This window comes from Amborella trichopoda, chromosome 8 (genome assembly GCF_054954075.1).
Source record: "Amborella trichopoda isolate Santa Cruz 75 chromosome 8, AtrichopodaSantaCruz75HAP2 v2.0, whole genome shotgun sequence".
In the NCBI taxonomy this organism is placed as follows: domain Eukaryota; kingdom Viridiplantae; phylum Streptophyta; class Magnoliopsida; order Amborellales; family Amborellaceae; genus Amborella; species Amborella trichopoda.
In genome coordinates, this window is record NC_142343.1 from 27,922,264 (window position 1) to 27,994,352 (window position 72,089).

The 72,089-nt window shown below is 36.0% G+C and overlaps 1 protein-coding gene and 3 long non-coding RNA genes across 6 annotated transcripts; 2 read left to right on the plus strand and 2 right to left on the minus strand.

Annotated features, from left to right (window-relative positions):
• The first annotated feature begins 10,589 nt into the window (after positions 1 to 10,589).
• Positions 10,590 to 15,145, plus strand: LOC18433088 (uncharacterized). Of its 2 annotated transcripts, XM_088874647.1 has the most exons (3): positions 10,590 to 10,718; positions 10,880 to 14,530; positions 14,694 to 15,145. In XM_088874647.1, exon 2 carries the CDS (start codon positions 11,200 to 11,202, stop codon positions 14,428 to 14,430), a length of 3,231 nt encoding a protein of 1,076 aa, XP_088730773.1. In that variant the 5' UTR covers positions 10,590 to 10,718; positions 10,880 to 11,199; the 3' UTR covers positions 14,431 to 14,530; positions 14,694 to 15,145. The 2 variants fall into 2 exon arrangements, with proteins under 2 accessions (XP_088730773.1, XP_006843248.1); XM_006843185.4 differs by having other exon boundaries at positions 10,590 to 14,530.
• A 14,700-nt stretch (positions 15,146 to 29,845) lies between these two features.
• On the plus strand, positions 29,846 to 32,237 carry LOC110007163 (uncharacterized). Its single transcript, XR_002280734.2, has 2 exons — positions 29,846 to 30,161; positions 31,743 to 32,237. It is a non-coding gene; the product is annotated as an uncharacterized LOC110007163 (long non-coding RNA).
• A 25,706-nt stretch (positions 32,238 to 57,943) lies between these two features.
• Positions 57,944 to 60,213, minus strand: LOC148780994 (uncharacterized). The gene is made up of 3 exons (XR_016061408.1): positions 59,724 to 60,213; positions 58,957 to 59,083; positions 57,944 to 58,557 (listed from the first exon to the last, which is right to left on the minus strand). It is a non-coding gene; the product is annotated as an uncharacterized LOC148780994 (long non-coding RNA).
• Positions 60,214 to 61,227: 1,014 nt separating this feature from the next.
• Positions 61,228 to 64,085, minus strand: LOC148780995 (uncharacterized). Of its 2 annotated transcripts, XR_016061410.1 has the most exons (6): positions 63,778 to 64,085; positions 63,140 to 63,340; positions 62,372 to 62,515; positions 62,139 to 62,221; positions 61,897 to 62,045; positions 61,228 to 61,789 (listed from the first exon to the last, which is right to left on the minus strand). It is a non-coding gene; the product is annotated as an uncharacterized LOC148780995 (long non-coding RNA). The 2 variants fall into 2 exon arrangements; XR_016061409.1 differs by having other exon boundaries at positions 62,372 to 63,340.
• Positions 64,086 to 72,089: the final 8,004 nt, after the last annotated feature.

A 72,089-nucleotide genomic window follows, 5' to 3' on the forward strand; every position in this document is an offset into this window, starting at 1 on the left:
AAGAATGCAAAAATAAGAAACCAAGAAATAATAAATTATGAATTAAGAATGATAATTTTAAAAGAATTTAAAACTAAGAAATAAAATAGGAATTTTTTTTAAAAGAAGATTTTCTCAAACAATGTGGTTTGCAGTTTCAACTCATATAACCATGGAGCCTATTAAGTAGTTTATTGTTGTGCATTGATGGACATCGGCATGCGATTTGGTGTTGCTGAAGACAAGTGAATGAAATACACCTGACCTTTTATATCACATGGGGCTAGACGTTTTCTTGCTCGAAATGAGGATATACTTTGCAGAGTGTATAGAGGACGAGTTCTGGGTATAGGAAGACAAACCTTTTTCTTAATAAAACCCAAATTAAACTATGTTTATACAATTTCCAACAACATACATAGCTGCAATTCACTCTTACAATTACTCGAAAAATTACAAGGATCACTTGAAATAAGCCCTAAATACAATTTCATCCACGTATATATAACTCATGAATTGACACAAAAACTAAGAATACAAACACTTACATGGACTCAATCTCCATTTTACATAAACCAAATCAAATATGTGCTACTTATCCAATGGCATGGTAAACCAAAATACGTTTACTCATAGGTATGTGGGTTACCTCTGCAGGATTTAATTATACTTAAAGTTATGACCTCTTCCAATATCACAAGATTCAGGGATCGAATTGTTTACAAAGAGACCATTTATCTTTCATGCATGGAGGTCACAATCATTATTGTCCCTCAAGTTTATCTCAGCCATATGTAGAATGCTTGTTTTCCTTTGGACAGTCAAATCTAAGTGTCGTAAACTCAAACTCTGATTTCATTATTTTTTTTTTTTAAATCATCATCATACGAGTCTTATCTTCGGTTGCATGAATCTCGGTATGTTATTCCACTTTATCAAGAGTCATACTCTTAGTCAGATTATAAGTTGTCATATCTCTTTTCACTACTTCCATTCATGTTGTTTTGGGACTTTCCTTTGCTCTCTTAAGGCCTTTCAGTTAAATCAAATCATCCACATCCTAACTGGTCTTGTTCTAGATTGATGTTGCACACACCACCTAAGTTTACTTTTCCTCATCTCATTGCCTATTGGAACTACGCTTAAGTTCTTTCGGATATATTTATTTCGAATTACTATCCTTTGTTGTCGTGCCACTCATATATCTCAACATCCTTATCTCAAATATAGTCGTTCTATAGATATGGTGTTTTTTGACCACCCAACATTCAGTCCCATAAAACATGGTTGTTCTTACAACTGTCCTATAGAACTTCCTCTTTCAGTTTCACAAATATATGACGATCACATAAGACCATAAGTCCATTTCCATTTCGTCCGCCCAACTCTAATTGTATGTATGAAATCTTCCTCTTGCTCTCAATTCTCATGGATTATCGACCATGATATCAAAAATAATATTTTTTATGTACTTCTTATCCATCAATATTAACGATTCCTTGTTTCTACTTTTATCATTACTAAACTTGCATTCCATATATTCTATTTTAATCTGACTATTTTAAAACCTTTAGACTATAGAGCATCCTTCCAAAGTTCTACGTTTGGGTTGACGATCTCTATAGTTTTATCAATCAAAGCTACGTCATTTGCAAATAACATACACTAAGTACCTCATCCTATTGATGCCTAGTAAGCTTGTCCATAACCAAAGCAAAGAGAGATTGGTTCAATGCTAACCCTTGATGTAGGCCTATTTTCATTAAAAACTCATGTCTCTCAACTAGTTGTCCTAATACTATTTAGTCCTACATTGTATATGTTCCCTACCATGTCAATAATCCTCTAGAGACTCTTTTATTTTTCAACACCAACCAAATTAACTCTCTAGATGCCTTATTGTATGCTTTCTCTAAGTCAATAAACATCATGTCGAAGTCGTTTCTATTTTACGTGAACTTCTAAATCAATTGCCTAAATAGGAAAATAACCTCAATAGTTGACCTTGAACTAATTTTTTGATACACTTGTTTTATGTCATAGTCGTTATTCAATCAGTATCTCCCACCACTTCATAGTGTAGCTCATAAGTTTAATCCCTTTATAGTTCATACACTCTATATGTCTCTATTATTTTTGTAAAGGGAAATGTTTCTATACTTACAGCATAGAAGATCTCTGCTTCCCCTACCATACATCGGTTCAATTTTGATCAAGAGAGCCACTCGCCATTTGATCTTGGATACGATGTCTCGAAGTATTTTATTTTTAGTTTTTTTATACAAATTGTATGAATATAAAATTTGGTACGTGCCATATTCTCATTGGGGAGCAACTATAAATAATATTAAAAATAATTTTTCGATAAAATATTATGACCAAAATACCCTTTGAAAATTTTAAGGGTATTTTGATCAATTTATTTTATTGGAAATATTGTTTTTATATTTTTCACTAGTGCGAGTTTAATATAGGATTGGACGTCCAAAATTTTGTGTCAAAATAGTTCATACAAAAAAAATTTAAAAAAAAATAGTGTAAAGGCGTGACATTGTGAATGAGGCAATCTTAGCCCTCCCCATTCAGAATGGATGGTTGGATAAGAAGAAGTATATAAGTTTTATATTGTAGGTGAAGCATAGAAAGGTTGCCCTTTTGTAAATAGGTATCACAATATTTTTTTCTATTTGTCTGGCATTTTATTTGTTTTGAAAATTTTGTTGAACAACTTGGTCAACAAGAATATGTCAATCTCTCCATGCATTTCCAAGCCTCTATTGGTCTACTATTTTGTTATGAACTTGTTGCTATCTTCATCTTCTCAAAGCCTATTTCACTACAAATATTTTAATCCTACAAAGCATCAATGACCTTCGACCTTATTTATATCAAAGATTCCTTAAAACCTGTGCTCCCTAAGTGGAATAGGTTTTGAGAAAATACTCATTTCATAATTCTAAAGTTGGCCAAAAAATTTTAGATTGAGAAAATACCATTGAGTGTGTTTTTTACTCAATGGAATAGGTGTACAGTATGATGCTCCCATGGGAGTACGCTATATGTTCCATGGATGAAATAGATGGTTCCCTAATATCCCCCTTACCATGAGTCTAGAATGCCGGCATGTTTCATGATAGGAAGAAAGAGCTCAAAAAAGGATTGTTAATTTACTTACATCATAGTGAGTCTTTTTACATCCTAGTTGGTAAGATAATTCACTCTTGTGTAATTCTAAATTATCTCTTCTTAGCCGACATCCATTTTCTAAAAACCAAGATGATTTGACAAAAAAAAATACTTCCACAATCACAAGCCCATATAGAATTTTGAGGTGGCACTTGTTCATCTGCAACCTCCTCATTTACCAACTGCATTAGTTCCCAGTCTTACTACTAGTGCATCACGTGATTACAAATATAACAAAAGAAATAAAGTATCCCATGGGATCTTTTCTTATACATTATAATTCATAGGTTTAAAAATTGTTGGGTGGATCATCCAGTTCATCCCAGGATTGGTGGGATGTGATCTAGTTCTAAGGAATACATAATTCCTATGTGTTTATTATTAATATATTTTAACTTCTTTGCTATCTAACCTGGTTAAATTCGTTGTGCTAGATCATAATTGTTGATCTGATTCAGTATAGTGGGGACTGGGCACCGAGTCCGAGGGCAATTCCAATTTTTAAAACCATGAATATTCTAGCTTTGGTAATTGCTTAGGATGACTGTGGATTAGTGTGGACGTGCGTGCACTAAAGTAGTGTAGTCTCTATAGGTCAAATGGGTTGAACTAGACATTGTTTCCTATGTTTTTGGGCTCATGTCCTAAGCATCAAGATTCATGGATTCGGGAATAAAATCAATCTCAAACTAGATTTCTATAGTTGCCCATCTTTGGTGTACCTTGTTCTTCAACGAGCAAGTGGGTGGCGAAGAAATAGACACCTAAGACTGATGAAAACTTGAAAGTTGCAAACCACTGGTTAGGGATGGTCATCTTAGCAGATTTGATGGCACGTTGATTGTTATCCTATCCAGTGTTCAATAAATCGAACTAGAACGGTTAATCGGACATGGGCATGGAAGCAGTTTAACTGGCCTAACCAGTAAATCGACCGAGTCAACCATTGTAACTGGACAAGTCCCTGATGATGAAAAATGTGTTGAAAAAATAAAAAAGATACAAAAAAAATCTACTAAAATATAAAAGGCATATAAATAATGATTAAATCAAAACATATTCAAATGAAGTTGAAAATTAATGAAAAAAATGGATTTTAAAGAATCGAATTGTACCCAGGGGTATTTTTAATGACCAAAACAATTTTTAATCTTTACCATAATGTAAAAAATATAAAAACTATATTACAAATCAAATTCTTTAGTTTTGGGAATTTTTATACATTTATTTGATTTTTTTTTTTTTTGATGCCGACCGATCACCAAAACCGCCCAATCCATTATGCCATCAATTCTCAGTTTTAAAGTTAAATGGCAATGATGAAAATGATTTTAACTTTCTCCCTAAATTCTTTTCTCCTTTGGCTTCTGTAATTTGAGTAGGATTTTTTTATAAAATTTCAAGGGATTTTGGTTCTAAAGGTTTTGGTTTTTAAAGCTCTTGGAAATCTTTCTTCTCAGAAACAAGGATTTTTTTTGAGGGGGTCGAATGATCACCATTTCAAGGCTTTTTTTTTCTACTCCTTCGTTTTTTAAAATATTTTTTGAAAATTTTGGAAATAGGGAGAAATTTTTTGAAAATAGACACTAGTTCCAAGCATAGTTTCTTGTGAAAGCACGATTTTTTTCAAAAAATCTCTGAATATTCCAAAACATCTTCAAAAATTATATATATTTTTTAGTAAAACCGATATAAATCCATATTTTATCTTTTTCCAAACAAACTTAAAAAAAAAAAAAACTTCTTCTTAATGATTTTATCTCTTCATTGATTTAATATCTTTGAATTTTGGTTTAGAAATAAGCACATCAAAAGTGGAAGAAAATTAAGAATCTTGATTTAACACAAATTTCCACCAAAAATTCTCACAAACGTGTTTTTTTTTAAAAAATGTGATTTATTCTCCCAAAAAAAAATCTCTCAAAACAATCATATATCTCAAAATAATAGTTAGAAGTAGAGTAATCCAATGAAAAATCTTTTTTTCCTCTAAACACGGAGAATCAATATAAAGGGCAAGCGAGAGATTAAGCGACAATTGAAGAATTAGGCAGCTGGGTATTCAAGGTGGGCTTTGAATATTTGGATTTGCTTAAGCGTTTTGATGCTTTCTTTCTACATACACAAGTTTGATTAATTTCACTTTTTGAAATTTTTATACAACATATTAATTTGGATGGATCACTATTTTCCATTTTTGGATTTTTGTGTTTTAGTTATCTACAATCTTCGTTTTTCTTTTTCTTTTATTTCTTCCAATGATATTCCCATATCTTGGGTTCCATTCTTGTTATTTATTAATTTATTTCTTGTGTTTAGTATTCTTCTGGTTGTTATTGTATTGTTGTATGCTCCCAATAAATTTATGATATATTTTGTGGTCGTAACACCAGAGTAAATGTTATTGGTGTATTTAATTCAGACAAAACCTTGTGAAATATGACTCCAATGATACTACGTTAGGACATAAAAATCATGGTTCAATGATTTTAATGTATCCATATAATAACTACTACTCATAATCTTAAATTGTGTTTTATTTATATATCTAATTTTTTCGCTCTATTTTTTTTGAGCTAATTTCGAAAGATTTACACTTTCTAACTTAACTAATTGAGGCAATTCCTATTTTTGATGTGATTTTTTTTGCCTCAGACTTTAAGAGAAAAATCGATTTATTATCGATGTTATGGTTCGCCAACATATTGTTATTCCCTAACTTGCTAACTATGCTGTTGGGTTATGATGTAAACTAAAGTGAATGAAGTTTTAAAAAACGACTACACAAAATTACGAAATCATCCAAACTAGAATCAATTCCTCATTTAGATTTTTATAAAATTAATATTAAGAAAAAGACCATTAAGAAATTGAAAAATGAGAATGAATCAATTCCTCATTTGGATGTTTTTAAAAATTAATATTAAGAACAAGACCATTAACAAATTGAAAAATGAGAAATGACAATTAGCAATGATAAATTAAGAATGATAAATTAAAGAATGCCAAAATTAAGAATTAAGAAATTGAGAAATATCGAAACTAAGAATGCAAAAATAAGAAAACAAGAATTTAAAAATTATGAATAAAGAATGATAATTTTAAACTAATTTAAAACTAAGAAAAAAAATAGAAATTTTTAAGAAAAGAATATTTACTCAAACAGTGTGGTTTGCAGTTTCAGTTCATACAACCATGGAGCCTACTAAGTAGTTTAAGGTCGTGCATGGATGGACATCGGCAAGCAGTTTAGTGTTGTTGAGGACAACTTAATGAAATACACCTGACCTTTTATATCACGACGTTTCTTGCTTGAAATGAAGTAGGAAGACAAACCTTTTTCTTAATAAAACCCAAATTAAACTATGTTTATACTATGTTTATACAATTTCCAACAACATACATATATGCAATTCACTCAATTTACAATCACTCACTTGAAATAAGGCCTAAATACAAGGGTGCGATTTGTATAGAGCCTAAGCTCTAAACAATCAAATTAGAGCCGACCTTCAAACAATGTCAAGAAATGTGGTTTTAATGTTGGAAATCTTTGTGATAGCCTTAAAATATATTGTTATATTTATTTATAAAATTTAAAGCTTAAAAAATAGTGTAGATCGAGATATCTATGAAAACTTGAAAATCTTGAAAATTGACGGTCCAAAAATGCATAACAAAATACACTATTTCCAAAACTTGCAATATATTATTTTCTCATGTCTGTGCATCTTGATGTCTGTGCATCTTGATGTCAAGATGATCAATTTGAAGATATTTGGGCATCAAAACAACCTCTTCTAGTGAAATTTTCGAGTAGGCTCAAATTTGATTGTTTAGAGCCTCAGCGCTATATAAACTTTTCCCTAAATACAATATCTACTCAAATAGTTCCATAGAGGTTAAGTACAATACAAATTTTACGTTTACTCATAGGTACGTGGGTTACCTCTGCAAGATTTAATTACACTATAAGTTATGACCTCTTCTGATAGCACAAGATTAAATGATCGAATTTTTTACAAAGAGACCATTTATCGTTTATACATGGAGGTCACAATCATTCTTGTCCCTTAAATTTCAAAATGAGCGGTTGTAAGAGTGTCATCGAATAGACACAAAGTTAAAAAAAAAAATAATTTCTCAAACTTCGTGACTCTTCCAAAGCCATCCAATTTGACATCCAATTTGAGTAGGAATGATTGTGACGTCTATGCACAAATTTTTTTTGAATTATTTTAAAGGTGTATGATAGTGAAAAGTATAAAATTGTACCAAACTTGAGCTTAATCCAATTTATAGAAAAAAAGGTAAAAAATAAAATATATTTTATACTCTAAAAAAGTGGGATTTGAATGAAATATATAGGATAATTTAGATTTAAAATACAAAATTTTCGGTAAATTTTCCTTAAAATTACATAGGTCTCATGCCGTTACATTATGTCTTGGCCTAGCAATTAAGTAGATAAAATAATCCATGTTTGACATGGTTGTTGTACTCAGGTTTCTCAATTACCTCTATTAATGACTATGTTCTTTTGGTAGTTTAGCAGAGATAAAGTCCCGTACCAGTGGTAGGAATGAATTCAAGACCTTATATTGTAGTACCTGCCATCTTGACCACTTATGCCTTGTGCCTATTCATGCTTAGCTCTTTCTAGAGACCACTTTCCCATTTTTTCTAAAATCTGATGCTTTTTAAATCATCAAGAAACCGCTTGAATCTTTGATTCAGATTGGATTTAAAAATTATTCGAGTTGTCAAGCTTTGCTCCTGAATCGCCAAATACTATTTTTGTTTGATATTTTTAGTAACTTTTCACTAATCATTTGCAGATGTGGCCGATCCGAGTTAGTAAAAACCAAAATCCGATATTGGTCTTCTAAAACAGCAATATGTAAGCTAGCTCTAAAAACTTGTGTGGACTAAAATAACATAGCGTATATTGCTTGGGCACCTATGTGGAAAATAACGTACATTACTTTGGCACGTAACTTATGCCAGAGCAAACGTAAGAGAAGAGGGAAATTTAATTACCAACTCGACTTTTGAAATTGAAAAGTAGTTCATAGTTTTGGATATTTTGTAGTGAGTTTTTAAAGTTTTGTTCGATTCCGATTATGGAGCTACCCAAAATGGAAAAGGATTTAGATTTTAGAACTTTTTGTTTCTTTTTCTCTTAATCCGAAATTTCAACTTTTTGGATGGCTCAAAATATTATAAAAAAAATTAAAAAAAAAAAAGAAAGAAAGAGAAAAGACAAGTATTTAGACGGCTCAAAAATTCAACTTGCGAAAAGAAAAAAAGACAAATATTTAGGCGGCTCAAAAGTTCGACTTTCGAACTACTCAAACGCTCATTTTATTTTATTTTATTTTGAGCACCAACTTTCAAACACCCCAAATATTTATTCTTTTTTTATTTATTTGTCATATGTTAGGTTGTTCAAAATAATCCAACATTTAAACTACCTAAACACAATCATTTTTTGTCATACTTTCAAACTGCGGACCATATTCGAGTAGAAACATATAAAAGAACTTGAAAATTTTTACACACCATGATATATACCAAATATAGACGTATTTTAATTTCCAAAACTATTTTGGGTATTGTTATTAAATAAACAAAAGAGCCCATAGAACTTAATTTTATCAGGTCTCATTTTTTTTTTTTCGGGTAATTTAGTGGGAAGACAGGCCCGTATCTAGTTTTTCAAATAGATTAGGAGTTGGCTTTTGGAAGGTATAAGTGGTGGGAATGAAAACCACTAGACTAAGGTCCCCTTCCCCTTTCCCAAACTAATAAGAAGATAACCGGATCTAATGTCTAATAATCAAGAACCAACCCACAATTCATAAAGGAAAAAATTTATGTAAGGGTGAGGCACTAAACAATCAAACTTAAGGTACATGTCAAAAATTTACTAGAGATTATTTTGATGCTATAAACCCTTAATTCATCCCAACTTCAAGATGTTTGGACATGATAAAAGAAAATTTTCAAGTATTGAAAATAGTGTATCTTGTAATGTATTATCCAGGCTGTCAATTTTCAAGATTTTTTAGTATTCATAGATCTTACCTATCTATACTATTTTTTAATTTTCAAATTGTATAATTAAAGACAAAAACAAATATTCAAGCCGTCACAAAGATCTATAATACTAAAACAACATCTTTTGGCACTATTTGAAGGTGCGCCTTATATTGTTTGGTCAGGGCCTCACTCTTATACAGACCTAATCACCGATGATACGGCTGATTTGTTTATGTGCAAACAAACTAAATGCTCATGGCTCGTTAGAGAGAGAGAGCACTGAGAAGGGCCAAATCTCAATATTTTTTGTACTTTCGGAAGATGCACCAATCTCTATATTTTTGTGCTTTCTCATATCCATTGTGGAAAGAAGCAATAAGAGCAAATTTGCATCTAAAACTCGGTTTGGATTTAAAGTTTTGTTCCTTCACATTGTAGTTTTTAAGAACAAATTTGCATCTAAAATTGGGTTTGGATTTAACGTTTCGTTACTTTTCAATCCTAATAACACCGCTGACTGTCACTTCTAAAAAAAATAACTCCTTAATCTATCTGAAAAAATGGTGGGGGATGCCTTCCCTTTCGAATTACTCAAAAAAAGAAAAAAAAAGAAAAAAAAGAAAAAAAGAAGAATCAATAACTGCTCCTTAGCCGTTTATGGGATGCTTGAATGGTGCACAAACACTATTTAATTATTCAAATTAAACCTTGTATCATCCAACAATGAAATATATATTTATATATAAAAAGCCTAGGCTCTGTACAAACCGTACCATTTAAATATTAACTAAAGGGTTTGTATAGTGCCGATTCTCTAAACAATCAACGTAAAACGCACCTTCAAATAATAAAAATCAATTTATTTTATTCAAAATATTTTTTATTATTGATTTAATTCATAATCAAAATTTTTTAATTAAAACACCAGATAAATATTATTTAAAAAATAAAAAATAAAATATAAAACTATTTTTAACCGTTGGATATGCTAATGTTTAATCCGAGCCATTGAACGGGTGCTATGCATCTTAAGCCCTATAGAACGTAACGTCCCCATAGAAACCGGTAAGAGAGAGAGAAATGAGTTGGGTAAAAAGCGGTGGAATGGTTGAGACATGAATCCACGTGTTGACTTTTTTGAAGTAGAGTGAGTTGTGACCACCATCGCTCCTAACTTTTTTACTCCATCTTCACAACCCCAGCTTCTATTCTTTAAAATATAACAAGAAAAATCTCATCATTTTCAAAAAAAAAAAAAAAAAAAAGCAAAAAGCAAAAAAAAGGCGCATATGTCATTTTGATATATGTCAGGGGCTTCTAATGAGCATTTTCCTTTCTCTCCTAGTTCATAAGCAACAACCAAGCAAGCAAGCTTTCTCTCTGTCTCTGGTGTTACAGTAGAGCTGGTAGAACACAAAAGTGGCTGCTTTGACCTATGAATTGTCCCATATTGATTAATCTCTCTCTCTAAGAATCCAAACAGCCATGGTTGCAGCTCAACATCAAAGCTGGTATGCCATCTTTCCTCCTCCCTTCTCTTTACTCCATATTTAGGGTTCTAAGTTAATTCAAATTCTCTTCTTACTTCTTTCCCATAATTTTCCCCTTTTTAAAGTCTAGGGTTTTTGTTCTCTTCCTTTCTCTGTAATTTTCTCCATGGCCCATATTTCAGAGAGCTTAGATTTGAATTCTGAGGCACCCCTCATAGAAGATGAACATGAAAATCCTAGGGTTAATAAACATGCATCTCAAATTGTGGACATAGAGAGGGAAACCTCTTCAATTGATGAATCAAGAGGCAAAGGGTTGGGTCTCTCTCTTTCTCTCTCTATTCCAAACGAGAGTAGCAGAGATCCAAGTGTTGAAGTAAGGGAGTCTGGTCTTTCGCTCTCTGTCTCTCCGTCAAATGAGAATAACAGCACCCCAGACGAAGTTAGAGAGGCTGGTAACGATGGCTGTCAAAACAATGGAGAGGAAGAAGAAAAGGAGGTGATGAGGAAAGAAGAAGAGTCGGTAACTCCCCGTACGAGACCTAGAAAGAATACCGCAATAAAAGATAAGGAGCATGTCAATATGGAATTACCGCAAGGAGAAAGAGGGTTTTGTGCAGGTGATCTAGTGTGGGGTAAAGTAAAGAGCCATCCATGGTGGCCTGGGCAGATATTTGATCCGTCTTCTTCGTCCGAAAGGGCCAGAAGATATGAAAAGAAAGATCACCATCTCGTCTGTTATTTTGGGGACCAAACCTTTGCGTGGTGCAATGAATTTCAATTGAGACCTTTCCGATCCAATTTTGAGCAAATGGAGAACCAAAACAGTATGGATGCGTTCCTTGATGCAATAGATGATGCATTGGAAGAAGTATCCAGGCGAGTTCAGTTAGGTCTCACCTGCTCTTGCTTGCCTGAAGAAGCTTGTAACACCCTGAAATCAAAGAAAGTTTTGAATGCAGGATTAAGACAAGAAGTTACTTACCCTGATGAAAATGTCAGATCTTTTCCGATCTCTAGTTTTGAAACAGAAGGGTTTCTGGACTATATCAGAAAGCTGGCTGTGTCGCCCTTTCTGGGTGGTAACAAACTAGAATTTTTTAACTTTCAGGCTCAATTTTCGGCTTTTCTCCGTGCAAAGGGTATCTCAAAGCTAGCTGAATTTAAAGACAATGAAAAGATTTTAGGGCACGATGATGAATCCTGGTTCATAGATGAAATTGAGGGGACCGATCGAAATTCAGCTCTTATAAAAGAGAAAGGCCAGGTTTTGCAAGAGTTAGAAGGGAGTAAAGTCGAGGAAACAGAGCGTTTGAACTCATCCCAGTTCCAGAGACATTCTCCAGAGGATGGTTTGTATGCTAATAGAAAGCAGCGGAGCATGGATGAACTATTGGCAGAGAAGAGAGAGAAGAGTGTTAGTTCTCGTGAACTAAAAAGAAAAAGGAGAAAGACGGGCACTAAATCTCCTAAACTGATGGCTGGAAAGAGTGAGACGGTTGGTGGCTCTCGCTCTGGGAACTTCACAATAACTGGGGAGAAGGGAATTGCAAGGAAATCTGGTAATCAGAAGCCATTGAAGGTTGGGAAACACATAAGCAGTCGAAGCATAGCCGAGATAATGGCAAGGAAGAGGAAGGCCATTTCTAATCAGAATGGTGTAAAGACTGAAAGAGATATCACTTACAAAAGGCGTACTCGAGAGTTAGCTTCAGGACCAACTGCAGAAAAGTCGAATTCCACCGGATTTCTCTCACCTGAGCCTATGCAAAAGACTAAGAAGAGGTCTGCATCATTTAGAGAGTCCAGGAGTGAGGCGTCGCATTCTGTTAAAAAACGAAAGCCTGAAGTCTCTCTGTCTTCAGGCTCAAAGAAAAATAGGAGGCTCTCATCATCAAGTGCAGAAGTGATTGAGACCTTACATTCTGCTGAGAAGCATACAAAGGCCGGATCCTCTCATTCTCTGGAATCGAGACAAGAGATCGAGATACTACCTATGGCTAAGAAGCAAAGGGCCTCTGGGAGCTCTCTCTCCCCTTATTCAAAGCAAACCAGGAAGTCTGTATCTCAAAAAGAAAAGCGAACCAGGAAGTCTGTTTCTCAAAAAGAAGCAAATATGAAGGCCCCAACATCGTTCAAGGTTGGGGATTGCATAAGTAGAATCGCGAGCAGACTAACTGGGTCACCTCCAACCGTGAAGGAAGATGGAGTTTCACCTCTGATGACCACAGTTAGTGGAAAGAGGGGTAGAGGTAGACCACGAAAGACTAAAATGGAGGAAGAAAGGAGTGCAAATGGTCAGAAAGAGAAACTCGCCACAAGTGTGAGAGTTTCACCAGAGAACACCACAGATGGTGTAAAAAGGAGAGGCAGACCCCGTAGTGTTAAAAACGAAGAACAAAAGGTGAGAGTCTCACCAGAGAACATCACAGATGGTGTAAAAAGGAGAGGTAGACCCCGTAGTGTTAAAAACGAAGAACAAAAGTTGATAGTTTCACCGGAGAACACCACAGATGGTGTAAAAAGGATAGGCAGATTCCGTAGTCGTGCAAATGAAGAAAAAAAGGTGAGAGTTTCACCAGAGAACACCACAGATGGTGTAAAAAGGAGAGGTAGACCCCGTAGTGTTGAAAACAAAGAACAAAAGTTGATGGTCTCACCAGAGAACACCATAGATGGTGTTAAAAGGAGAGGTCGACCCCGTAGTGTTGAAAACCAAGAACAAAAGTTGAGAGTTTCACCAGAGAACACCACAGATGGTGTAAAAAGTAGGGGTAGACCCCGTCGTGTTAAAAATGAAGATCAAAAGGTCACGCAAGTTTTGAAAGATAACCGCACCAAGAACGAAATAGTTTTGACAAAGGAGACCACAGGAAGTGAGAAAAGAAGAGGCAGAGGTAGACCCCCAAAGGAGAAGAGGGAGGATGAAGAGGGCACACCAATAATGAAAGATCACCCCACAAGAAATGAGATAGTTCTGTACAAGACTACAGGTGGTGAAAAAAGGGGTAGGGGTAGACCACCAAAGGCTAGGAAAGAGGTAGAAAAAGGCACACCATTAGTGAAAAAAAATTGCACGACAAATGAAATGCTTGAGCAACTCGTTGCAGCTGCAAGAGATCCTGATGTACAAGAAGACTCTGCAGTTATTGGGTTTTTCTCTGCTTTCAGGAGCTCGCTTTGTCCTGAAGCTTTTAATCCTGAACAGACTGAGGAAATCCAAGAAAGTGAGAGGGATAATTCTATCGATATCAGAAACACCAGCAAACCAGAGAGAGAAAATGTAGAGGTGGGGCATAATAGGGAACCTAATCCAGGGGTGCAGCCCCAGGAAAAGAAGCTCGAATCTGTTGTGATACCAATAGTGTCAAGCCCTGATGATTCAGGTTCAGGAAATGGGGCAAAAGAGAATGAAGAGAAAGGGAAAGATGTAGATGGAAGTGAATGTAGTGAGAGAGAGGTGGAAGAGGAGAGCTCTCCTACTGCACTGATACTGAGCTTCACACAAGGGGACAATGCTCTTCCTTCTGAGGCAGAGTTGAACCAAATTTTTGGGAAGTTTGGGCCTCTCAAAGAATCAGAGACGGAAGTACTTCAGAAGTCTTGTCGTTCTCGAGTGGTTTTCAAGAGGCGAGCAGATGCTGAAGCTGCATTCAGTAGCGCGGGTAAGTTCAGTATCTTTGGGCCTGCTCTTGTGAGTTATAGGCTCAAGTATTCATCGCTCTCTAAGTGAGAAATCAGCAAGACAATGAGAATTTGGCTGCTATAAATTTTGATTGTAAAGTGTTGCAGTATACTGCACCCATGAAGAACATCTTGGTTGGATCTTTCAGGTAATTTTTCAAACTGCCTTGTATTGTTTCTTTCTTATTTATTTATTTTTGGTTCTCCTTTTTTCCAGATCTTTTCATTTATTTCTTTTCCTGATGCTTCTGAGGTTTCCTTAATCGTCTAAAATATGTTTTTGGAATATGGCTGATCTTCTTGTAATTGTAGGTGCTAGACCGGTGGGAAGAGGGGAGGAGAGGTAATTAGGTGTAACATCACAGTATTGTACCATTCTCTGTCTCTCTGTCTCTGTCTCTCTCTCTCTCTCTCTCTCTCTCTCTCTCTCCCCATGGGTGATTTTCTGTTGTCATAGAAGATGTTCAAACTTTTGGAAAGATAAGGAGTGGGAAAACCAGGCCAGTATATTGTTTTGTCCTCTGTTGTAATTGTAACCATCATCAGATCAGGCCAAATGCAATAAGGCATGTAATCACACTGTTTTTAGCACTCAAAGGCCATGCTAAAACCTCTTTCCTAGTCGTGTATCGACTACCATTACTGCTTTCTGTTTCATTTGTTGGCAAAGTTGGATCCAATTGTGGCCTACATGGTCCATACACCGGTTCTTTTTTTCTGTTTTCTTTTCAATTTCAAAAGGTGGAACTCGTTTCCATTTCCTATATCCTCATTTGGCATCTTAAGTTTGTTTAGTAACTTGTTTAGTAGTTAAGTGCTCATACATGGTCCATACACTGATTCTTCTCTTTTTGTTTTCTTTTCAATTTCCAAAGGTGGAACCCATTTCCATTTGGTTATTTAGTTATGAGTGTGGTTTGTATAAGGCTGACCTCTGAACAATCAAAGAAAGGTGTGGTGTTGAAAGATGTTTTAACACCGGAAATCTTTATGATAGTCGAACATCTAATTATAAAATTTCAAGCATAAAAATAGTGTAGATCAAACAGATCTATGAGCACTTGTGAATCTTTAAAATTGACGGTTTAGATAATGTATTACAAGATGCATTATTTTTCAAGACTTAAAAGTTCACTTTTTTATGTTCATGTATGTCAAGGTCAAGATGATTTGGTGTTTGAACATTGAAACTGATTCTATTGAATATTTGAGGTGCACCTTAATGTGATTGTTTAGGGATTCAACTTTATATAAACTGCACCTTAATTTGGTTGTTTAGGGTTTCAATCTTACATAAACTTTTTCCTTCAGTTTTTTTATTGCTGATACATGTGTCTGAATTAGGTGTGGCCTGGCCTATGTTTATACCCCAATTGGGATCTTATGCTTATTTACTTACCTGCTTATGATATGTGGTTTGAATTGCATCGAGTCTTTCCCTGCCTATACAAGTTACTGACAAGATCCTCTTATAAGAAGAATGTAATAAGGCAATGCAATGTCTCTTGAATATCAATGTTTTGAAAACCGGAACAGTTGTTGAACGGCTGCCGGGGCAGGTTGGAAATTGAATCAGAATGAACCCATTAATGAACAGTGAACCAGATAGAAGTGCAAAGGTTCAAGGAAAAAAACAAAATAGACAGGATACAAATTGATTGTTTGTGAAAAATGAAGGAAATCTTTGGTAATTTCAAGTTCTCAACATATTTATCTATGCAAGAGAGCGTACCAAGATTTTTTTTGGGAATAGTAATACATCTGACCCTCCCACTCCATAGTATGGTATTGGGATAGGATACTCATTGCCCAAGTTTATTCAAGGATAGCATGTGATGAGCTAATGTTATTGGGTATTCATTTTTAACGAAGGACGGTGTGTTGGGTTTTTTTTTTTTTTTTTGGGACGAAATCAATGTGGCATTCATTCTCCATTTTTATCTAAGGATGAGTGGCCACCCAAACTTTTTTGGCATGAAATGTTTTCCAACTCTGGCCATGGAAGCATGGACGGTGATGTGAATACAAGTTCCCAAATGCTATTTTTTTTGTTTTCAACATCATCAAAACGTTTGTTAATGAAAAATGTAGAACGAGCAATGCACCCCAAAAATGTACGTTAACTGAACAAACAAATGGCTGTTCTGGTCACCCAATGTGCCATAGATTGCAGCAATACCAGGATTTCTGATGACAATAGCATCAAAATTAAGTTCTAATCAACTGAAGGAGGAACAAGGTTTCTGAATCTTTCAAACCTGGCAAGCTGAAGGCATTACTATGAAAGATCTATCCGATGCAAGAATAGTGTACATGGACTTAACTTTATATACACCTTTGTGTCTTGGACCCAAATGAACTCATCACGCCAATGAGGGTGATGCAAGAAGAACTCAACATACTCTGCTGCTTTTCAAGTTGTCCCGCTATCAGGTCATTTACTCTCCTAGCTATGAGTTTCATTCCCCAAACTATTTCCCAACCCACTCAAGAAACCACCTCCTGCACTTTGGCATTTGGGCAGGGTGCTTTTGTAAGTAGTTCAGTGAAGAGATGATTAAAAGGATAGCTGCAAAACTGATTGTCTTTCCAAAAAGGAGTAGTCGCACCATACACAATTTGTTTTTTATGTTGGAAAATTGGTGGGTGAAAAGGAGAAAAAGGTGGTGCAAAATCAGAAAATTGAAGCTTAACTTTATTGTTTTCAGACACGAAGGAGTGCTATCTGGAGACGATATTTGTCATCTTCAGTACTTTATTTGTTGTGCATAAGGACAATTCGTCTTCGGGATACAGGAAAACAGAGATGTTTCTTTTGATGTTTTAAAGCTCTATGCACCCGAACTTGGAACCCACACACTAGACACCATAGTCTTATGAAGGTTCAAAGAAAGAAAAATGAGTAGACAGAGAGATGAGTCCATTGTTATCTCTGGTTTTTCACAAAAAAAAAGTATGTTGAGAGGCTCAAAGTGTGTTGGAAATTGTTTATCTTGTATGGCAGAAGGACTCGATTATATAGAGCTATAAGGAGGCTGCACATTTATTGTATTGGTGGTTATATGCACTACCAACAACTACATGTAACCACCACTACAAGTTACATGTACCTCTTTAACTCACTTGATGGTTGTTGTTACAACTTCCTTTTGCCTCAATTTCATCGATGGTTAGATGACCGTTGGCTATCCCGTACGAGTTGGGCTCACAAAAATATATCCAGCCTCGAGTTCGACCCACACACATGCTCGGATGAGGGGCGCCTCTTGCGTCGATGCGAGTGAAGTGCAAAGTGCGCCATCAAACGGCCTTGTGCCCACACCCTCACACACGCATGTGCGAGTGTGCATCACATGCCGTACGTGCTTCGTACATACACTATCTCTCTCACTTTTATACTAAGAGTATAAGGCATGTGAATGCATACTCTTAAATGCAACTCATAATTCTCTCTTCTTCAATGTGAAATTCAAACCTACAATTTTCACTCTCTACAAAAACTAGAAAAAATCACGAAACCATATTGTTGTTTTGAAATACACAATTATTTTTTAAACAAAAAATACTGACATCCTATTGTAGCTGAAAAATAAAAGTTTGGAAACTTGATAACAATCCCCTTTGGTTGACTGATTGGAGCATCAAACTAAAGGATTCTGCCGCCAAATTGAAAAGGAAAAGCGAGGAATACTCCTTGTCGAATACCACTAGTACCCCTGAAATGACCTTCTGCTTTACCTCAATCAATGTGGGATAATAGGCACTGGACAAACAACCCCTCACCCGCTTTCTCCATCACTCACTAAACCTCATATTTGCGTTGGTTTCTATCAAATAGTCTCGATCTGCCTGATTAAGCATCTTCGAAGTCCAACTTGCACATATTATCAGCCTGCTCAAAACACTTACTAGAATGAATATATTCTTAATTTATAAGAATATTATCCGTGATTTGTCAATCGTTGATGAAGGCAAATTGGAGACCCAAGATGAATATGTCCAAAATATTTTTAAGTCTATTAGCTAGAACTTTTAGAATAAGCAAAAACGGCTTCTTTGATTTCATCTAGTGAGAAAGGGGCTTCCAACTCAATTATCCGGTTCTCATTTGACTTTTAAATTATAGGTCATCAATTGATAATTTCGGTCGGAAGAATTTTGAAAAGCTTTTTTTCAAATGATTAGTTGCTTCCTTGAAGGACGTTTATTTTCCTTATCAATTGCTTCTATATGCCATCCCTAACAAACTTCTGCCTAAAATAATTAATATTACAGTCCCCTTCTTTTATCCATTTGGACCTAGATTTCTGAAACCAGGAAAGCTTCTCTTTTATCAACCAATTATCCAATTGCATTTCTAGATTTGAACATAGGCTTGCCCGCTCTTCGATGATACCATTGAATTCTATACATTGGAGTGTAAGAACTGGATTTTCCTCTCTGCCTGTTTAACTTTACTAGAGATATTATCAGACACCTCCTTACTCTACTCTTGCAGTTGGTGCTTCATAGCTTGCAACTTCTTTGCAAATTTAAAGCCCTGTAACCATCGATTTGGACATTTTCCCAGACGTGCCTAATTATTTGTTTGAGAACTTGTTCTTCCAACCAAGCTAACTCAAATCGAAATCCATAGCAACCATCATCAATGTTCATGACAATTGGATATTGTCTGAAGCCAGTTCTGGTAACCCAATAATGATGGCACGAAGGAATAAAGCTTCCTAGAGTAGAGTCACTAGAACTCTGTCTATTTTCAACACTTTGAAGTTTTAAGGTTGTCCCATTTAACCATGTAAATTTTTTGCCAATGATAGGGATGTCCTTTAAATTATCAACATAAATAAAAGCATTAAACTTCTGATGTAGATAAAAAAGAAAAGTTTAAATTTACCTATACCACATTCTAGGCACAATATTAGAGTCGTGTGGCCAGCTAATAAGGCTAAATTCACCTATACCACACCAAGGAACCGAAATGCTATCGAGAAAATATATAATTTCAAGCAAAAAAGATTCTTTTAAATTGAGCTCTTTAGGCCCATATACACACAAGAACCAAAAACTGGCCTCGAGAAGGAGCTCAAGCAAAATAGAGATAGAAAAAGTAGAACAAGATAAACACATGACCCCTTGACAAAAATGCGGGTCCCATAATATACAAATTTCAGCAGATAGGGCTAGACTATTGAGTCAACTAGATTTCTGCCCTAAACAGATCTAATTGTCGCAGCGTCGACAGCCTAAAGCTTTGCTTCCTGAAGGACTATGCACGGTTTTTCTTTTTTGATAATATCTTCCAAAATGCGCATCCTCCTGTTACTTCTCAGACCCTAACATTCGACTATAAAATCTTCATTCCAACCTGAAGTTATACCTCTCAGTGCTAGCAAGGAAGGGGGGCTGTGTTGGATATGTTAACCTTAAGCGCTTCATCTTCCTTCAGAAGTTTGCACAATTTTCTTCAGTAGCCTCGCCATCAATGGAAAACTCAACAATGTCATTCACACATTCTTCCAAAGAGAGTCCCATATACCTCTAGCATGGTCGGGATCCCTTCCATTTTGTTAGCCGGCATCGTTCATTGTTTCATGGTCATCATCCCTTTATCAGAGCAAGACATGTTACAACACCACCCTCAAAACCTACATCGACACGGCATGTAGCCCTTGCACCATCGACTTCCTTCGCACCAACACCCTCATTAACTATATCCTGAATAGCAACCAAACTATGAATACCAATTCCCTCATCACTCTCAACTATGACGCCTTCGACTTTCTCAGCTTGAAGATGAGAACCTTCAACTACTTTCACATCAACAACCACTTCTCAACCAACTGTCTCCATAAACTCAGCCATATCCACTTCTTTATCTTCCAAGTTAATGACCTTACCCCCCTTAAAGCTTCAGGGACAGGCAGATCATCCTGCTCATTCTCAGAGTTCTTTAGAACAACAATTCGGGGTTCAATTCTTTAGTCGTCATCAATAATAAGGTCAAATGCTTACATGTATTAACATTTCAAGAATTTTGATCAAAAGCTCGCTAAAATGGACCGCCTCATCCCAAACAACATTAGTGCTCCTAACCCATTCCATGGAGAGGATTTTAGAAGTGTCCTCTTCCAAACAGTCTAGTATTCCAATTATGTCCTTAGCGTTTTTGTTTTTCCTATGAACAACTTTCTTTAAGATAGCACGAAGTATGAATACGAGATTTTAAGGTCTAATCTCTAAGGGGTAGAGGGTGTAGTGGGGGTCTTCTGTGTTTCATAATCACAAAGGAAAAATTGAAACAATCTAGAGAATAAACCTCCCTCCAGAGCACGTGTCTGATCCATTTACTTCAACTTCGTTCACTGGTTCACTTTCCACCATAATCACCACAAAATTCAACATTATCTACCTTTAATGTAATATTCTCTAAAATAGTTTTGTTAGGTTCTCTTTTAATTCACTCTTATTCTCTCTAATTAAAAACCCCCAAAGATCTAGTCAACCTTTGCAGAAATTCTACGTTCCATAGCCAGCATAAAGAAAACATTTTTCATCCACCCATTTAACAGGAAATCAACGTCAATTGTGGTTTGATTGTAGATCATTTCTGAGCTGACCAACTCTCCAATGTCATAAAAGATCCAGAATATCCACACAAAGCATTGTTAGATAATATAAATTTATAGTATAAACTACCTACGGCTATAAGGTATACCTTATAGAAGTACTATAACTTGATTATATTATATGGTATAAAGGAAGGGAATTGACTGTATAATATTGTACTATATAGTATATTACAGTGTAATAGTATGATATCATATTATGCTATTATATTATAACATAATAGCATTATAATATAATATAATATTGTATTGTATTATTATTATAGTATAATACAATGAATAATTATAGTATAGTATATTGATACAGTAGACTATTATACAATAATATAAAAGTATAATATAATACTGTATCATGCATAATAATATAACGACAAGTCAGACTATACAAAGCGTAGGCGTGCTACCCACACTATGACGAGCGTTGTATAGTGGAATGTGCATTGCGATCCCCACAAAGAACTACAAAAATTGAAATTAGTACTCAGTTTTTGTGCACTCTGCAAATGACTCAATGTGTGTACAAAGTGTACGTGTCGTTTGAGAGGGAGCACGGGCGTGGGTGCCGAGGTTTTGTTACATGGTTCAAATCCATTTTCTCGAGAGAGGGGGGAACAAAGTTTTTGCGTATGTCGACAGGAGGACAAAAGAAAGACACCCATTTTAGAGAGAGAAAGAGGGGAGAGGGTTTTGTGTTCAAGAGAGAGAAAGCAGGGGATAGGTAGACCTTGTGCTACTAAGTATGGCACATCGACATGTTGGTCGCTAGGTAAACATTTAGGCCGTGGTGATAGAGTTTCAGATTCCCAAAATGAGTCTAGGGACTGGTATGCTAATTTACCCGGTTGTTCTTGGCTACCTTAAAAAAAAAATAACTGGTCCCCGGGCGAGATAGATTTGAAGGAAAAATTTCTCATTTTTCTTCCTATCTATATACACTGGTTAAAAGTTCATTTGTTCACTTTCCACCTTAATCACCACTCTAAATTTATCATTCTCTACCTTTAATCTAATATTCTCTGGAATAGTTTTGTTAGGTTCTCTTTTACTTCACATTCTTGTTCTCTCTACCAGAAAACCATAAAGATTTTTCTAGTCAACCTCCTCAGGATTTCTACATTCATTAGCTAGTATAAAGAAGACATTTTTCATCAATGCATTTAATAGAAAACCCACATCAATTTTGGTTTGACGATAGGCCATTTCTGAGCTGACCAACTCTCCAGTGTCATAAGAGATCCCTAATATCTCCATAAAACATTATTAGATATTATAATTTTAAGTTATACTATATACTATGCTATATTATAGTATAAACTACCTACATATATAAGGTATATACCTTATGGCAGTGGGTATACTTTGATTAAATTATATTATTAGTGTGTTATATCATAATATAATACTATTACATTCTATATTATATTAAGTTATTACACTATAGTAATAATAGTAGTAATATAATATTGGTAATAAAAAATATACAATAATATAAGCGTATAATATAATATTATGCATATTGTAATAGTATAATGAGAAGTTATACTACCAACTAAATACTAAAGGGTGTGATTTGTATAGAACCGAGGCTCTAAACAATCAAAATAGAGCCCACCTTCAAATAGTGTAAAAAAATACGGTTTCAGTACTGAAAATCTTAAAACCAAACTAAATAAACATCCATCAAAATTCAAAAAACAGAAATTAAACGTCTCCAAAGAAAATTAAAGCAGTCTCCGACCAAAACCAAACTAAGAAAACTAAAGAGATCCATCAAACCAAACTAAGAACAAAAAAGAGATCCAAACTAAGAACAAAAAAGAGATCCATCAAAATTCTCAATCCAGAAAATCTACGTCTCCATCAAAATTTCATATATTAAAGAAGATTAAAACCCAAAATCAAGACCTCCTACGAAAACCAAACTAAAGATGTCCATCAAAATTCAATAAACAGAAAATCAATGTCTCCTACTAAATCCAAGCTAAGCAAACTAAAGAGATCCATCAAAATTAAAAAAGCAGAAAACCAACGTCTCCATCAAAATTCCAGAGATCAAAGAAGATTAACACCTTAAATCAACATCTCCTACTAAAACCAAAATAAAGAGCTCCATCAAAATTCAAGAAACAGATAACCAACATCTCCATTAAAAAAAATCCCGAGAAACAAATTCCATCATAGAGGATTAAGAGAGACAAAGAAAATGGGTAAGAGGATTGAGACAGTCAAAGAAAATGGGTAGCGGGAGAGAGGAGGGTAGAGAGAGAGGAAGGGTGGGGGAGGAGAGTGAGACATGGGAGTGAGAAGGGTAGACAGGGAGAGTTGGGGAGGATAAAGGAAATAAGAGGAGAGAGAGAGTAAGAGGAGGGTAGAGAGAGAGAGGGAGGGTGGGGGAGGAGAGTGAGACAGAGAGAGACAGAGGTTCCAAAAATTGAGGAAGGAAATACGTGACAGGGTAGAGAGAAGCTGGGGGAATTAAAATGGTGAGAGGGTGGGGGAGGACAAATGGGGGGAGAAAGACAATGGCGTATACCTGAGGTTTCTTGATCAAGAGAATCTATGTTATTCTTGAGTCATGTTTCTTGATCGAGATAGTATGTGTTCTTCTTAAGCCCTGAGAGGAAAGTGGAGTTTAGCAGGGTAGAGAGATGGTGGTGCGGGGGAGAAAGAAATGGAAGCTAAGAGAGAAACGGGGACGGGCGTACCTGGAATGTGCATACTCTGTTAGATAGAGGGGCGGGGAGACAGAAAATGGGGAGAGGAGAGAGAAGGAAATAACTCCCTCAGGCTAACTAACTGCCTCGAAGGCTTTTTTTTTTCAAAATGGGATGTTTTTTAAACTATGTTTTCATCTAAAATTTGGACACGTACCTCTCAATTTTTTTGTTTTCCTATTTATATTATAGTAGGGGGGAAATGATGACCATAAACACCTCACACTCTTTGATGGATCTCTTTAGTTTTCTTAGTTTGGTTTTGATAAAAGACTGTTTTAATGTTTTTGAATTTTGATGGATTTTTTTTTGTTTGATTTAGCTTGATTTTAAGATTTTCAGTATTGAAACCACATATCTTGACAGTATTAGAAGGTGGGCTCTTCTTTGATTGTTTAGAGCCTCGGTTCTATACAAACCGCCCTTTAGTATTTTCTAGTAAGGTGATAAGGATTTATTCCTAATTGATAGCATAAATTTCCTAGTGTTCCAAGTATTTCCTTTTGTCTCTAATCTTTTACTAGTAAGAAGTTTATATCAAGAAGCAATCCATCTTTGCAAACTCGAGTGTTTGATACCTAATTATTTATTTTTAATTTATTTAAATTGGCAGTGTAAAGTTTATGATCGCTTTTTCAAAATATTGAGGAGAAATAAGTTCGTCTTTTATACAATTTAAATCAGCATTTGAATCTATCAAAGCTATTTGGTATAAAGTAAAGTGTTTGATTTTTATATCTATTTTGACGAGCCATTTTTTAACTTTAAATTGCAAATTATTAAGGAAGTTTGTGTCTTCATTAATTTCTTCTTCTATTATAGTATTATAACTCTCTTCTAGAATTTTTAATCTTTTTTTTAAAGATTTGATTTCTTCATTAGTTTTATTAATTTCTCTTTTTAAATTAGATATGGTTATGTCTTCTCTTAAAGGTTTTCTGGTTCTAGCTTCTTTCATTATTTTATTGAAGTCATAAATAGAAGTATTTGATGGAATTTTTCTTTTACTGGTTTGTTTCGATTTTCAAAATGTTCTTTTACAGCTTATTCTTAAACTCCATATTTGTGGAGTTAGAAAACATTTCTATAAAAGGTTGTTGTTAAAGTAGTTAAAACATTTAATGAGCAAGAACGAATCATTAGAAGTTTCTGATTCAGACGAGGAAGAATACGATAATTTTCCTTCATCTTCTTCTGAACTTTTTTCTAAGTTGTTAATATGCTTTTTCTTTGAAAAACACTTATTAGCGTAACGTCCTTTCTTTCCACAAATGTTACAAGTGGGAATTTTATTTGTTCATTTGTTGTTATTGTCTATAATTTGGTTTTTATTAGTTTTATTTTTCTTTTGTTTCTTGTTATCTTTCTTGCTGTAAGTTTTATCACATTTCAAATATTTACTGGGTTTATTGGTAGAGTGATAAGGATTTATTCTAAATTGATAGTAGAAATTTCTTAATTCTTTTTTACTGACTATTTTTTTTCTTTTAAGTTGTTATTTTAATCTTAAATCATTACATAGCGTTATTCCTGCTTTATTAATTATTAGTATCATTTCAGCATAAGTGGGTTGAGCAAGTATATTTATACTCCCCCCTCCTTCAATTATATAGGATTTTACTTTTTCACTAAAACACTGAGGTATACCAGAAAATAACTTTTCTTTCTAGAGGATGCTTTCGGCATCATCAAGAGTTAAAAGTCTATTTAGGAAGACATCTTTATACAACGGAATTGGGATAGTGTATGACATTTAATTGTATGAAGGAGATCTCTATTTTTCTCAGTAAGATCTTTAGTTTTTTCTACAAAATGATGCGTTATAGTAACAAGAAGAGTAGTAACAATTGTTTGTTAATAGTTCTTCTAGTCCATGTGTTTCATTTTTTATAGTTTGATTATTTTGATCAGTTTTATGGTAGGTAGGAATTGTTTGTTTTTTTGGTATGGTTTAGATAGTTGTTCCACCACCCTTTTAATTGTTTGGAATCCTAAATTATTAAGTTGGCTTTGGTATGATAAAAAGTTTTTCTTAATAGATAGACAATAGCATACATAGACATACTTTGGATGGTGTTTATAATTTGATGTTCAATCATACTATCTATTTCCATTCAGAGTCACTTAAGAGAGTTTGAGTAACAATATCAAGAATTTTTTCAAATTGTATGTCTACTGGAGAGGGACGATCATAATTGCTTTTTGTTTTAATATTTCTAGTAACATTCATATTGTTGAGTATTTGTTTTGATTCAACAAAATATTTTGGTTTTATAACATCAGAGTCAGTATCCAAATTTTCAATGTACTCTGCAGAGAATAATTCTTCTGAATTTTCATAACAGGTGTCTGGTTCAAATAAAACATTTACTTATTTTAATGATAAATTGGTTAACTGCTGGTTCAAATAAAACATTTACTTATCTTAATGATAAATTGGTTAACTGATTAGTTAGAGAATCAAGCTCTGCTGTAGAGATTTTTAAAGGTTCTCTTACTAGATTTGAATTTTCAAGAATGTTAGTACTTAAAGTAATTAAGGGTTTTGCACTAAGAGACCGTGGTTATTTAATTGGTTTAATAATATTTCTTGGAAAAGTTTGTTGGAATAAATCTTTTCCTTCTTTTATAAAAATATTTTGTTTTATAGGTTGGATTTCATCTTTGATACCTTCTAGGATAGTTTCTATTCTTTCAGTTTGAGATCCTAAAGTTTGAGCATATAGATTAGTATAGTTTTGCTGCTCTATTATATCTCTAACAGACAGTAGTCCAGAAGTATCTCGGAAGGGAATGGCTAGAGTATTATTTAAATTGGAAATAATTAAACTTTTATTGGGAGGATGTATCAAAGACATTTTCTTCATCTTTACGGATAATCCATTATCTGGAATGTGAAACCAGAGCATTGATAGAGGTGCACTATTCACGTGCACAGTGTAGGTGTCATTTGAGAGGGAGCGCATGTGTGGGTGCAGAGGTTTTGTTGCATGAATCATTAGGCTTCTGTCATCACTCAAATTTCAAATCCATTTCAGAGAGAGAGATAAGGGGAACAAAGTTCTGTTTGCATTGATAGGAGGAGAGAGAAAGACACCCATTCTAGAGAGAGAAAGAGGGAAGAGGGCCTTTCTCCAAGACATAGAAAGCATGACTAGCAGGGGATAGGTAGACCGTATGCCACCAAGTATGGCACATCGACATGTTAGTTGCTTGGTAAATATTTGGGGAGTGTTGATGGAGTTTGAGATTTCAAAATGAATCAAGGGACTGGAATGCTAATTTAACTAGTTGCTCTTGGTTTCCTTTAAAACAAAATAACTAGTCACTGGTCTAGATAGATTTGAAGGTAAAAATTGCTTCTTTCTCTTCATATCTATGTAGATCGGTCAAATGGTTACTGGTTCACTTTCCACCTTAATCACTACCATAAATTCATCATCATGTACCTTTACTGTAATACTCTCTAGAATAATTTTATAATGTTATCTCTTAATTTACTTTTATTCTCTCTATCTGATAACCTGCAAGAAAGGGGCTGGGAATGGGGTTGTGGTTGTAGTCGTGGTGGCAGCATGCCCATATTCAGTTACCTTCCCTTGACACCCCCAATTAACACTTTCAAAATGTAACTCTCTAACCTATTGAATTAACACCTTCAAAATGTTACTCCCTAATCTATTGAAAAAAAGGGTAGGAGTCATTCTTCCCTACTTAATTATCCAAAATGCTGACACCTCCAATTAACACCTTCAAAATGTTACTCCCTAACCTATTGAAAAAATGGGTAGGGGTCATTCTTCCCCACTTAATTATCCAAAAGAGAAAACTGAAAACCTGCAAAGATTTTTCTAATCAACCTCTACAGGAATTCTACATTCATTAGCCAGCATAAAGAAGATATTTTCCACAAAGCATTATTAGATATTCCTAATATCTCCACAAAGCATTATTAGATATTCCTAATATCTCCACAAAGCATTATTAGATATTATAATTTTAACTTATTGTATTATGTTATAAGGTGTACCATATAGTCGTATTATAACTTGATTATATTATATTAATATTATACTATATTGTATTATATTATATTATATTACCTTACTATTATACTATAATATAATAACTATAATACTATAATATTGTAATATAGAATATTATAATGAATACTAATCCAATATAATATTGGTACATAAAATATAATACTATATCTTACTATAATGGTATATTGAGAGGTTATACTATGAGAACACTATAATAAGAGGTTATACTATGAGAAGGTAGTATATTATAGTATAATGTAATATGGTCATAATCAAGTTATAGTATAATATAAAGAGAAGGTAGGAGAATAAATTATTTATACTATAATATAACATAATGAATATAATGAGAAGGTAGTATTTAATATAAGGGAAATGACCTTGTGAGACCCTCTCACACCTATGTGTGTAGGACCCCAAAGGATCACCATTAAATTTAGCACAGATCTCTAAAAAAGTGAAGTCTGACACCCATGTGATAACTTTTCGAGAGATCTGTGCCAAATTTAATGGTGATCCATGAGGGTCCTACACACATGGGTGTGGGAGGGTCTCATAGGATCATTACTCTTAATATAATAGTAATGAATATTATAAGATATTCATTATGCTATATTATAGTATAACATCATAGTATTAATATATACCTCTTATACTATGAGAAGGTAGTGTATTATAGTATAATGTAATATGGTTACAATCAAGTTATAGTATAATATAAAGAGAAGATAGCATAATATATTATTTATACTATTATATAACATAATGAATAACTTATCATATGTGTTATATTGAGGTTATACTATGAGAAGGTAGTATATTATAGTATAGAACAATGATCCAATGCAACGGTTGTATCATAGTATAATGCAACGACACTCCTAGTTACCGCTGCCAGTGATCAAGTACGTCGTAATATGGTTATAATCCTGATATAGTACAATATAAAGAGAAGGTAGCATAGTATATTATTTATACTATAATTTAATATAATGAATATCTTATAATATATATAGTATACACTAATATAACATAATGAATCGAGAGGTTATGCTATGAGAAGGTTGTAGATTATAGTATAATGTAATATGGTTATAATGATGGTATAGTATAATATAAAGAGAAGGTAGCATAATATATTGTTTATTTGAGTATCTTATAAAATATGTTATATTGAGGTTATACTATGAGAATAGTAAAATGAGATGTTATCCAATGACAGTGTAGTATATTATATTATCATGTAATACGGCTATAATCAAGTTATAGGATAATATAAAGGCAGCGTAGCATAAGATATTGTTTATATTATAATAGAACATAATGACTATCTTATAATATAGGGTGCAGTTTCCATACGGATGCATCCGGAGGTATAGAGGGAAGGTGCACCTTCAAATTTTATCATGGTATATGATTTTGATGTAAAATGTTTTTAGGATTATCTTAAAATCTATTTTTACATTTAATTACAAAATTTTAAAATTAAAAAATGTTTAAAATCAAGTACATCTATAAACATATGAAAATCTTGAAAATGGACGGTATAGATAATATGTTGTAAAATGCACTATTTCTGATACTTAAAATCTTTTTATTTTTCATAGTCATACATCTCGATGTCGAGATGATCAATCAAAAGGTTTTTCAATATTAAAACTATCTTTTCTGATGGATTTTTGAGGGGCATCCGTAGTTCTACATTATACGGTAGCATCCTTATATAAACTTTTTTCTATAATATATGTTATAATGTATACTACTTTATCATTATTATTATATTATATTATAGTATAACATCATAGACACTATAATACAATATTATAATATTACAAAAATATACCATAATATTGTATTATAATGTAATATAATGAATACATATTATATGAGAAGGTAGCATAATAAATTAGTTATACTATAATATAACATAATGAATATCTTATAATATATGTTATATTGTATGCTACCTTCTCATCATTATTATATTAAAAGATATTCATTACATTATAGGGAAAGCTTTTTATGTTTTTTCTACAGCATAGAAGTTCTATCCTCCCCTACCTTTTTAACCATTGATTTAAAATGGGTGGCTGAGATTAATTCACTCAAATTGTAACAAAAATAGAGTCGTCGACGAAGCCGGTAACCCATTTCAAATAGCCTGTAGTACACATATACATACACACACAAAAAGAGAGAGACATAGAGAGAGAGAGAGAGAAAAACTCATTTTTAGAGATAGAGAAAGAAAAAGCACTGGAGAAGTAGGGGAAAGTGTTGGGACGAAGAAGCTCTAGAAGAGAGAGAGAGAGAAACCCATTTAGGCACGCCAGATAATCCCACTCATGAGAAAGATAGACTAAGCCCATCGCTCGAGGAGAAGGAGAAACACAGGTAATGATACTTCGGCCATCTCTCGACTCCTCTTCTCTCTCTAACTTTTTCTCTATTCTGTTGTAATTTTTTTCTTATTGATTGTTGCCACAGGGTCTATTCTTATGCAAATTCCTCCATTTTTTTTTTTTTTTGCTTGAACTCTGATTTATAGGTTTTATCTTTCTGTCTCTCTCTCTCTTCTTCATTGGATCAAAGAATTTCTTCCACGATTGTGTTCATTTTTTGTATTTTAATGGCAGTATTGTGATTGATTCAGTGGTAAGGATTAATGGCTAATATGCTTGACTACTACCATGAGCTTCTATGAGATGATCCATAAACTTCAGTGAGAGAGCTTAGGACAGAGACATGCTTAGTCTGCTATTAACAAATTGAGGCATGGATTGTCTTTGTAGCAAATTGGTGCTTATTTGCGGTGGCTTGAGAGGAAACTTGGATGGCTCGTACAATTGTGTATACAAATTTTTTACTAGAGGCATTTTTATCATGCATGTTATTTTAATCAAGTCACTTCCATCGTTGCAGCTCTTTATGCTTGCATGATTAGGGTTTCCTTTAGGGATCCATCCATCCAACGGATGATATTAAAAAAAATTTGTATCAATATATCAAAAACATGGCACCTTTGATATTTCTGTGTTCAATTTGAAGTTGTCTAGTCTGAACTACTTGATGTGATATACCGGTCCTTTAATATTCTCTTTAATTGTTTAGGAGATATGATCTTTCAAGATGATGATGTTTTTCAATTCTGATTCATTTCTCCCTATCTACCATGTTTGTGGATTTTCACCTTTTGTTTGTTTTTTACCGACCCTTTTCCTTTTATTATTTTTCAATTTGTCTTAACATCCTTAATTATGCGAAATATGAAAGGGGAACTCGGAATTTCAATTTAATGGTCCTGCTGCCTAGAATTTTTCATCTAAGCTTGAGTCAGTGCTTAAGGGTAGGGGCATTTAGGTCTAATCTTTGGAAACTGAGGAATAATTTTGCTAGACTATATTTAGTAAACTTTGCTATGGTCATTAATCATTCTTGAAGTTAGAACTTAATTTTGGAATAGGTTTATAATTTCTTTCTCATACATATTTATTTTCTTTCCATAACAATTGTAAGTTAGATCGTACATTTCTTAAAAATAAAAAGATCGTACATTTCTTAAAAATACCTTTTTAAAAAATAAGCAGTAAAAGCACCTTCCCCACAACATAATAAAATTAGCCTTTCATTTTTTAACTCTAAGAACATTGTGAATAGAACATTCGAGATGGTGATTGTGAATTATTATGGTGCAAAATTGTTTTTTCCTATAATTGAATTTTTGTTTATGCATTGAGATTTTGATCAATGTGTATGTAACTATGTATTGTGTTTGACTTAAGAATTTGCTTAAGGGACAATACCTTGAGCTCCTATAGTTTCATAAGAAGAGGTACGACAATTCTTATCAGCATCAAATTAATTTAGTTGTTGTTTCGTAATTCACATTTTTATCATATTATTAAATTTTTATTCTTTTAATATTCTTACATTGTCTACAATGAGTACTTATTATACTAGTGAATTTTATTTCAGAAAAAAAAGATGTTTTGTATCGATGAATCCACTCAAGCCTTGTCAAAATGGAAGCTTAATTGGCGAAAGATAGAGCTTATCAAAAAGAGGATTCCAGGCGTTATGTAGTTGTTGCTCATGAATTGTTAGTAAAGAACACACCAGTTGCACTAGAGAAGAGTGAAGGGTGATGAGGAGGATAGTGAAAGCAAAGAGGATGGTGAGGAGCAAAATGGAGGAAGGGAGAGTGAAGCCGAGGAGGACGATGAGACGAGAACAAAGTCTAGAGAAGACCAGTATTACGGTCTTGCTATGCCTGAGGAACCCAGATGGGAACGTCGACCAAAGGTGAAAGGCAAGGGTGTACTTAGATGGGGGCCTCTTACATATTTGTAATTTAAAGACTAGTAGTTGGATATGTGCAAACTCAATTTTGTAGGCACATTTTGATGTAGTGCCTTGCCCTCAAACTCTGCCTATTATTAACATCTATTTAAGACAGTAACCTTTCTCAAATGAATTCTATTTCTCATATTTTGTCTTTTTTTTTTGGTGAATCAGGAGTTGAGACAATAAATTTTGGGAAATTATGAATGAATTTTGGGAAATTATCACAAATATACTTTAATTTTCGTCTATTAGAAAAAAACTCCAACTTTCATAAACCTCGTGCACACCTTTTTTCTTAAATTTTGGGTGTTTTGTGACTAAAATAACCTTCACGGCAGTCATATTATCGTAAAGAACAATTACAGTACTCTAAATACCATATTGAATACCGAATGTTATACGGTACTTAAAAAAATACCTTGAAAAAACCTTTCGGTATTACGGTACTCGAATAACTGTAGTACTAATTAGGCACTATAAACCCTACTTGAAACCCTTTTTTCATTTACGGTTTCCTTTTCTCCTTTACGGTTCTGTTCATACCGTTTAAGGGTTCTCTTTATCCTCCGAGTTCTAGGGGCTCAATTTCTCACGGGTCTCCTTCATTTCGCTCATCTCATTAAATTCTCCTTATTTGGTGAGAAAGCTCTACCAAAATTTTTTTTTTTGAGTACTTTGTACTATTTCAACCAAATTAGGGTATGTACAATGTAAATTAGGTTCTTTTTTCCACTGAATTGGGCAAGTTTTTCATTGTTTTTTAGCTTGTTTTGGAATGGGATTTTGGTGTTAGCATTGTTGAAATGAGTGCTCTGTACTGTTTTGGGTTGATATGGCTCTGATTCAGTTCAATTTGAGTTCTATTGCTGTGATGGTGGTTATCAACTTGGTCTTACATTAGATGTTTTGAATCTGGTTGATTGTTATGCAATGGGGATTATGGGTTTAGGAATTTGATTTTAGTTTGGGTGATGATGAACATTTTCATTCTATTACTCCAAGAAGTAAAGGCCTGAAGATACGTCGAGATCATTATCAAATTTTCTGGTATACATGTATTGGTAGTTTTATTTGATTGCGTAGACCAAGGCTTTGTTAGTGGTTTGATATTGCAAACCCTTAAATCTGTTGTTGTGGGTTGTTTTTTATTATTACATTGGATAAAATGTAATCTCTTCTCTCTCCATTTTTTTTCTTGTGCTCTGACTCTTCATTTTTCTCTTCTTTGTATGAAGCATTTGTTACAGTTGTTTATGTAATTTCTCCTTCATTTTCTAGGATACATGCATCTTGAGTATTTTAATGATATGCTCATGCTTTTCTAGTGGTTTGTGCATGTTTTTCTGCTTCTTATCCATGGTCTTTTCTCTATAAGCATTTTTCTGCTTCTTATCCATGGTCCCTTCTCATGCTATGTATTATTTCATTTTCTTTTTACACCAACTTGAGCATATACTTCCAAGTTGTGTTTTGATTGAAGATGGATGATGATAGATTTTTGAACAGGGATCATGGCCAAAGGCGTACCCTGCCCTGGAGGTCCTAAAATTCCTACATTCCTCAATCGACAGAGACAATACATATCACAAAAGATTTGAAAAGGAGAAATATGTACACAGGTTTCAAATTATATTCTTTGCCTATCATGTTGGTTAATCAATTTATTTATTTTAATATTTAAAATCACAAATTCAATTTCAAGATCGGAGAAATACCCTTAGGATTGATGATTCTCTGGTTAAGGGTGACTGGTGTAGCTGTAACTCTTAGGAGAGTGAAGAAGTACGATGATTTTATATGCCACATGCTAGGACAAGTGCCACCAGATTTTAACCATTCTATTGTCCGACTGACATGGTTGAGGAACACATTTAAACAGCTGCCACATAACTATAACCGTAATACCCTGTTACGACACACCCGTGCCTACCTCCTATACCTAGTCGGCTGCATAATCTTTGTGGATTCCACAGATGGTACGGATCCTACCATATATTTACAACTTTTTCAATATATGGATGTAGCTGGTCAGTATGCATGAGGTGCAACTGCATTAGCTTTTTTGTTCTAAGCCTTGTCAAAGGTTGTTCGTCCTACCAACACCTAAGTGGATCAACCACTCTATTGTTGGTAATGCTAGATAAAAAAAGATCAACTAACTTTTTTACAAATTCAAATAACAAAAAAGGCATATAAAAAAATATGAACTGACACTATTGGCCTCTTTACAAATTCAGGTAACCAAAAAGACAAAAAAAAAAATCAACTGGCACTACTGGCCTCTTTGCAAATTCAGATAACAAAAAAGACATAAACAAAAGATCAATTGACACTACTGGCCTATTTACATTCAAATACTCAATTTGCATGTCTTCCTGTTATGGCTCACGACCTTGCAGCGGCTATACTTAAGAGGCCTAATCTCTTTGTACTCTGTTTGTTTGCATCATTTTTTTGACTGACCTGTGGTTCTCCTTGTAGTTGGCAGCAGTATTGTTGTATAAACAATCTCTAGCAACTCAAGTGCATCAGGCATATAGTTGAAGGGAAGGGAATATGCACTACGGTACATATCCACTGTGAAATAAACGATGCAATATTCTGTAACGTCCTGATGCATATGATTTATAGCAGCGATCGCAAGATTGCACGACAAACCACTAACTTGCCACACTCGACAGATACATGTATGACTCGTCAGATCAACAACATATTTTTTATCCGCATTGATCTCATATATACCATAATGTGCCCATATGACTGTATGAAAGAATATGGACTTATCCCTCCTATGATTACCTTTTGTTTAAGCATGCCGCTCCATTCAGTTTATGATGCAAATCTGACAGATCTGGTGGTGAAGTTCTCTTGGATTTGACACCTTAAACTAATGAAAATGAAATGTTAGAGAAGGTGAGACAAATCGAATTCAAATCTGAGGACAGATTTGCCCGGAAACGAGTAGATCTACTCTCATATCTGTGGTAGGGCCAGCATGATCCAAGACATTACAAAATGCGATTTTTAAGTAAACAAACAAATCAAAATAAAATGAAAAAAATAAAAGAAAAAGAGATAAAATGGAAGAAAATGATATTGAACCGGGCCGGATGGCCCGGGATTCCCGAGCCTTATGAGGCTCGCCAGTATCAGAACCGATCATCTTTTGTCTCTCTGATCCGAATATTAGCCAATAAGTCCTTTCAGTATAGGGTGGTTGTGCGCTATAGATGGTTCTAGGTGTCCTAGGTCTAGGCTCTGTCAGACTTAAGGATTGAAGTTCCAAGAGTCTGGGGTTTTCCTGAAGCTATTTATGATTTCTCTCAAGTTTTTGATCTCTGCCCCCATCTAATGGCCACGAAAAGAGGCTTTATAGGGGTCAAATTAGGCTGGGAAGGGTATAATCAGGTAACAAGTGCATACATATCCAAAAAAAAGGGTTTTGAGGGTCTCGGATCTAGGTGACACGGGTAGTGTAGCCCAGTTCACGCTGGTCGACACGAGCAGTGTCGCCCAAGTAAAAAAATGTCAAAATTGAAATTTTTTTACTTTGAGTGCATTCCTTAGCCTTTTGTGAAGCTATCAAAAAAATTTTGGGTCAAAATGGATTTTTTTACTATTTTTAATGATTTGTTTGGTAAAACAGGATATTTACAAGATGACTTGGGCGACACCACTAGTGTCGCCCAAACCAAAATCTGTCAAAATTGATGGTTTTCAATTTGAGTGTCTTCCTCAGCCTCTTGTGAAGCCTCCAGAGAAAATTTGGGTCAAAACATGTTTTTTTTACTATTTTTAATGATTTTTTTTAGTAAAATAGGGCGTTTACAGAAATCTGGGTCAAAATAGGGTTCTGCAGGGTTCTGTGCAGGCAGACTGGTTTAGGGCCACAAGATAGGTTGTGTGAAATATAGATTTGGGTTTACTAGGTTAAGTATGATCCTAATGGTTCAAGAAACCATAGAATTTGCCAGTTTAAATGGGGTGTTTGCAGTTGCTCTCTTTGGCACTCCCTGTCCTTCGGGGGACAAGTGAGTGGCAAAGAAGTAGACACATTGGCATTCCCTGTCCTTCAAGGGCTAGGTGAACATCAAAGAAAAAGTAGACATTTTAAATGTCGTCATGAAGTCACATGGTCAGGGGGCACACCAACTATCCCTTCAAGTTATTGCGCTCACCCAGCTCACCCACCTAGGGCATTTTTCCTCCTAGGGTTTTCGGTGTGAGATGTTGATGAGTTACACAAGCTTGAAACTCGAGTTGAATTTTCTGGTTATGCCGCTTAACTTCAGGGGTTTTCACATTTTTAATTTTTTTTTTAACTCTGGCATCTTCTTTGATTCCCTTAGGGTTTCTTAAGGTTGTCTATAGGTTTAGGGAAAGAGAGAATAATGCAGACATTGAAAATTTGTTCCTAATATCCTGTGGTCAGAGGGCACACCAACTATCCCTCCAATTCATTGTGCTCACGAAGCTCACCCACCTAGGGCATTTTTACTCCTAGGGTGTTCGGCATGAAATGTCGATAAGTTACACAAGCTTGAAACTTGAGTTGAATTTTCTGGCCATGCCACTTAACTTCATTTTCAAATATGCAAACCTGCATTTTCCTAGATTTCCTTAGGGTTTCCTACGGCTGTCTATAGGAAAAAGGCTTTTTATAGGAAGAGACTTGTTAGGCCGAATCCGAAGAGAGAGACGAGGCAGCAACGCGACAATCGCGGCAACACGGTTATCATCATATATAGGTGTTCAAGCTCCTTTGTTTTAAAAGTCTTTTAGAAATTGTGAAAGTAGGGGGATGATTGAAATAGAACTCGGAGCAGGGACAGGTTACAATTTTAACGAAGAAATTAAAGTTTTCGAAAACACAAACATATAGTGAAATTTTTTGAAAAGGGAAAGATATTTCTAAAAACAAAGCAGTATCAACTCTTGTAACCATAGAGCTCTCTAAGCAGTTTAGCGTCATACAGCGATGGACCATGTAGTCGGCAGTTATACTCATACGACCATGGAGTTTTTTATTTTTTTGCTGCCCCTGTTGGGGGTGATTTTCTTTAATGTAGGTCTTACAATATAACCACTTGTGACCCCTTTGGTGGACTCTACGTGAGCGTATCGGGTCCTTGTTTGAATCTTTAGGATGAGGAATCATCAAGTATGTCTTTATCTTCCAACCTCAGCTCTTGTATTGCAATCAAAGAGAGTTCTTGGTAGTTTCGAGCGAAACAGAGTCTTGAAAATATAGAATACCGTCCTTGGATGTTCAGAATCTCTTTGGATTTTCGATTTCATTCCCCCACCACCACCTTTCGAAGTTTCAGACTATTTAAGTCCTTAAAAATGTTCCGTCAGGCTAATGCTTATTGATTTTTTCTTTTAACACCACTTTAACTCTGGGGAGGAAAAGAAGATGTTTAGAGAGAAGTATTTTGGAGATTAGAAGGAAGGAGATAACTTCTTCTTTTTTTATCGCCCTAGGGTCCCTTTCGGGTGTTCAGTCCGGTAGTATTTTTTCCAATGCTTGGGGTTCCTTTCGGATTTTCAGCCTAGCGGATTTTTTTTTTTCTCTTTTTTATCTCTCCGGGGTCCCTTTTGGGTGTTCAGCTCGGTAGCCTTTTTTCCAACGCATGGGGTTCCCTTCGAATTTTCAACCTAGTGGATTTTATTTTTTTTATTTTTTATTATTTTGAAGAAGAAAACAATAACAAAGGAAGAGGGGGAGGAGGAAGAAGAGTCAAAAGGTGACCTTTTTTTTTTTAGCAACTTGCCTTAAGATCATGTAAGAATTCGATCATCTTTCCCTCCTCCAAGTGGCAGGGAGGTTCTAATATTGGTCTTCCTCTGATTTCCCTTGACTCAGGTTGGCATCCAAAATCTCTTTGACAATGGTTGTTGAGACTCTGTTGAACTTTTCCTTTAAACTGCTCCACTTGGACCTTGATCTCAGGATTAAAAATCACTCTCAGTTTCCTAATCCCTCAATTTCTGTATAGACGGATAGGCTCATCAGAGTTTTTCCGTTAAAGGAGTACTTCATGTTACACATTAGGTGTTAATGCCTTTCGAAGTGTGAGGCAAGAATGCCTCATTTGGTTATTTGCAAGGGGTGAGTAATCACCCAACTCCTTTTCGATAATCTTTTCCATTGCAAATTTCGAATTGCTTTTCGGAGGTTAACTCCGTAGTAGGCTCCTGCTCAGTGCTCGAGCTTAGGTGAGACTCTCGCACCAGAAGAGTGATTAAGTTGGTATTAGATGGACTTACTAAACGTTGGAAGTCAACGAAGAAGGGTTCAGTCTCATTAGTTGCCCTTATTGTATCCTCTTCATGAGAGGAGTTTGCCCCTATTAAATATTTTGATGGGGTTGCCCCTACAGGGCTTTCTGTTCCATTGGGAACTTGTTCTTCACAGGATGAATTCTCTTGATATGGTGGTGCTCCAGTTATCGGAGTCATGCTCATGTCGTTGAAGACTTTTAGAGAGCTTGCTTCTTGAGGAGGTAACATGGTCGGATTTTCAATATCCAATTCTTGATCCTAGATTGGTGGATCATTCAAGAACTCTTGTGAAGCTGGCCCAGGTGGGCCTCTTATCCAAAGGTTCAAACGCTATCAACTCTAGTGAAGATGCCAAATCCTTGGGAATAGTCAAATTTGGCTCTTTGCTTCTCCATCGTCTATAACTAAGTTCACCTCGATAGGTGACTCGCTTAAATCTTTTAAGCTTGGCTCCTCATCCCATGTAGGTGGGTTGGTGCGGAAGTCTGGTGAATGTGGCCCACGTGAGCCCCTTAGAATTTCCAAAGATTGGACCTCTTTTGATATTTGAGGTGTTGGCCCCTTATTTGGAAGCGTAATGAGAGACTTTGGGTTGTTGACGCCTTGTTTCGAAGATGATCCCTTCTTGTTGATCTGGATCATGTCAATTTCTAATACATCGTCCTCATCATATGATCCCATTTAAGTGGGTTGTGGAGGTTTTGAGGTGAAGGGCTTCCTTTTAGCACTTGCTTATTTGCCCCCTCACAAGGTATTGTCTCAGAATTAAGATTTTTCTTGTCGTTATGGGCTTGGGAATCCATAGGTTCAAAACCTTGGTTGAGCTTATGCTCGAGTTCATATTACTCTTGCGAGTTTGATTCGTTACCACACACGTATTAACTATTTCTTGTATTAACTTGAAAGTATGGGTTGAAGGGTTCATATGCTCTAGTGTGACTCTTGATGATGGGGATTTCTTGTGCCACTTTTGGGAGTGTATCTTGGAGTGGAATCCCATATGTGAAACCATTTTCTTCTCCCCCTTCTTCAATTATGAGCTTGGAGCTAAGGTCATCCTCACTGCTTTGATCTTGAGTATCCTTAGTCAGTAACTCCTATGTAAGGTTGTGCTCGTTTTGTTCTTCATCTACTGGACTTTCCAGTTGATTTCTTCTTATGCTTCAAGTCCTTTGTGGATGTTCTTCAGGTTTAGGCACAACTTGTGATTCTCCTAAGTTAATCAGGTTGACATCATAATTGTTTGTCGAAGCATCTAGAGTTTCTGGTTTTTCTATGTCATCAGCCTCTTTCTTTTTGACACTTATCGTGTCATTATTAATGAGGTCCTGAACTCTATGTCTGAAAGCTCAACATTCCTCCGTGCTATGGGCATAGTTTTGATGCCAATCGCACCATTGAGATGTATCGCCTCCATAGAAAGGAGGCATCTTGGCTCCTATCGGTAATTCTATAAGTCTTGCCTTAAGTAACTTCTTCATGACATCGGTCATAGGCTCATTAATGGGAGTGAATTCCCTTGGTGTGGAAGTCTGCATTCTCCATGTGGTAGAATGAATTTTAGTCTTTCCCTGTGAATGGTGTCCAGAAGGGTTGGTTTTCTTGATCATGTTCACCTCCCCTTCTTGAGAGGGTTTTCGGTTGCTGCTTTATCTACCTTGGCTTGCTCATTTCGTGATACTCTTTCTCTAGTTGTATGTGAACCCACTCACCCATTAACTGGCTATTTGCCAAGACTGGAATGTTGGGCTACTAATTGACCATCGGGGTTCACACGGCTGAGATCGGCTAACTCAGGGATTTGGTCCGGGGCCCTATTCTTGTTGTGCCGACTGGATTTGAGGTTAACCCCTATGTTCTGGAGGATTGTCCCTCGTCCTGATCCGTTGACTATTCAGGGTATTACGAACCTTATCAAACTGTTGGTTTGTGACTTCTAAAGGGTGGCCTTGAAGTTGGCTTAGATGGCTAGGTTTGGTTCTATGCAGGTCGAGAGTCGGCTTACTGACATGAATGCTATGGATGATTTGTGAGGGTGCATTGTGATGGTGCCTCTCAGACTGACTAGGTTCTTTGGAACTAGATTGAGCTGAGACCATAGGGTTGGACCTTGCTCTGCTATGATCATGTGTCATGATTCCTAGACTTGGTGAGATCTAGACTTGATGCCTCATGGTAGACCTAGTCTGACTCTAGGGGGATCTAGGCTAGGACTTGACTGGATGAAATCTGACAGCCAAATTTTCAAGGTGGGCTCGGGGAAAAAGTAGGTTTTGGTTTAGACCCTGAACTAGGGTAAGCCTAGTCTAGTTTTAGAGGCAACTCTATGCTTAGACCTATGCAAGAACCTAGACTAAGATCTAAACTAGATGGGTACGAGTCTTGGCTTGGACCACGAGCGGGTTTAGGTTTGAACCTGGGTGTGAGCCTAGTTCGGACCTTGACTGAGCTGGATGCAAGCTTGGGCTTGGACCAAGAGGGTCGTGATAATCAGATCGGGTGTGGAACCGGATTAGATCAAGGTTGGTTTAGGTACAAGCCCCTAGCTCTGACCAAAAGGAGGGCCTAGGTTCGGACCTAGGTGTGAGCCTAGTTCGGACCTAGGTGTGAGCCTGGTTCAGACCTGGGCTAGGCTAGGTATAAGCCTGAACTTGGACCCAAAGAATTTTGATGATCAGGCCAGGTATGGACCCAGACTGGATCAGAGATTTGCTAGGAATGAGCCTTCGGCTTGGACCAAGAGGGGGACTAGGTTCGAACCAAGGTGAAACATGGTTCGGACTAGAGCTAAGCTGGGTACAAGCCTAGACTTGGACCCAGAGGGTTCAGCTCAGACCAAAAGCGGGCCCAGACTGACATCTAAGATTAATCAACAAAAGAGCAAGCAAACACACGAAAATTTTTGACCTAGACTAGTATTATAAGTAGGCTTGGCTTGAGAGTGGGTTTCTAACTACTGAAATGCGGCTAGGTTGATATAGGTCCCCACATAGGTCCTGACCTCCTGTTATAGGATGCTCACCAGGTCCTACTATACGAGGGAGTTGCTTTGAGGTAAAGGGTTATGGAGGAATGCTCACAGTTAACGTTGCGCGAATCCCAACCACCTCGACTCCCAGAGCTAGGTTCCCTCATGCTGTTAACGCGGATTTTGGGGGTTTTTGAAATATTTGTTTGTTGGTTTCCGGGCACTCTCGGTCGAGTGTTTGCTGGAGTGTGTAAAGAAGCATGCAATTAAAATGAAGTCAAGCACACAATGCACACAAAACAAGCAAGGAAATAAGTGAGCGTTGGCACTAGCCATGCCAAGCGATGCACGCTTCGAGCCAAAACTCACTTGAAGCACAGTATAGATGGATGGGTAAGCAACTCCTAAGAACGTAAACTCAGAACAATGAGACCAAGCACAGTCCATGCTAAGTCGAGCGCGGCCCGAGTCGAGGGTGACTCGAACGGGACACGGTTCAGGGAGGGTGCAAGCAACCCTCAATGTATATATATATATATATATATGTTTATATTTTAATATTTGATGAAGCACAGTTAAAATAATTATGGTAAATGTGAGGAAAACATGATTTCAAGCAAAATTAACACACTAAAATAAAATAAAAAGAGACAAGAACAAATCAGATCTATCTATAACATGATATTTTTTTTGTATTTTAAAAAAATTATTTTAAGTCCAAACTTGGTCAACAGGGAGCCTAAAGTCCTTGGAATGGACCTGTGGGGTCCCAAAAATTTTCTGGGACACTTGCAATTGGGCGACACGGGTGGTGTCGCCCTTGTAGAGTGGGCGACACTGCTAGTGTCGCCCAAATATTATTTGTTTTTATTTTTTTTATATTTTTTTCTTGTCGAAATTGATTAAATAAGCCTACTTTAAACTTGTAAGAAGCATGAAAAAAATATATTTATGATGAAATAAATTAAAACAAAGTAAAGTAGAAGAACACAAATGGAACAGTAAAATATTTGTTTAGTATTTTTAAAAATTTATTTTTCTCTGAAATTTTTTGAACAGTCATAAAAGAGACCCTAGAGAAGATCTGAAAAGTTTTAGAATAATCTGAAGCTTTTGAGTTTTGGGCGACACGGGGAGTGTCGCCCTAGATCTGGGCGACATGGGTGGTGTTGCCTTGGATCTGGGCGACACGGGTGGTGTCACCCACGCGACACTGCTGGTGTCACCAATAAAAAGCAAGGTTTTGGAGCACCAAAACCCTAGATCCTGGTTACTGTAGATTCTTGGAACTTTTTGTGACTGAAAATAGTGAAAAACAGTAAATAAAAATCGTATTTTGGTGCTCGGATCAGGCTCGAAATGCCCCACGGTGGGCGCCAAACTGTTTATTGTGCAAATATAACAGTTATGATGGTGAATATCTCTGGGATCTAACACCTTAAACTAATGAAAATGAAATGGTAGACAAGGTGGGACAAATCGAATTCAGATCTGAGGCCAGCTCTGCCCGAAAACGAGCAGATATACTCTCAGATCTGTGGCAGGGCCAGCATGATCCAAGACATTACAGAATACGATTTTTAAGTAAACAAACAGATCAAAATAAAATGAAAACAATAAAAGCAAAAGAGATAAAATGGAAGAAAATGATATCGAATCGGGCCAGATGGCCCGGGACTCCTAAGTCTTCTAGGGCTCACCCGTATCAAAACCGGTCCTGTTTTGTCTCTCTGATCTGGATATTAGCCAACAAGTCTCTTCAGTATAGGGTGGTTGTGCCCTCTAGATGGTTCTATGTGTCATAGGTTTAGGCTCTCTCAGGCTTAAGGGTTGAAGTACCAGGAGGCTGGGGTTTCCTGAATCTAGCCCTAGGGTTTCTGATTTCTCTCAGGTTTTTTATTCCTGTCCCCCTTCTAATGGCCACGAAAAAAGGCTTTATTCGGGTGAAAATCAGCTGGGAAGGATATAATCACATAACAAATGCATACATATAAAAAAAAAAGGGTTTTAAGGGTCTCAGATCTGACCGACACGGGCCGTGTTGCTCCGGTGACTAGGATAGTGTCACCCAAATATGAGCGACACTGCTTGTGTCGCACAAGTCAAAAAGTATCAAAATTAAAAAATTTCACTTTGAGTGCATTCCTTAGCCTCTTGGGAAGCTACCATAAAATATTTGGGTTAAAATGGATTTTTTTACTATTTTTAATGAATGTTTTGGTAAAACAAGATATTTACAAGATGACTTGGGCGACATTGCTAATGTCGCCTGGATGACATCACCGGTGTCGCCCAAACAAAAACTTGTCCAAAGTGATGTTTTTCAATTTGGTGTCTTCTTCAACCTCTTGTGAAGCCACTAGAGAAAATTTGGGTTAAAATAAATTTTTGTACTATTTTTAATTAGTTTTTTGGTAAAACCAGGCGTTTACAGAAATCTGGGTCAACACAGGGATTTGCAAGGTTCCGAGCAGGCAGACTAGTTTCGAGTCACAAAATAGGTTGTGTGAACTATAGATTGGGGTTTACTAGGTTAAGTATGATCATAAAAGTTCAAGAAACCATAGAATTTGCTAGTTTTAAATTGGGGTGTCTACACATTCTAGAGACTTGGCCATCTTCTTAGCAAATTTTCTCATGAGCTTGACCCTTAGGCATTCAAGGAGTTTAATAAGGGGCTTCTCCCGAGCCTTTAATTTCCAACTATTAAATGATTCGGAGATAATTAATGTTAGATGATTGTATCTACTTCCCCGAAAATATACGTTTGCCCAAGTTTTTGGATGTTATTTCATGATCCAGACATATTAACATTTTCACTCATAATCTTTGACATGTACTCATCGAACATTGATAAAGTTAATGCACGTGCCACTTTCCAATAAAGTACTGAGAGCACCAAATTTCTAATTTCTTTTTTGAAGTTATCGGTTAGGTGACACATATAATACCGCTGCTCACTGGTTGGGAACATTTCTTCAATTGCTGCTTGCGACCTTTTTTTACGATATGATACAATAGACAAAGCTGGTAGATCAGGCCTCTCCTGAAACTGCTCATTGAGAAGCTCTAGAAATCAAGTCCAACTTGGTGTATTTTCACTCTCAACTATTGCATATGCTACGGGAAATATATTTTCATTCACATCTATCCTAATTGTGGCCAATAGTATCCCTTTGTATCTTCCATTAAAAAAAGTCACATCTAGTCCCATCAATGGCTTGCAACCATACATAAAACCATACAAACATAAATGATTGGCTATAAACACATGTTTAAACCTAACATGGTCATCTGTCTGAATAATCGTTAAGGTTCCAGGGTTAGTGATTCAGATGTTATGCAAGTACTTGGGGAGATCCTCGTATGCCTTCACATGGGAACCGTCATTTATCCCGTGTGCAACCTCTTTGCCCCACCATGCTTGTTGGTAAGATAACATGACACCATAATCACGTTGTACGTCATTAACAACATCTCAAGGTGTTAGATTGGGCATATCATTCAAACGGTCTTTGATCTTACTTGCCACCCATTGACTACGAGCAAGGGGTCGATGAACCCTACTTATTGCCTCAACACAAAAATGCATATTTACAACATGCTTCACCTTGAAGAATTTTGTTGTATTAACTATCCAACAACGCACTTGCCATGAACACCTATCTACAGCACACCTCGCCCAAACACGTCTATCCTTGCTTTTTATAAACCTCATATTGAAGTTTTGTGATATGCCATAATCAATAAGGTGATTACGGCATGCCTATACATCATCAAAATCTTTGCCTTGTTGAAGTACAACTTTGTAGCGGTCAATCCTGATGGGGCTATCGGATCGTTGTCATTGATATGGCGCTTGATTTGTGAATCATGCTCATCTTCACTCTGAACTACTTGCTCTGGGTGGGTATCGTTATCAAAAATATATTAGAACAACAAGTGAGAATTATCCTAAGCCATAACAACCGCACTAAAAATATTATCAAATAATAAAATAAATTTCATTCCAACCTTCTTACATGGCCAATCTTGATGGACAATTATCGGACACTGTTGGTGGTCAAGATTTGGTGGAGTCCGACTCAATAGATCTGTTTGATATGTACATAGCAATGGGAGAAAATCCTTCCATCATATTTTCAATGTCGTTATCATCGTCAATATATACCATATTCCTATTACTTGGTAACCCTGGGTCAATATACCTAATAGACATGGTACTTGGGCATAATTTGATACTTTTGATAACTGAGCTTTTCTTGGGTTGAAGGATGAGATCCCCCTAAAAAATGTAACCTTCAGGTCTCCGCCATCATAGAAACCATGTTCATCATTAGAATTCCTCTTGAAAGAACCATCAAAGTGTAAAGCGATTTTCACTCTGTCGTCACCCATTATTGGTGCGTGTAGGCCCAATCACTACTGAGATCTCCAATTTAAGATGGAAACAAATATGAAATGAAAATTTTTGGGATCAATAACGGAAGAAAGAAATGCATGTATAAAGGTTTCAAAATATTTATATTTAATGAGGAGGTTGCATTACAGAATCAAATGGCATAATATAAATACAGATCTAAAACTTAATTATGAATTATAATGGCCAACCCCACTACATCAAGTACTATAAGAAAACAACATAATATTTATTAAAAAATAGTGTTTGTACATCTAAAGAAATATAATAAAAAGCTTGATGATTTTGATGACACACCTATAAAATTGTGTTGGTATATATATTTGATGCTCTCAGGTTGAGAAATAGCTCTCAAAGACCTTGGTTAGAGATTGAGAAATACAAGGAGAGGATAGAAAATGGATGAGAGATTAGAGAGGGAGGAGGATAAGGAAGAGAGAGAGAAAGATAGACGAGAAGAGGCTAAGGAAGAGAGATGTAGGGTTAAAGAGAGTGGGCTGGGAAAATAGGGTTTTTAAGAGGGGTTGGAGAGAGTGGGATGGGGAAATAGGGTTTTTAAGATGAAAGAAATCGTGAAAAAACATGAGAAAGTTTAGAAACAATCACAGTTGCGTATAAAATATAAATGTGGTTATGATACTTTTAAACATATTGACGATACTTAAAGTACCATAATGCAACCCTACTGCCTATGTAGTACTACGGTAATCCGAGTACCATAATACCAAAAAGTTTTCTTACGGTATTTTAAGTACCGTATAACATTCGGTATTCATTACGGTACTTAAAATACCGTAATTTTTCTTTACAGTAATACAACTACCAAGAAGGTTATTTTGGTCACAAAACGCTCAAAATTGAAGAAAAATAGTGTGAACGAGGTTTATGAAATTTGGATTTTTTTTTTGTTTTTTTTAAGATAGATGAAAATTAAGGTATATTTGCGATAATTTTTCATGAATTTTTAAGGTCCTACTTGATAGTGTCTTTTACACATTTTGTCTTTTTCATAGCAACAGGACCTTAAATGCACAGTAATTCCTTGTGGGAATCATGGACTGCAATTCAAGTTCTTCGAATTGTGTTCTTAAGGAATTTCCTTTCGATTTAGGCTTGGTATTTCCTTTTGATTCAGGGAATTTGATCTAGGTAGTAAAAATGTTAAAATGGGCAATCAATTGTAGTTTTAATTACTTCTCATGGTACTAGAAGCAAATTTGAGTAATTTTTTGAGAGTATGTGCGCTTCTGTCTTGATATCTACTGCTTACGTGATACTATCTAGTTTAGGAATTTGGGGGAATTAAAAATGACATTTCTATCCGACATAAATTAGAAATGACAGCTATCTCTATGATTATTTCCTACTATTTCTATGTCATAAATTTCTATTTGAAATTCATAAGTTACAAGTTTGGAATAGTTCCTAAATTTTATGGTTTTGTGTCAGACTGAGAATAAAATGTGTTGGACCAGCATTATGGGAATCATAAGCATTTGTGCCGGACTGAGAATAAAATGTGCCAAATCGGCACTCTGGCCACCAGAAGAATATGTGTGGGACCAAGAATAAAATGTGTCAGACCGATATTCTGGGCACTAGAAGCATTTGTGCCGAACTAATGTGTTAGACCGGCATTCTAGGAGATAGAAGCATTTGTGCCGAACCGAGACTAAAATGCGTTGGACCAGCATTTTGGGCACCAGAAGAATATGTGTTGGATCAAGAATAAAATGTGTCGGCCCGACATTCTAGGCACCAGAAGCATTTGTGCCGGATCGAGAATAAAATATCTCGGACCAGTATTTTGGACATCAAAAGAATATGTGTCGGACCGAGAATAAAACATGTCGAATCGACATTCTTGGCATCAGAAGAATATGTGTTGGTGGTTGGGCCTCAATCTCGTTGGGTCTGAAGACCGCGCGGGGACCTGGATGTGGGGTCCGGCTTGAGATCGCTATCTCGAAAACCACGGTGCGTGTGGAACGCGTGCGGGCAGATACCAACTAATGAGAGAGAATTATAGTGTGTGAGGTGGGACCTACCTCACGGTGGGTTCCTGACACGTTCAGGAGTGCAATGATGCCCTTTTAGATCACGATTGAAAGCCCTTAGCCTAAGGTTGGTTCGGCTCTAGCTCCCTTGCTGCACTCTATTCCTTATGAAGACACATGCGTAAGATGGCCAGACAAGTGGGTCGAAGGACCCTAACTTATCGTTAGATGGGTACTTTATTGGAAGAATAATAGAAAATGGAAGGGGATGACATGAGACTATTTGTTAATTTGGCAACCTTTGAACGTCATCTTGACAAACAACCTCATATAAATAGAAAACAAATTCCCTAGAAGGTGATGATTCGCATGGATGAAAGAAGTGTAATGTAATGATAGAGGAGAGAGAATAAAAGTCGAGAAAGTAGAGGATCAAAGGAGAAAGTGGGAGGAGTTTAGAAGAGACAGAGGGAGAGAGTGTAAGAAGAAGAAGAGGAAGATCGAGAGAAGGGGAGAATTAAAGAGAGAGAGAGAGAGAAGAGAAGAGAGAGAGTGTGAGAAAGAAAGAATGAGCAAGAAAGAGGGATAAAAGAGAGAGAGAGAGAAAGAGCAAGAGAGAGAGGAAAAGAAGAAGAGAGAAAAAGAGCGAGAGAGAAAAGAGAAAGGGTGAGAAGATGAGGGAGAAGGGAGAGGGAGCGAGAAGACGAGAGAGGGAAAGAGAGAGAGGAAGAGAGAGAAAGAAAGATAGAGGAAGGAGGGAGAACGAGAGAGAGTATGGAAGAGAAAGAAAGGGAGACCAACTGAGGGAGAGAGGGAAGAGAGAGAGCGAAAGATAGAGAGAACGTGAGAGAGGAAAAGAGTGAAGAGAGAGCGAAAGAGAGAGAACGAAAGATAGAGGGAACGAGAGAGAGGAAAAGAGAGAAGAGAGAGCGAAAGAGAGAGAGGGAGAACATGAAAGAGAGGGAGGGAAAGAGAGAAGGGAGAGAGAGAAAAGAAAGAGGGGAGAGCGAGGAAGAGAGAGATTGAGAGAGAGAGGAAAGAAGAGGGGTAAAGAGAGAGAGGGAGGAAGAGAGAGAAGAGAAAGAGAGGGAGAGCAAGGAAGAGAAAGAGGGGAACATGGAGAAGAGAGAGAGTGAGAGAGAGGAAGAGAGAAGAGAAAGAGAGAGATTGAGAGAGAGAAGAGAAAGAGGGAGAAGAAGAGAAGGGTCGGCGGCTTAGCCGCGGACCCAGCTAGGTGGAGAGAGAGAGAGAGAGAGAGAGAGAAAGAGAGAGAGAGGAAGAGAGGGGCCAACGGCTTTCGATCGGTGAGGGCGAGGGAGAGAGAAGGAAAGAGAGAGAAAGAAAAGGGAGGGAAGAGAGGGGTCCGGTAGCTTAGCTGCCGATCCAAGTCTATGAGGGCGAGAGAGAGAGAGAGAGAGAGAGAGAGAGAGAGAGAAGGAAGAAAGGGGTCATCAAATTAGCTGCCAGCCCGATTGAGTGGAGAGAGAGAGAGAGAGGGAGAGAGAAGGAAGGAAGAGAGGCGAAGCCGTCAGATCAAGTCGGTGAGGGTGAGAGAGAGAGAAGAAGAGGGAGAAAAAGATAGAGAAAAGAGGGGAACCGACAGCTTAGTTGTCAGTCCGATCGGGGGGAGTGAGAGAGAGAGGAGAGAGGGACAAAAAGAGAGAAAGAAGGGGAAGAGAGGGAGGACCGACGGCTTAGCACCGGTCTGAGTTGGGGGAGGGAGAGAGAGAAGGAGAGAGAAAGAGAGGGAAAGGAGGGGATCGACGACTTAACTACCAGTTTGACTAAGAGGAGAGAGAGAAAGAGATAGAGAAGAGAGAAAGAGGGGAAAGAGATGGGGGATCGACGGTTTAACTATCGGTCCAAGCCAATGAGGGCAAGAGAGAGAGAGAGAGAGAGAGAGAGAGAGAGAAGAAGAAGAAGAAGAAGAAGAAGACGAAGAAGAAGAAGAAGAAGAAGGGGAAAAAGAAGAAGAAGAAGAAGAAGAAGAAAAGGAAAAAGAGAGAAAGAGGGGGAAGAGAAGGGGGAAAGAGAGAAAGAGGGGGAAGAGAGGGGGGACCGGCGGCCTAGCCGTCGGTCTGAGCTGGGATGGAGAAAGAGAGGAAGGGAGAAAGAGAGGGAAAGCAGGGGAGAGAGAAAGAGAGAAAAAAGAAAGGAAAAGAGAGAGAGGAAGTGAGGGAAGGAGAGAGAAATAGAGAGGAGAGGAAGAGAGAGAAAGGTGGGGACTAGTGCCTTAATTGTCGGTCCGATTAGGAAGAAAGAGAAAGAGAGTGAAAGAAAGAGAAGAGAGAGGAAGAGAGAGAAAGAGAGAGAAGGAGAGAGAAAGAAAGAGAAAAGAGAGAAAGAGAGAGAAAGAGAGAGAAGGAGAGAGAAAAAGAGAGGAGGGGAAGAGAGAGAAAGAGAGAGAAAGGAGGGGACCGACGGCTTAGCCACTGGTCCAATTAGGAGGAGAGAGACAATGAGAGAGAGGAAAGGGGATCGACGGCTTTGCCGCCGATCCGGCTGAGTGAAGAGAGGAGAGGAGGAGACAGAGGGAAAGAGAGAGAAGGGACAAGGGAAGAGAGAGAAGAGAGAAGACGAGAGAGAAAGAGATGGAAGAAAGAGAAAAGAACAGGGAAAAGAGAAAGAGAGAGGAAGGAGAGGAAGATGAGAGAGAAAGGATGAGAGAAAGAGTGAGGGGTTACCTAGTGTGGCCCTTGAACCAGACCGGGGGCTAGGTTGGGAGTGAAGAGTTCCAAGTAGGAAGCAAGGGGTTCTTGGTGAGAAGTGGAAGTTCTAGGGGTAGTCTCTTGTGAGGAAATTTTTCTCTCTCCTATCTTTGGGGGAAAAGGGGTAGAGACAAAAATATCACAAGCTAAGGGAAGTTCAAGCTATTGCATTAATTTTTGTAAACTTACAATAGCCTCTTGAACTTATAGTTACAAATGATCATGCAATGCTTGTATAACATCCCCTTGAAACAAGGGTGGATGCTCAAAACTAACCCTAATTACTAAAAATTACATTTTTTATGATTTAAAATGATATCCCGTTTTTAGTGAATTTAATGCCGCGAAAGTGATGGTCTCGGCGAGGCGATCGTTTTGGCATATTACTTGATCCTTGAATCGAAGCTTTGGGCTCTTGGCAAAATCCGACAAAAGCTAAAAAATTTGCAATCTTAAATCTTAGATCTTGCCTATTTCTTGACATTTTGGCTCAATATTTTTATCATAGAATGACGAAGAAGCCACCATGGTCATTTTGCGACAAAAATGGTTCGATTTGGTCGCCGGATCGTCACTTTCTGCATTGGGGCAATCGTCGAATATGGATTCTGATCGCTGGAAGATACCCCTTTTTGCAACCTCAAATTACAACACTTTCGATCTTTTATCACATGTGATGTTTACTTTGAATCGAATCCATCGGCATCACGGTTGTAACGGGCCTGCTTTCAAGTTGATCCGAGGTCGGGGCTTCGAGATATGACCGTTTGATCGAGGGGATCCCCTTCTTGCAAAAATATGCAACAAATGAGTTTTCTTGAGCGACTTCTCTCTAGGATTTCTTCTGTCTTGGGCCATGTCATGGGCCATACCATATATCAAAACGTGCGCGCCAACGAGATGAAGAACTTTCTGAAATTTGGGCTTGATTGGGCTTGAAATGGAGAAGTTATGCCCTTTGGTGATCTCAAAATCATAAGACAATTTCTATAAATAGAAACTGATTTACTGAGGGTGCACCAAAATGTTGTATAACCTATAATATTTGGGTAAGTTGGCCTCAGAACGATCCAGAGGTGTCCGAATGAGCTGAAATTTTATATCTGGGGCTTTTCGGACCCTCTGAATCCAATGGAAGTAGTCTAGTACTCATCTAAGTCCTTGATAATAGGGCTGTAGTTATGAGGTGGTTTTTCAGCATGTTACGGGCTGAATTTGAAAACTGGTTTTCCGTCTGATCCAGCTTAACTTCATCGGATCACGACGAAACTTGGCGGGTGTTCTTAGGGAGTAAAAGGCTATCTCCACATGCTTTTTGGGACCAATCCATTGCACTTCAAAAGTCGCTCTAGATTAGGGTTTATTTCAGTAGTGCTTCCGTAGTCCGTAGGCATATTGCTACCCGCAAGCCTAGGTCACAATTAACTTCTCCTTATTTGCACCAGGGATAAAAGTGTCAAAAAATACCCTATAACAGCTTGCCCCGCCGAAGGTTGTGCTTCGAGAGAAGTAATAAGGGCAACATTCAGAATCAAAATTGGTCATTTGGCTTTCGTTTTTCTTCTTAGCCACCTGCATCAACACGATCGGCAAAAGGGAATCGTACCAAGCTTCTTCCCTGGGGGATGACCAAGGTGCTTTGACGACTAGGGGCCTCTTTAAGGGCTTGTAGACTCAAGGTCGTCAAGACTTTTGGGGGAGAAGAGACTTAAGTTACTGGTGGGGGGCTTGCTTAAGGGCTTTCTTCCCACTTCAGCAGTTCTTCTTTTTGGTTCCAACTACTAGGGACCTTTCTTAAGGGCTTGTAGACCAATTGGTTAGAATCAAGGTTTGTCTAGCAATTGAGGGCCTTGCTTAAGGGTTTTCTTCCCAATTAGTCAAGCTTTGATTTTTAGTCTTTTGATGAGGGCCTTGCTTAAGGGCTTTCTTCCCACTTTAGGAGATGCTTGTGATTTGGATAGACAGTCGAGGGCCCTTAATGGGGCATATGAAGTGCTACACAAGGTTTTGGAGTTTGTTTGACAGGCGGGGTGCCTCTTTGGGCCTCAGTCTACTGGATACAGTCAGGGGCTTTTTGTTGGCCATTCTGTAAAGTTTGAACCATCGATAGGTGGGGTTTTGACGAGACGGCTTCTTTGGGGCTTGAAGCCCCAGTCTTATTGGATTTAGTCGAGGGCTTTTTGTTGGCCATCCCGAAAAGTCTAAACCATGAGCAACTTGGAACCTTAGTAAGACTGTTACCTCGGATGTTAGTGAAGGTGTTTGTCTGGCTTGATAGTATTTGGGAGCGTCCTTGGCTTGTCAACAAGAAAACACATTGCACATGTAATTATTTAATAAGCAATTGAGAATTAAGAAAAAATTAAACTAACTAATAAAAAATAGTCCAAATAAACAATCACATATCAAATATATATGAAAAAAATATACAAATAGCAAATAATAACATCCTTAGACATTAAGGGAAGAAAATATAAAACCTAATGAAAACTATTGAAATATATCAACATTCTTTAAGTGGACTCGATTCCTAGCCAAACCGAAATTTTTGGGATCCCAAATATCCTCTTTTACAACCCCTACAAGCCTAAAAAAGATTGGGGATGGATATCCTTTAATATCGTGACCATTTGAGGATTTAAAAAAAAAAAACATTTGCAGCTCTCAAAAAATCTTCAAAGTTAGTTTTTTTCAAGTTCTTTTTCACTTTAATGTTCACTAAATTGTTTTTGGGGGCAAGAATGGCCCCCAAACCCTTATCCCCCTTTTTAAGGGGGGAAATGACATTTTTTGCCCTCCCCCAAATTTTTTTTCGCCAAAATCATGCAGGTCGCCTAGGCGGCCGCCTTTTCAACCACCTAGGCATGTGTCGCAGGCACCTAGTTCTGTCCGCCTAATAGTGTCTGCCTTTAATACGCCTATGCGTTTTTCCCAAAAGTCCGCTTAGGCGGTCAGGTGGATGACTTTTTGAACATTGATTCGAACATTATGGGATACCAATGCCTACAAAAAGGAATCGCATTTCCTTATTTTATTAGATCACGACTCCGATTATTGGGAATCACGCCTCTGATGATTTTCATTGAATGGACAACGAATCTAAGATTAGGAATCATCTGGCACACGGGATTCTGCAATTCCAATTCGTAAAGCGAATCACAAACACAAGCATTTCCAACAACTATAGGCTACATCAATGCCTTAACAAAGCATTCATGAAATGCCTCACTAAAAGAAGTGGCAGTGTGGAATTCATGACTATAAAATCACAATTTTTCTCTTTCTTTTATTATTAAACATGAATTCCACTTACGAGTGCCATAAAAAATTTGTTGTAAATAAAAATTGAAAATCTTAAATACAACCTAGGACCTTTAATTTCACTACCAAATTGAATAGACCCAACGCGTGAATGAAAACAAGCTTCCACTAACAATTTTAATACATATAATGTTCCTGAAAATTGAAAAAAATATGCAAATATGCTTGAAAAATAAAAGCTAACAGCTGGGAAGACTTACTCGAATGTGCCTGCAGTCGCCCCATAGGACTTAGTATATACCCCACACCTGATTTCACAACCGATGGTGCACTCTGATCGTATTGGTCTTTGTTAAATTTTGTTGAGCCAGGGAGCTTCCTTAGGAACTAGGGCCCCAGAGAGCATCAAACAATTAGAGTTTCAACTATTACCCTTTAAAACCACTTAGGGAATACCACAAAGGCACCTCATTTTCTAGGGTTGGGCATGCCTCCCTCTTCAAAAACCTAACTAGGGTTATGCGTGCCACCCTTATGCCTTATAGGGATGGCATGTCACCTAGTGAGACTAGAGAGATAAGAGAGAGACAGGCGTGGAGGAGAGAGAAAATCAAGAGAGAGAAAGAGAGGCTAGGGAATTGTGTAGAGAATGAGAGGGGGACCCCTCCTTATATAGACCTCAACCCCACTTTAACCAATAGGAATTTACAAAATCTGTGAGGTAAGAGAGAATTAAATGAGTCGTCCATCCCACAAATCAGACATCATGGTTTAGATAGGAATATTAAGAACATTCTTTGAACCTATCATTCATATCCACTTCTAGTCAAAATAGGATAAAACCAATATAACGATCATTCAAGAACTTCATTTATCTCTCATAAAGTTGTAGGAAGTCAAAAATAAAATATTTTGTCAAAGATATTATCAAAGAGTAATGATCCTATGAGACCCTCCCACACCCATGTGTGTAGGACCCCAAAGGATCACCATTAAATTTGGCACACAGATATCTAGAAAAGTTATCACATGGGTGTGGGACTTGACTTTTTTAGAGATCTGTACTAAATTTAATTGTGATCTTTTAAAATCTTACACACATGGGTGTGAGAGGATCTCATAGGATCATTACTCATTATAAAATACTATCCACACAAAATAAGGATACAATATCTTTTCAAAATATTTCCTTTTAACTAACTTTTAATGTTATAAAGTAAAACAATGAGAAAAATTAGAAGCCCCTCTCCCAATAGCATCCCATCCCCAAAGCTCGCCCAACAGCATCCCACCACTACTCTTGTAGTCAAGGATAAGCTTCAACTGTTTGCCAATACTGCCAATACAGGAAATCAGTTCCCCTTAAAGAATGGTAGCAACCCAAGACCCTTCTCAACAACAAAATCATTTTACAGCTCGCTTTACATTTTCTTTTGCACCATTCTTTGTGTTTTCATTTATCTAAGTGATTTTTTTTTTCTGAACACCTAGGATCCAATCCTCTATTTAATCCTCTATTTTGCATATACACCCTTAATCTTAGTTTCTCTCTTCTATGTCATTGCTCTTTTTTCTCCCTTCCCTCATTTCTTTATTCTATACCCCCCTTTAACAGATGTAGTCTGAGCACCCAAATTGCGGGATGCCATCTTTAATTTTCTCATTATGTAGTTTTCTGTCATTATTACAAATGTTAACCTTCTTCAAATAAAAAAAACTGGATTCAAAGGCCCTACATATGCCCCTCCACACAACAATAATTTTAAAAATACCCTACATATGCCCCTCCACACAACAATAATTTTAGAAATACCCTACATATGCCCCTCCACACAACAATAATTTTAGAACTACCCATTTTAAGGATTTTACTAAAACCAGTGTTTAAAAAGCCGATGATCCGATTTGGATCAAGTATCGACTAAAACCGTTCCTGATCTAGACATGATACGAGATTCACCATTTTTTCTATAGAAACTCATTATGATGACATCACGACCCAACTATTCTATAGAGTAAATCTCCGAGTCCAATAATATGAATGTCTAAAACCAGGGCAATTTTGAAAACGTTTTTAAATGTGAGCCCCAAAGTATAACTATCTTTTCAATACTACACGTAATCCCAAGTACAACTTGCATACGTGTCCCTACATACACTTCACGTAGCCTCCACATGGGCCACCTCACTCATTACTCATACGAGTGACAATCCTATCGCGACTCACGATGCCTATTGCATAGCAACCAAAGTTTTTATGCAAGATTTGGTGAATCTAAATGTCCGAAGTGGGACTGTCGCTTTCTTTTAGGGACTACCCTGCTATGCAATCGTAATTGGTGCTCTCTCTCTCTCTCCCGATCTCTCTTAACTATGGAAAAATAAACCTTTATAGTTGGCGCTCTCTCTCTTTTAATTTATGAAAACAATATCTAACAAATGCCCTTCTTTGTTAGTGCTATATTGGGTTTTTCAAATATCATATAATTTAATGTATTAATTATTGCATTAAAAGGTGCGGTTTCTATAAAGTTATTAAACAATCCAATTAAAGTGCACCTTCAAATTTTAACATAACATGTAATTTTGTTGTAAAAAATTATTAGGATTATCTTAAACTCTATTTTCATATGTAATTAGAAAATTTTAAACTTCCAAAATAGTTAAAATCAAGGAGATCTATAAACATATGAAAATCTTGAAAATTGACGGCCTAGATAATGTGCTGCAAGGTGCACTATTTCTAGGACTCAAAAACTTTTTTTTTTTTTTTATATTCATACATCTCGATGTTGAGATGATCAAATAGATGGTTTTTCAACATTAAAACAACCTTTCCGATAGATTTTTGAGGTGCATCCATATTTCTACATTTTAAGGTTGCAACCTTATATAAACTCTTCTCATATAGGTTATGTAATTTTCACATTAAATATAGATTGTAATTGTAAATTATTATATTTATAACTTACACATATAGTAATAAATAACTTATTATTAATTTGATATTGATATAATAACTTATTTAAAAAAATGACTTTGTCGATGCATTCTATTACCATATTATATTTTTTTTTATGAATTTTAATATCTTTATATTCCATTTTAGAGTAATGATCCTATGGGACTAGCCCTACCTTCTTGTATAGGACCCCTAAAGATCACTGTTATATACAATTTTCAATCTTGGGATAAAAAAAAGTTACACGAGCTAACCCTTTCCTACAACTGGTCACTGATCATTTTTTTCTCAAAAACTCCCGCTCTGTTGCTGCTCTCGTCCTCGGCCCTTTTTCTCTCCCTCTCCCTAGCCCACACTGGTTTCCTCTCATCTCTCTGCGAAGAACACTGGCCACCAAAATAAAAAAGAGACGTTGCTGCCAAGAACACCTCTTTCTCTCTCGCAAGCTCACAAGGTCTCAGAGAAAGGTTGAAGAATAAAAATCAAGTATGCTATATCTTTGTATTTCTCAATCTCTCTATCTATAAATTTCTCTATGTATTTCTCAATGTCTCTATATTTGTATCTCTATATCTTGCTTTTATTGGGGGTAGGTATTTCTCAATGTCTCTATATTTGTATCTCTATATCTTGCTTTTATTGGGGGTAGGTATTTCTCAATCTCTCTATATTTGTATCTCTATATCTTGCTTTTATTGGGGGTAGGTATTTCTCAATCTCTCTATACTTGTATCTTTATTTCTTGTTTTTATTGGGGTAAAGCATCTCTCAATCTCTCTCTGTATCTCTTTTTTTTTGGGGTTCATGTCTCAATCTCTCTCTATAATGTATAATTATTAATTAATGTATTGCAACAAACATGATTAAAAAATTATTAGAAAATGCTTCCATATGATTAGAAACAAAAATAATTTTTAATGTTGACATTAAAAAACATTAAAATATAAATGGTAATGGAGCTTACACAGATCTGCAAGGAAATTTCACTTATTGGTAAAAACAGGGCCTCCAGAAACAAAATTGTAATGCATTTGTTTTCGATGAATAAAGTTTTCGATTCATCTAAAATATGAATGGGTTGGTTTCCGAAATTATTCTATAGACATTACCCATGCATCCCAACTTTTTTCTTGTTCCACTTCTTCCATGCATTTTCCAAAGCATCCACCAAACTTCTCCCAAAAACTTTTTGTTTCTAGAAGCATGCATTTATAGCCCTATTCCCCAATCATTTCCCCAAAACTCTTTCTTTTCTATTAACGAGGAGTTCAATTAAGGTACAAAACTGAGACTCAGCAAACAAAATGAAAAAGGAAATAAAAGGAAAAAAAAGAAAAAAAAAAAAGAAAAAGAAAAAACACTTCGCTACAAGGAAAAGCGTGTTCGGTACTAAATTAAACCTTGTGTGGGAGACCACTATGGAAAAGCTTCCCCGTTGCTCAAAGTTTCCATGCAATCATTCCTCCAGTTCCAATTCAAGGTTGTTTATCAGCTGTATCTATCCAAAACCTAGAAGAATAGTTGATTTCTTTCATTCTTCCAGTTCCAATGCAAGGTTGTTTTCAGTTTTGCTTGAAATAGTTGATTTCTTTCAAAGATAATGTGATACCATAATTTGCCAGAAAAAACATGAGTTCTTTCACCCATTGAACAATAATGGAAATTAAAGCAATTAATTGTAAAATACATCTGCCACAGGAAATAATCCTCTCAAATTCAAGAGGCACTGTGAGAGATAATTGTCATTCCTTTTGAGAGATTGGACAGAAGAATATGGAATTGGGAATAAAGAAGTGGTTTTTGATTGAAGTGTACTATGTTTTACAGCTAGACTGACGGAGTCATCTGAAAAAAATCACGAAGCAAATTCCCATGTAAAGAATCGTTAAGGACAAGAACTTACTGATAATAATATACAAAAGTTGTGAAAATTTCCCCACTTTTTGTTTTAAAAAAGAGTATAATAGGATACAGAGATACAATTTCATATAGAGAGATTGAGACATACGAACCCCAAAAAAAAAGAGATACAGACAAAGATTGAGAGATGCCTTACAGAAATACCTACCCCTCCCAATAAAAACAAGAAATAAAGATACACATATATAGAGATTAAGAAATACAGAGAGAGATTAAGAAATACCTACCCCCAATAAAAACAAAATATAAAGATACAAATATAGAGAGAGATTGAGAAATACAGAGAGAGATTCAGAGATTGAGAAATACAGAGATATAGCATACCTGATTTTTGTTTTTCAACCTTTCCCTGAGACCTTGTGACCTTGTGAGAGAGAAAGAGGTGTTCTTGGCAGCAACATCTCTTTTTGATTTTGGCAGACCCCAGTGTTCTTCGTAGAGAGATGAGTTTCTTTGCAGAGAGATGAGAGGAAACCAGTGAGCTAAGGGAGAGGGAGAGAAAAAGGGCCGAGGACGAGAGCAGCAATAGAGCGGGAGTTTTTGAGAAAAAAATGACCCGTTGTGGCCAGTTGTAGGAAAGGGCTAGCCGGTGAAACTTTTTTTAATCCCAAGAAAGTGGGGCAAGATCTCATAGGATCATTACTCTCCATTTTATAGGATAATTTTTTTAAAATTTTTTTTAATGTTTAATGTCACAAAATTAAAAATTATAGAGGGTTTTATTTTTGTTTCTAATCATATGATATGGAAGCATTTTCTAATAATTTTTTAATCATGTTTATTGTAATACATTAATTAATAATTATACATTAATAATGATACATTATAGAGAGAGATTGACACATACGAACCCAAAAAAAAAAAAAAAGATACAGAGAGAGATTGAGAGATGCCTTACAAAAATACCTACCCCCAATAAAAACAAGAAATAAAAATACACATATAGAGAGATTAAGAAATACAGAGAGAGATTGAGAAATACCTACCCCCAATAAAAGCAAGATATAGAGATACAAATATAGAAAGAGATTGAGAAATACAGAGAAAGATTCATAGATAGAGGGATTGAGAAATACAGAGATATAGCATACCTGATTTTTGTTCTTCAACCTTTCTCTGAGACCTTGTGACCTTGCAAGAGAGAAAGAGGTGTTCTTGGCAGCAACGTCTCTTTTTGATTTCGGCGGTCCCCAGCGTTATTCGCAGAGAGATGAGATTCTTTGCAAAGAGATGAGAGGAAACCAGTGGGCTAGGGAGAGGGAGAGAAAAAGGGCCGAGGACGAGAGCAGCAATAGAGCAGGAGTTTTTGAGAAAAAAAAGACCCGTTGTGGCTAGTTGTAGGAAAGGGTTAGCCGGTGAAACTTTTTTTAGTCCGAAGATTGAAAAGTATATCTAACAGTGATCTTTAGGGGTCCTATACAAGAAGGTGGGGCAGGGTCCCATAGGATCATTACTCTCCATTTTATAGGGTAATTTTTTTTAAAAAAAAAATTTAATGTCCCAACATTAAAAATTATAGAGGGTTTTATTTTTGTTTCTAATCATATGATATGGAAGCATTTTCTAATAATTTTTTAATCATGTTTATTGTAATACTTTAATTAATAATTCTAAATTAATAACCTGATATGATATTTTATTTATTAAATTATTTGCATTATAAAATATATAATGTATTAGTTTTCTTATAAATAAATAAGATTTTTTAAATTAGATGATATTATAAGACATTTAGATTAGTTATTTTGTATAGAAAAATAATTATAAAAATATAAACCAACAACAGTATATAAGATTATAGGTCTTTAGTTTGTGATAATCTTGGATGAGTAAAAGAATTAATAAATGTTTGATACTTTGATGTGATACTAATTTCATTGTATATAGAAAATTATTTTTTTAACTTTATAATAAGGAAGTGTTTTCTAATATTATTAAATTGTTTTGATGCAATAATATAACATTATATTATAATAAATAATTATACAAACATTCAGACAGGAAAATAGTGTCTCAGTATTCACCTATTTTTATAAAGTAACGAAAGTACATAATGCATCACTCTTAATTTCTTTTAGAAACTAAAAGAACACTATTTTTAGAGATTTATAGTGATTTTTTGAAAGAAAAATAAGACAAAAATTGCCGATTCAGCCGATACTCTGATCCAATCCACTGATCCAACACGAGTATTGAGTCACCAATCCGCTTTTTTAAATATCGGGTGAAACAAAAAATAAATATTCTGAAAAAAATTCTTAAACTCAAAACATTTTTCAATACTGAAAACATAATATTTACAAGCAATGTTCAAAAAGTCGGCTGCCCGAAAAGGCAACTCCGGCAGCAAATTCATGGGCAATCTCATTGGTAGGGATGGCCTCTTCAGCTACAGGGTCAAGTGTATCCATGATATTCGGCATTACTATATCATATGAAATTGGCACATTCTATACAAATTTCTCAAATGTTGATATTGTTTAAAACCAAATTCTGTGAAAAGTAGGAGCAAGATATCAACACAGACATACCATATCAAAGGGAAGAATAGAGTACCAGGACCAAATAAAAAGAGCAAATTCACAGTTAATTTCACACCAAAATGTCAACCTTACTCAAAAGGGAGAAAAAAAGAAGAGTGTATACCAGTAACGTGCAACAGCAAATCCAATCAATGAAAAACCAAATAATTCAAGAGCAGAAACCAATTAAGGAAACCAAGGAAACATGATAGATCTCCATAATTTCCATTAATTCTTCGCAATATTCCCAACTAAAGATTTGGAGGCTCTTACATTGCAAGATCTGTTGATCGTCCAACAGCGTTGTTCGTCTTATCCTGACCCTTGGAAGATCTTAATCTCGTTACTGGTCCCCTACTTGGTCGTTGACCTGGCTTAGACTTCACAGCAATCCAATCTAAAGATTCGGAGACTCTAACAACAGAAGATCTACTGCTTCACAGTGTTGTTAATCTTATCATGGCCTTTGAGAGATCTTAATCTCGTTAGTGGTCCCCTGGTTGGAAGCTGACCTGGATTACCATCAGTTGAGCATCCGGAATCTGAATGGTCGTGAATCTCACTTAACTCCAAGTAATTTTCTACCACTGTACTTGACGAAGTTGAATCTGAGGCAATTGAACTCTCTGGGGTATCTGCATGAAAATACCAAGTGAAAAAACATCTAGTAACAAATTCAAATATTACCAAAGAAGATGTGAGGCATCTATCACAAGTAATAAGAAATCACGATAAGTCTAACCTTTCGAATACGTTTAGGAGAGATTGGGACCTGGTTCAAGGGCAGCTCTCGTTGAAGCCTAACAGATCTTCAGCGAATGGGACTGGCCCATGCACCAAGTTCCACAACTTTATTGCTCATGCATTTCTGAGAAATCCTAGGTAAATGTTCTACAACACATTGGGCACTATTAATTTGGAAATTGCAATAAAAGAATGGCTCCCTTAATCAATTTGTAAGCCCTGAAATTGTAATGAACATACCTACATTGACATCATTGGCACTTACAGCAGTACAGCAACTCTTCAGAAACCATTATTTTCCAATTTGGGGTGCTTCTTTTCCCCTGCACCAAGTTCCACAACTTTATTGCGCATGCATTTCTGAGAAATCCTAGGTAAATGTTCTACAAGACATTGGGTTAATTTGGAAATTGCAATAAAAGAATGGCTCCCTTAATCAATTTGTAAGCCCTGAAATTGTAATAGGAACATACCTACATTGACATCATTGGCACTTACAGCAGTACAGCAACTCTTCAGAAAACCATTATTTTCCAATATGGGGTGCTTCTTTTGCCCATTCGCACTATCTTTGGGCTCTGCTTTGCAACTCATACTCACAGCATCAGAAGGATCTCCTATACCAAGCCCATTATGCATGTATTAAAGTGGATGCCCCAAGTGAAACAATCTCATATTTAGGTTATGGGTTGATCACCTACATTTTCATATCAGGGAAATTATACTACAATCCAATGGAGTATGGAAAACTGTTGTCAATCAGGGTCCACACCATCCAATGAAGGGGGAATCCTCTCTCTCTCTATCTCTCTCTCTCTCTCTCTCTCTCTCTCTCTCTCTCTCTCACACACACACATTTAAACTGGACAGTTGATAGTCACAATGGATTACAAGTACACTAAATTTTGCTGAATTATAGTATACCTAACATAGGAAAATATTCAATTAAAGCATCAAGCCATCACCAAAGTGCAAACCTAACAAATATTCCCTTTAGAAGATTCTCACATTAGAACAATAGCAAGTCTGTAAACAAAGTGTGCTGTATAAAAAATTCGCATTACAAACTTGACTTTAACTCCCAAGGTGGCCAACCTCTTGGAACAGACACAATTGGATGAATTATCATTAGGACTTGTGCATGTTTTCGAAATCGTTTGGCACATGGAACCAGATGGCAGAACTTCATTACACAAACAATCATCAACTGGCAATAGAGAGAACTTTGAAGCACATTTTACCGCTTTCCAAAAGCTACCGACCAGGTCCAATGTTATTTGCATTTTGAAGCAAGTTTTGAACTTCAGAAATCTTGAAGGTTGCCAAGTTATGCAAACCGTCCAAAGGTTTAGCCTCCACAACATTAGCATCATTCGGTCTACGGAACTTACCAGGCTCAGGGTTTTAAGTCCCATTCGCTCCATTCCCATTTCTCGTGATGTCTGCACCAAATGCAACCAAAGAGGAAACAGAATAACAAGATAAGAACGAAGTCTTCCAGAAGCCCCAAAAATTTACTTCTTATTGCACTCTTTTGGTACATCATACATATTTGTCCAGATATATATTCAAATGTGAATGTGAGTGAACAACTATAGCACATAGCCGTGTGCGTGTGAGCTGCAAAGATATATATGGAAAAATGTAGCCACGGCTCACAAAGAAAGTAGCAGATTCAAAGCCTCTCATGATTATCAACATAATATAGGGCCTATATGCTGCAAATAAATATATATCAGCACAAGATCCCAATAGAAGACCATCTGGGTGTCCGGCATTCAAGCTCAAAATGTGGGTGAAAGTCAGTGGCTGTTGGGCATGGTTGGCAGGCTACAGAGTCAATTTGAGAGGGGAAAACAGAGAGAAGAGAGAGTATTACCAAATGCAAAAAGCTCCCTGGCATGCATGAAACCAATCAATAGCCTTTGAACTGCAAATCCTTAACAACTATTTGTGCTTCTGCAACTGTAGAGGCAGTACGCAAGTGCATTTTCCACTCTTCACTCTGTACAAGATATAGTGTTCATTTTAAAGCCACAAGCACTAGAAAGGAACAAAAAGGATATCAGAGTAGAATAGAACTAAGCTAGGCAAGAAAATATCCATGACATATCTGAGGCTCAAAGTGCTGTGTTTGCACAATTAGACCAGAAAATAAATAAGAGTCACCCCTACCAATTATAAGATTCATGTTGTGATGTCATTAAAATGACGAAAACTTTTGAAGAGAGGTAATCCTCAATCTAATCTTTATGACCATTAAGAGAAACTGTTTAAGTGAGGCTACCTAAGAAATTGGTTCCCTTTCATTCTTTATTCATGCAAAATCCTAAAGTTTTTAGGTTTCTTAACTATAAACAATAGGTTCTATTCTGGCACCCATGGGCCCCATTCTAACACCATAGCTCCTATTCCAAAAACTGAAGGCCCTATTCAAGAATAATAATCATTATTTTTGTGACAGCAGTCCCTGTTTCCAGAACCACAGACCCTACTTCCTTCAACCACAAGTCCCTGATACCATCACCATTGTACTTATTTACCACAATCATGGCCCCTGATCTCAGAACCATTGTCATTATCTCTGGGACTGTAGTCCCAGATCTCAATACCATAAACATCATTTCCAAGATAATAACCCTCATCCTGCAAACATAATCCCCAATCCCAAAACGGTAGGCCATATCCCTCTATTTCCAGCATTGTACTCCTGCAGTTTATATCAGTTCCATGGGCCAATTTGAAACCCATCTAAGATCCCATTTCAAGCAACAATAACACCCATTAAAGTACTTTATGGCCCATCTAATGGCCACCTGCAGTCCAACTTCAGGTTCATAGTACAAGCCCAATAGAAGCCCTACAACCTAATTGTGTGAGACATTCCATATATTATTAAGCTTCCATGATTTTATTAAGCTTACAAGATAAGCCACCATAAGTCCTTTTTTAGAGTGAGTTTTCTCAAGGAATGGATAATATCCAGATTGTTCACAGAAATTTCCCATTTCTCTCTTTCCTGTAATTTTTTGTTTTTCTAACTCTCTTGAGCTTGAGATCAGTACAAATCTCTAAGCTTGTGGCACATAATTCGTTGTCGAGCTGGCCTAATGTATAATAACTTTCATAATGGATTTCTTTCCCCCATTAGCATTCTTAAGCTTTGTTTTAACTTTTTCTCTAAACAAAGTAGGTAGTCCATTTAAGAATTCGGATTTCCAATGTACATCCCTAGCATCATTTCTAGTAAGTAATTGGGTATTGAAAACATCTTTATACCACCGATAATGCGAGAGATCAGGGCACTTAAGGTTTTTCTAAAAGCTCTCTAGTTCTTTCATTCCAGACAGAGGTATCTCCTATGAAATGTAGAGCGATAGTATAAATCAAAGTATTAACACAATCATCTCGTTGTGAATGTATTTCTTGTTTAACTCTTTGATTACAGACAATACTAAGAGTCTGCTTTTTAGCATTGAGAATGGTATTTTTCTCATCTTCTCGTAAGTAAAAGTCCCACCACCTTTTAACTGTCTTGTGAATCTATTGATTATGGATCTTGCAATATCAGGGTCTCTATTACCATGATTTGAAGATGCTTCTGCATACATTACCATATGCTTTATTAAATTTATGTTTTGGTATTCTGATAGAGCATCAATATTCCACTCAACGATGGATCTCCCATCATATTAAACTGCATTAGAAAATATATCTTCCTCATATTGAAGATGGAAAGGAGAAGGACGAGGATATTACATCTTTGAAGTAGCAGTAGGCCTAGTTTTGGTTCCGTAACTTATTCTATTAAGCTGGTCAGGATTATGGGATGCTTCTTTAAACATTATTTCGTCAAGTTTGAGAATTTCATCATTACTAACATCTTCTAACATGTTAGCAGTATTTTCCTTTTCTTTCCATTTTTCACTGAGTTTTAGGGTAGCAAGTCTATTAACTAATTCTTCATAAAATTCATTTTCTTCTCTAAGGGTTGGTCCTAACTTGAAAGTTTTATTAGAGATAGGAATAGTAGGTTTAAATAGGACCGGTTTAATTTCTCTTTTTCTGTAGAAGGAGGAACCTGGTTAGAGGTAGAAGGTTTATCCTCCAGATTTTTCTCTATCCTTGTAGCTTGTTGTCCTAAACTTTGAAGGAATAAGTTTGTATAATTATTTTGCTCAATTACGTGATTGAGGCTCTCAAGGTCGACAGGTTTTTGTACCATTCCTTCTTCTTTAGGAGCATAAGTTTGTTGATAAGGAACGACACTAGCTTTATTGATTTCGAAAGGTGCTTCAGGAGGGTGGATTCCTTCAGTTTCTCCATTTGGTGTCTTATAAATTTTTGTAAGTACTGCTACAGTAGCATGGTTCCTGGATTTAGGAGTGTATAAGTTATCAGGAAATTTCTTGTTTTTAGAGTCCATGTAATATTTTAGCCAAGTAAAAAATCTTATATTGATATTGTTTTTTATCATAATCTTAATGTATTCATCATCTAAGAATTTTATCAGTGATTTGCTGTGATTAAGAATTCTCTTACCTCTTTATTTTCTTCAGAATGAAAATCTTTCTTAGAAATTCATAATTAATACAAGGTGAAAATTGTATTTCTACCTTTCCTTCAGCATATTGAGCTATTTTACTGATATTTTGATTTTGGATTGGTTTAGGAGGAACAACACAAGGTAAAGTCCATTTTTCAAATAAGTTAACATGATCCCAACCAATAGTTCTGGGGGTAATTAGATTAGATTTTTCCACATTTGTTTGGAAAAGAATAGTTTGGCCCTTAGTATCTATTTTCTTAACATTGGGGCAAATAGTAGCTTTATAGCATGCTCTATATGTGACGGCTATATTTTGTGACCCAACATCCATGTCGAACCCATTTGTTAATAAATTTAAAGTTAGGACTTTCATAATATGAGGATCAGTCAGGGAAACAAAAAATCCTAGAAAACAGTTGAAATAAACTGAGGTTGGATTCTACTACTCCTAATAAAGAATCCATAAATTTTGTATGTCTACCATCTCGGAGACAAAGAAGGATAGCAGTTTGCAACCCTGTTCTGGTTAAGGGCTTAATTCCTATTTGAACCAAGCCAATATGAAGATAATTGTATTTTGTTCGTTTGAAATCCTCAAAATCCAATCTTTGGTTAATAAATTTATTGTGGTTTCAGTACTTAATACTGATACAGTTTTTTTCTTCAGTTCTAATAGCATAATCCCTTTTAAATTCAAAAGTGCCTTTACTATATATTTCAGAACTAAAGATTTTTGAAATATTCTAGTTATTTAAATCTCTTTCAATATTGGCAATAATAATTTCTTTAGAGTTTTTAACCATCCTTCTTGAAGAACTAGCCTCAGTACCAGATCTATGCGAACTAGTTCTGCAAAAACCGGCAATTGAGTAAAGAATATAAGATCCTTGTGAGTCAATTGAGTCAATAATGCGATTACTCACTCGAGTCAACCGAGTCAATGGATTTATGACCGAATCTAGGGTTTAACCACGACTTTTGGTGACTTGTTATGGCTTATCAGCTATTACGACTATAAGGACTGCTTAAAACTTTAACAAAATAGGGTTTTAGCAGAACTTGGAGTAAAAGACATAGGATCATGGCTCTGATACCAACTATTGAGTATGTCAAGCGGAAATTCTAATATTACGTCAAGCAGGGAATTCTAATATTACGTCAAGCGGGAATTCTCTAATATTACGTCAAGTGAAAAATCATATAAAACAAGAAAAACTTCTAATCATAAAATCATATAAATAAATTCACACTTATAATCTTCAAAAGGTTCAAGACTTATGATGTAAACGAAGTAAATCCAAGCAACTGTAACTCAGAAAGCTCTGCACACTGTTCTTTTACAGACCACAGACGTACTCAAACGATAGAAAGAAAAGGAGTGAGGAAATCTAAATACATCACTCAAAACTCATACTTAGGATACCATCCTACAAGGAGGAGTCCCCTTAGTCCCCTTCTTATAGTTTAGTTTCGGACTTCAAATATTTTAGATTTAGCCTCTAAAGTAGCATAGAGCTGTCAACAACCTCTTTTCTTTTTCCACGTAGCATCTTTATTGAAGTAAAGGTGTCGGCAGCTTCATAGTGGAGACACCTGTCTTTTGATTTGACTTAAAGGTGTCGGTAGCATCATAGAGACACCTATCTTCTGATTTGACGTAAAGGTGTCGGCAGAGATAAAGAAGATTTGATGGGCCTTGTGTCCTGGATATAGTGGAGTCGGGCCGGCCCAATAGTCTGCTTTTATTTTTGATGGATTGGGGGTAGGATCCCCATACTGTCGTCACCAGTTAAATTTCCTCCTTCGCTGACTAGCCTCTAAAGTAGCATAGAACTGTCAACAGCCTCTTTTCCACGTAGCATCTTTACTAAAGTAAAGGTGTTGGCAATGTCATAGTGGAGATTTGCCTTAAAGGTGTCGGTAGCATCATAGTAGAGACACCTGTCTTCTGATTTAACTTAAAGGTGTCGGCAGAGAAAAAGTAGATTTGATGGGCCTCGTGTCCTGGATATAGTGGAGTAGGGCCGGCCCAATAGTCTGCTTTTATTTTTGAAGGATTGGAGGTAGGATCCCCATACTGTCGTCACCATTTAAATTTCCTTCTTCTTCGCTGACTGACATTGAGTCTTCGTCAAATATTGATAATAATTTTTCTTTGAGTTCTTCTTTGGATAAATTTGGATTTTTAGTTTGTAACAGCCTTTAAATATGAGGTTGTTCCTGTTGGCTGACCAAGTCCAGATGTATTGACTTTGATTTTTATGATCTTAATGGTTTCGAGAACTAAGTCTTTAGTATCAAAGTTGTCCCACCATTTTATGTATGACTCTTTCTAGATGAGTGATATAATCCCAATTTTCTTCATCCTTAGTAATAGTATAAGACCATCTGATGATCCAAAGGATCTCATATAAGATGGTAAATCGGACTAGGGTCTCCATTTTAGACCAGTTTCTGTTAGCTGCTTCGAATTTTGACAGTGAACATTGTATTTGTCTAGGTCAGGTCCCCAATATAACATCCATTTTTTAAACCATTGTAGGTAGTTCGTTTACGGCTTCATTAAGCCTAAAACAGATAGACCAACTGTGAGTATTTTGTTTATTCTGGAATATCATGACCTTTTCCAAGGCTTTGATGTAATCATAATAGTTATAGCTCTTGATTTTAGAGCAACTATTTCTAAAATATCTTAGCTTAAGAGGATGAAATCCCTAATCTTTACAGGCTAATATTTTTTTTTATTCGAATTTTTTAGTAGGCCATAATGTCCCTATATCTTTGAACAACCTCTATAGATCCTGTTTCTTTAAGGATCGTTTCATAGAACATCTGGGATTTAAATTCATCTTTAGGATGCATGTGATTTATAAGGTAAATTTTTGCAATCTCATCTGGATTAAGATCTATATGAATATTGCCTATTGGTAAGATGAGAAGATAAGATTTTCCCTGTATTCACAGGACTGAATTAAGTCTTCACTTGTATTTGGGTTGTTGTCTTTGTAATTTGCCTGTCTTGAGGTTTCACCGCTGGGTTTCATTTGGGTTTATCCCCTGGATTCCCTGCAAAAACTCATGTGTTAAGAAATCTGGTAAAGAATTTGTATTACCTGAGATATGTTCAATATTGAAGTCGAATGTTGCTAAGATAGCTTGCCATCTGGCAAATATCTGTTTTGAGACAAGTATTTTAACATCTTTTTATATCACATCTTTTGCTGCCTTACAGTCTGTTCTTATTAGAAATTTTTTATTAAGAATATCATCTTCAAATTTTAAGACGCAGCAAACAATAGAGAGAATTTCTTTTTTTATTGTGGAATAATTTTGTTCGACATTATTTCATTTTTTAGACATAAATCTAACTAGATGTTCCTTTCTTGAGTTTGGCATTCTTTGTTTTAGAATTCCTCCAAATCTTATATCAGAAGCATTAGTTTCTATTATTTTGAAAGCCTCAAGGTGGAGGATTGCTAGACATGGTAATTCTTTAGCTTTTAATTTGATTTTTTGAATTGCTTGGGTATGTTCTTCTCCATATTCTGGTAAATTCTTTTTGAGACGGTTATAAAGAATTGCACAATCTTCAGCTAGGTTTTTGTAAAAACCAGCAATATAATTAAGACTTTCAAGAAATCTTTGAAGTTGCGTTTTATCCTTGATTTCATCAGGAACATGTTGAGCAAAACTTATTGCCCTGTCAATGGGAATAATTGATTGGTTATGTATATTATGTCCTAAAAATCGAATTTTGGTTTGAAATAATTGAACTTTCTTCCCGCATAGAACCAATCTTGCACTTTTTACTGCCTGTAGAAAGATTGTCAGATGTTTCTAGTGCTGATCTATAGAATTAGAGAAAACCAAGACATCATCAATGTAGACAATCATAAATTGAGTATATGGTGTAAAAATATCATTCATTATGTGTTGGAATTCAGAAGGGGCATTTTTTAACGCGAATGGTATTTACATTCCATTCATAATGATCAAATGGTACGGTAAACGTAGTTTTATATCTGTCTTTTTCTGAGATCTGTGTTTGCCAAACCCAATTTCATATCAAATTTGGAGAATATTTGGTCATCGAAAAGTCCATTAAGAAGATCCCTTTTATTAGGGATTGGGTACCTTATCCATCTTAACGCTTTGTTTAAATGCTTATAATTGTTAACAAGTCTGGGCATTCCTCTTTCCTTTTCTGAAGCCTTTTCTACATAAAATGTTGGACAACTCCAAGGAGAATATGAATTTCTAATTAAGGAGAATATGAATATCAAGGAGGTCATGTATTTCTTTTTTACGGATTTCTAAGAGTCTATTACTCATTTGAATAGCTCGAGATTTTGTAGGAATAAATTTTTCTTTGAAATCAGGTTCATAAGGTAATTCAACAATATGTTTTTTTCTTTCCCAAAAAACATTTGGAATATCATAATAGACTTCCTTTTCAAGTCTGTTTTTTAATTGAATAATTTTCTCCTGGCTTAAGGGTTCATTGTATCTGTTTAGTTATTGTTTCTTGTTTTAAGGTATTGTATCAAAGATTCTTTGTTTTTCTTTAAAACCATAACTTGATTAATTTCCTTTAATTTAGGTTTTTCAATAAATTCAAATTTAACTTTATGTCCTTGAATTTCGGACTCTATACCAGAAGAGTTTAGAGATTTTATAGGATAAAGAAGACTTAAAAAAGGTGTTCCCAGAATTATTTCTTAGGCAAGTCCTTTTACCATTATAAATGGCATTAGGAAACAAGCTCCATTATTGCAAATAGCTGCTTCAGAAAGTTTATAATTGATCATAAGTCTGTTTCCCTTGGCAGTATTTAATATTTTGGTGGTTTTATTAAAGAATCTTGATGGTACAAGCCCTTCATTAATACAATTAAGATCAGCTCTTGAATCAATAAGAGCAATATAAAACTGTATTCTTTGGAAACTGCAATTCTTACTCTGGTATGCCATTTCAGGGTAATTACCTTGTTTATCATATTAATATAATTTAATTGTTTGAGATCAATATTTTCTAAGATATTGACATTTTCTTCTTGTGGTGGTATATTTTCAACAAACTCATTTAGCAAATTTTCTTGTGTTTCTTGTTGCTCTTCTAGTCCTGATTTTTCAAGAACAGAAACTCTATAGTTGAGTGTCTGTATTTCTTCTTTTAAAGTTCTTATTTCAAATCTAAGTTCAGAAAATATTTTTTTCAATATTTTTAAAAAAATATTGAAAACACCAACAATCACGATTTTTCTAAAACTGGATCCCCAAAATTTGGTTAATCATACAAATAGCACCAATAATCGTTTGAATAACATTTTTATCCTCAAAACCCCTCTGAAATCATTCAAAATGATGCCCTAATTCGGCTAAAAATTTCAGTTTGACAGATTTTTTAACTCTTTTTTCTAAAAACACAGCCACAACTCCATTTCTTCAAAAATTGAGCAATAAAAATTGGTTAATCCTGCAAATTACACCCAAAATCATATGAAAAACAAAATTACCTTAAAAATCCCTCTGAAATAATTCATAATTGTGCTTTAATTCTTTTAAAATCTATAGTTTAGTGAAAAAAAAAAAACCCAAACTATTCTTGAGAAAACCGTGACTCAAAATAAAAAAATCCACCAC

Excerpts from the sequence above, each read along its gene's own strand:
- LOC18433088 (XM_006843185.4), top strand. The coding sequence starts at position 10,864 with ATGGCCCATATTTCAGAGAGCTTAGATTTGAATTCTGAGGCACCCCTC.